The sequence below is a fragment of the Colobus angolensis genome, unplaced genomic scaffold (assembly GCF_000951035.1).
Source record: "Colobus angolensis palliatus isolate OR3802 unplaced genomic scaffold, Cang.pa_1.0 Scaffold221, whole genome shotgun sequence".
NCBI classification, from domain to species: Eukaryota; Metazoa; Chordata; class Mammalia; order Primates; family Cercopithecidae; genus Colobus; species Colobus angolensis.
In genome coordinates, this window is record NW_012115389.1 from 1781750 (window position 1) to 1853838 (window position 72089).

Sequence of the window (72089 nt, forward strand, 5' to 3'; positions counted from 1 at the left end):
AGGTATCTTTGTATACTGTTAGAATTTGCTGATGCACCCAGAAAGAGATTAATGCACTTTCTATAGTGCCTAACTTTAGATGTATCTATAAAAGAAAGAAAGTAGAGGATATAGATTATGTATATATAAATAAATTGGAGAGCCAGATTTCTTCAGAGATTGATCTTGTACATTAATCACACCAGTGATGGATGGATGGCACTTCTTTACTCGGGCTGTTATGATGTTATCCAAAGGTAGTATAGATGCTCTGACAGTGTTAGAGTGTGCACATGAACCACAAGAGCAAAACACAACTTTGATACTGAAGTTATTAAATGCAGAACTCAAGACCATAATGTGATCTTTTTTTTTTTTTTTGAAATCTTAAAATATGTACATAGAATGACCAGTTCTGATACGTGGTCATAGTGCATGGTGTGTTTATTAGTATCCTTTAATGCTGCCTAGGTTCTGACTTACAGAATGAAATATGTGTTGTTTATTTACCTGATAGTTCAGTTTTGCCAAAGGACTATAGGGATAAGTGAATAATGTTTATTTATTAGGAGCAAAAATACATTTTCATCCCATTAAGCTGATTTAAAATAATGCCTGATTTTTACTTTTGAGTTTATCCATTTTTCTATACCTTTAACTTATTTGTACTTTTAAAAATCATATTGTAATGGTGACAAATTATATCTCAAAAAAATACCAATTATTAGATGCTTTGGTGTTAAAATGAAAAGAGAAGGAATTTAAAATACAATCAAAAAGTAAAAAAATAAAACGTATTGGAAAACCACCTAAAATTTCTTGGCCAGGTACAGTGGCTCAAGCCTGTAATCCCAGCACTTTGGGAAGCCAAGGAGGGTGGATCACTTGAGCTCGGGAGTTCGAGACCAGCCTGGCCAACATGGTGAAACCCCAACTATAGTAAAAATACAAAGATTAGCCGGGCATGGTGGTGGGTGCCCTTAATCCCAGCTACTCGAGAGGCTGAGGCAGGAGAATCGCTTGAACCCAGGAGGCAGAGGTCGCAGTGAGCTGATATCATGCCACTGCACTCCAGCCTTGGCGACAAAGCGAGACTCCATCTCAAAATAATAATAATAATAATAATAATAATAATAATAATAATAATAATATTTTTAAGTCTTAAAGAGACAGAAAATGCCTATAGTTAGAAGTCTATCAAACATGTATTTTGAATACTTTGATCTTGACACATTGCCAAATTATTTTGAAAGACGGTAAAGATATTTCCAAAAAATATTTTTGCCTATTTACATTGACAGTTTACGACCATAATTTTCTAACTATATTTTTCAAACATGTAGTTTTGTGTTTTCTGTCTTCAAATTCCTGACCAATGGGTTTGTTCTCCTGTGAAAACAACATCCAATCTGCCAAAATTTTTAATTCTTCACTTGCTACAACTGCAAATATTTATCAATAAAACTGATAACCCAAAACTTGCTTCAGATTTTCTCTGCAATGCTTAAAATATCCTTGCAACACAAGACCATGCACAGTGACCAATACTATTTCTAAATACCCAGATTTTATTTCTTTACAAGTATTTTTAAAATTATTACTCTTATAGGTGTAGTCCTCTCCAGCCCCAAGTGACATTTTTTCCGATGAATTCAAGGGAGTGGTCAAGACTTTGACTTTAGTGAAAACAGTACAAAAGGCAAAATGTTACCCTAAGTGATAGAAGGTCCTAGTATGGGAACTGATTTTATTATGATAAAAGCTGTAAGATGAGTAGGGAAAAGGAACACTATTAAGCATTGATAACAATAACCAAATATAATATTCTTAAATATGTGATATGTGCAACGTGAAATTCATTCTTCCCTCATTATTTCTCATGTTACATCTCGTTTCAGAAGTTTCTGAATTTTAAAACTGTTGACTTACACCTAACTGCTCTCACTGCATTACAGCTCTTAAACAGTTAGAAGTAAAGATTTTAGAATAATAAACAGATTGTGTTTCTGTCCTAAGCTTGGATACATGTCCTTTCTAAAGATTTAGCTTTTATTGCTATATTAAAAGAATGCCACATACAGTGCTTACTAATGGAAATGTATGTCTACAGATTCACTTAGGTAGGATAGTATAAAAACATCAGGCACTTAAAATTACAAATTTGATTTCAAGTTATATTTCTGTCTCATGTGACTTTGGTCAAATCATTTATCTTCTCTGAGTTCATTTCCTCATCTACAAATGACAAATAAAATATGTAATTAGCAGGATTGCTATGAGCATTAGATAAAACAAACATGGAAAGAATAAAGTGTGGCATACATTATTATTTTATCAAAGTATATTATTTTATCAAAGTACTTCACATCAATAATTGTTATTGTATACTTGTACTAAATGTCATTTTAATGCACTTTCCCCTATTTTCTTCCAAAACATGCATTAAACATCTGATTTAGCTAGTCCTTAAAACATATAATCATATTTATGATTAAGATGGAACACTATATCAATGTTATTGCTTTTCTCAGTAATGTGATCCCAAATCACTACTTTCAGTTCACCATCACCTCAAATCTATAGAAATGTTTCTTTCAATGACATAGATAGATGATTGATAGATAGATAGATAGATAGACAGATAGACAATTATAGGTTAAAATTAAAGTTTAAATAAGATAAATCATTTGAAAATTTTATTTCCAAAGGAAATAAAACAACATTTCCAAGGACAGAAATAATATCAAGTTACTTGCTAAATATATAAATGAATTATAGGGCTAAGACTAAGTTATAAGAGATTGACAATTAGAAAACACTTTTTAATATTAAGGTGGTATGATTTTCTTTAACAATTTTACAATGAAAATAAAAACTTATTAAAAGGTGGTAATGGGCCAGACACGGTGGCTCACGCATAGAATCCCAGCACTTTGGGAGACTAAGGTGTGAGGATCACTTGAGCCCAGGAGTTCCAGACTCGTCTATGCAACAAAGTGAGACCCTGACTCTAAAGAAAAAATAAAATGTATAAAATTTAAAATAGTAATGTGCCCATTAAACCTTTTATTTTAGAGTAGTTTTAGATTTATAGAAAAACTGCAAATAGAGAAGTCCCTTATACATCTATGGGCATTAATGAACCAATATTGATCATTAAGTTCATACTTTATTCAGATTTCCTTAGTTTGTAACCTGATGTCCTTTTTCTGTCCCAGGATCCAATTCAGGATACCACATTACATTTAGTTGTCATGTTTCCTTAGGCTTCTCTTAGCTGTGACAATTTCTGAAACTTTCCTTGTTTCTGATGACAGTTTTGAGAAATAAACTGGTATTTTGGAGAATGTCCCTCGGTGGGGATTTATCTGATGTTTTTCTCATGACTAGACAACAGGTTTTTGGTTTTTGGAAGAACACAACAGTAAAGTGCCATGCTTATCACATGATATCAAAGGTACATGCCATCATTGGGACTCCTCTTAGCTGTGACACTTTCTCAACTTTAGGCTACTCTTAGCTGTTGATGTTAACCTTGATCACCTAGCTGAGGTAGCATCTATTATGTTTCTCCACTGTAAAGTAACACATTTTAAAAGAGATTATATTGATAAATTTTCTGGACATTTACACTGAGCTAAACAAATTCTAAACACTAATATTAGGTTCCACTAACTGATTGCTAATAAATGCTTTAAAGAAAATACAGTGAAGTGGAAAAAATAAAACTCCAAAAGTCTTAGCCTGAATATTCACCTAATAGAGGTGAAAGTGAATTTTTCCCTTGAACTATCTGTGCAATTAATTACAATAATCATCCACATACTTTGGATATTAAAGATCTTAGTCTTACTAATCGTCATAAGAGGTAATTTCAATTTAAACTAACCATTTTGCTTATTGCATTTCTATACTGCCCTCCACTAATCAATGAATACTGAATAGTGAAATAATGTAAAAGACCTGATATATTTCCTGCTGGCTTTAACTGATTTGTCATAAATATATTTCTTATATATGATTTTTAAATGTTTGCTAAATATTAAGAATTTCAATGTATTTGGCTTTGTAAAATTACATATCGAATGTGTATAAATTTTTACTACCATGTTCATCACACTTAATCTATATCCATATATTGTACTCCACCAATATTTATTAGTGGACAATAAAGAAGTTTTGAATGCATGAATACAACTTAAGAGGCACCACACTTGGTTATTTTGCAATGCCAGAATAACGGTGGGTATTCATAAATTGAATAGATAATCCAGATTATGTTTCCTCCAATTTAAGTTTTTCTGGGTTTTTTATTTCCCCTTCCTAGAATCAATTTTATCATTTTACCTATGTAAAATAATGTACTTCTGGAAAATGCTAGAATTTTCACCATGTAACAGAATTTGAGCATGACAATAATGTAAAAATATTCAGAAGTCTCAAACTATAGATATCTTTGAGTTTTCAAAGTAAACAAAATACAGCTGTTTTCATTTTACTATATTGTGGAAACCTATGGATGTTATTGTAAAAGGCATATGCATTACACTGACTTTCTTAAAATGTTTTGAATTAATAAAGAATTCAACAATGTATCCTTAGAAAGTTACTGTTTCCTCATTGGTATAACACTGTAGGAATAAAAGGTACACTTCTATGTGTTACTTAAATTTCTTATGCACTTGGGGTAAAATAAATTCTGGCTAGATTCTTTATATTGTTCTATAATGTTTTAATTAAAATTTTGCACCTTTTATAAATAATAAAATATATTGTTGAAGTGACTTATGTTCTGAGAATTCAACTGAGAGATATACCATGTTGAGTTCAAGTGATTCTCACCATTTCCATGGTTAAAATAAATTCAAAGTTAAGTTCAGACTTGGGAAACAATTGTTCTAATAGAGATGAAAACATCCTGATCAGTCCTGTTCTATCCTCAGATCAGGATTAAAATAAAACGGGTTTCAACAGCAGAACGATTGTATAAAGTTGTGTAGCCTGAATACACAAAGGGAAATGAACTGAGGTAATTAGTTGGAGCTTTTAAGTAGCTTTTAAGTAATAAAAAAAAATTATTTTTGCTTCCTGTTGTTTGAAGAGTCATTTCATTCTTCCACTCTGCATTTGCATTGCATATCGTGCTAAACGATGAAAAGAGAGAGGCAATGCAAAGGTATTGTCTAAGAATTTTATACTCGACCTTAAGAGTTTCGATTAGATGATCTAAGGATATTTTAACCTTGGTAAGGGTTCCCATTTTTTACTATTTTATTTTTTATGAATAAATTAGAAGTTGCGTTCTTCTAATATATCACCTCTCTCAACAGTGAAACACCACTTAGTAGACGCTGCCCCAACCAGTTAGGTGGTGGCAATTCCCAGATTGAGCGTTTAGCCCTCGCATTCTCAGGACTGTCTTGCTTGTGTTTATTCCCTCATATCTATTTCTCCGTTGAGCTGTGAACAGGTCTTTTGAAAAGTGCAAAGTATTGTGCCAATAAATGTCGGTATTGCTGGCACCTATCCGCTACCAGTTTTTTGGAAAGGGACGAGAGTTGGACTCCTGGAGGCAGATAGCTGAAGACTTTGTTGGGCTGTTGTTACTGTAACACGTAATCACTTCTTTAAAAGCTGACGATAAGTGGGACTAAGTGAAATGAATGGGCAGGTGAATAACAAAGTCCTTTGAAAGCAAGTAAATGACACGGCAATAAAGGGCACGCATGTCTATTGGGCAAATTCATTCAGTGGTTATCTCATAATACACTTATCACGTCCTTATTAACACGAACCTGACCCACCGTGGACAAGATAAACATAAGCAGCAAAAAGGAAGAGGAATACACACACGCGTGTCCATAATAAAACTCGCTCTTGGAGACTCAGGGCCAGCCGTGCACTGGAGACTTGACGACTTGCGTGGCTGTAACCTCCACCCTGCAGCGTCTAGACCCTCGATTGCCCTCCACTGCGGCTCTGGAGGTCCCGACTCAGGGCATGGGAAAGAAATCCTCACTATCAGAAAACAGAGGGGCAATTTGCTGCTCTCCCTTTCCGGCCCAACTCGACACCCATCAACAGGGTCCTTGCGAAGAGGCTTTCAGAAGAGGCTCCCAAGGTCTCCCAGGCCCGCCCCGCCCCAATCACGCTCCGCTCAGCCCCCTCAACTTTTGGCCTCCAGGAAGTTCGCAACGTTCTCACGCTTGGCAGGAAGTTCCTGCCAAGGCTGCCGGAAAATCCTTTAAAAAACAGCGCGTGCGCTGGGCGGGGCTTGGTGAGCTCTCACCCCTATCTCCAAGTTCCGGGTGTTGTCGCGAGGGCTGGCCTGTCCGGAACTTCCGGCTCCGGTCAGGCTCCGCGGTCTCGGCCTAATGATGCGGTCCTGGCATCTGTGGAGCGCTGTCCGGTGCCTCTGGCCCCGCGGGGCCATTGGCCCAGCCCGCCGGCCCCTGAGCTCCAGTAGCCCGCCGCTGGAGGAGCTGTTCGCCCGGGGCGGGCCCTTGCGGACCTTCCTCGAGCGCCAGGCGGGGTCTGAAGCCCATTTGAAGGTCAGGAGGCCGGGGTTGGCGGCAGTGATCAAACTGTTGAACGAGAAGGAGCAGGAACTGCGGGAGACCGAGCCCTTGCTGCACGGTAAGAGCCGGGCCCGGGGGAGCGGCGTCAAAGCACATTCTTGACTCTTCGTTTGTTTTTTCCACTACCCACACGACCCGAGTTAGAAACTCTTACTTGCAGCCGTTTTTATTTTGGATCAGAGGTAAGGACATCATTACGTGCTCTCTGATCCTATCCTCCCCTGTGGGCTCTCTTGTGCTCCTTTGCCACGGTGCTCTGCCCCCCTTTACATGCTTATTAGTTGTGTATTCGGGCAAGAGATCATTAGCAAGGATAAATAAGGCACTGTCCCTGTGATGGGTTCCGCAGCGGTGTTTCTCAAAGTGTGGTGTGGAGACCCATCTGCAGTAGTATCGGGGCAGTGCTTGTTAATAGCAGACTTAGGACTCAGAATCTCAGACCTAGACGTGCTTTTTTCTTTTTAGACGGAGTTTCGCTCTCTTGCGCAGACTGGAGTGCAGTGGCGCGATCTCGGCTCACTGCAAGCTCCGCCTCCCAGGTTCACACCATTCTCCTGCCTCAGCCTCCGGAGTAGCTGGGACTACAGGCGCCCTAATTTTTTGTATTTTTAGTAGAGACGGGGTTTCACCGTGTTAGCCAGTCTGGTCTCGATCTCCTGACCTCGTGATTCGGCCTCCCAAAGTGCTGGGATTACAGGTGTGAGCCACCGTGCCCGGCCTAGACGTGCATTTAACAAGTTTCCCAAGTGATTCTGGAATGAGGCTTAAGTGTCTGCATTGCTATAAGCTCCCAGGCCTGCCAAGCTGTTGGTCCAGGCACCACTTTGGGTAGCAAGCTTCCACAGAGATTCGCAGTCTAGTGAGGGACATAATTAATTACCTGTAATATAGCTGGAAGTAAGAATAGATATAAATGTATGAATAAAGACCTAGGAGAGCAAGCACTTGTTAAACACTGGGGAGGTGTAAAGGCCCACCCATACAGGATATAGTAATAGTTTAACTTGTATTGATCCCTTACTGTACTCCAGGGTTTGTTTAGTCAGACACCACTAATTACTAAAAAAATTACGGAAATAGCTTTTAGGCGCTTACAGTCTAGTAAGGGAGATGTGTAAGAAGTAAGAATATTAAGTGACTTTTATAGTTATAAAGATTAGTGTTTAACATCTGCAATAAACCCCAGAGTGTTATCAAAAACAAAGGCTGGCATTTAAGTGTATCTCGAAGGGTAAGCAGGAGGTTGTCTGTCAGATGGTGCAAGAGATTGAAGGCAGAGAGGTGACCGACCTAGGTAAAGGTACTAAATTGGGAAACTCAATATGGCCTAAGTATAGAATAGGTGGGAGATGATAATGTCATAGAAACATGAAGCCAGAAAGACAGTTAAGAACCTTGCAAGACAAAAAATTTGAATTTATTTTTTATAGACCATGGAAAGTTGCATATGTTTTTAAGCAGAGAAGTCACGTCTTTGTAAAGAAAAGTTAATGGTGGCATGCGTTGAGGATGAATTGGAGTATTCTCCAGAAACCCTGGTGACTGACAGGCCAGGGAGGAGGAAGTTGAAACAATCCAAAGAAGAAATAGTGATAGGAATAGGTCTGACTCACAAAACATTCTGAGGAACCAATTAGGATTTAGTGGCTTATGTCCTGAGAAGGATGAAGGAGAGAGAGTTAATTCTAAGAAAAGTCTTAGGTTTCTGGCTTCAGCACACGAGTGGTACTGTTAATTAAGACGAAAGTATAAAAGTTGGACCAAATTTTTTTCAAAAGATGAGTTTTGCACTGAATGCCATATTAAGTTAAAAATACCTGTGAAAAGGAATTCCAATAATGATATCTGTACTAGTTGAGGAGAAAAAATTACTGACATAGGAGAAAAATTGAGCCCAAATAATCATGAGAGCTCTTGAGATATACAGTACGTGGTAAACTAAACCTTAGAAGTAGATGAGAACACTCAGGGAAAATTCATTAAGATAGAAACAAGTCTAAAAAGGCCAGAAATACATAGTATTTGAGGAGCAGGCAGAGAAGAAAGTTATAAAAGGTTAAGAAAAAAACAGCCAGAGCTTTGTGACCTTGAAGTAGATAAATAAATGAATCTGTAGAAGCCAATTAAAGAAAATTTCAAGAAGTAAGAGATCCTTGGCCAGGCGTGGTGGCTCACGCCTCTAATCCCAGCACTTTGAGAGGCCCAGGTGGGTGGATCAATTGAGCCCAGGAGTTCGAGACCAGCCTGGGCAACATTGCAAAACCCTGACTCTACAAACAGTGCAGAATTAGCTGGGCATGCTGGTGTGTGCTTGTTGTCCCAGCTACTTGAGAGGCTGAGGTGGGAGAATTGCTTGAACTCGGGAGATGGAGGTTGCAGTGAGCCAAGATGGTGCCACTGCACTCCAGCCTGAGTGACAGCGCAAGACCCTGCCTCAAAAAAAAAAAAAAAAAAAATCCTCAGTACCTGACATAGAAAGGTAAAACTCAACCTTTTCAGGTCACACTGAAATAACTCTTTCGATTTGGCAATTTTGTCATTGGTAATTTGAATAAAAATAGTCTTGATATGATTATAGAATCCAGTGTAACAGCTTGAAAGGTAAATTAGAGTTAACAGGAGAAAAGTAATAAAAATGGCATTTTATCTCCAGAAATGTGGGTGGGAAAAGAGGGGTGACAATAAGCAGCTACTCAGAGGGTTGAAAAGAATGGGATCCATTTAGAATGGGAAACCATAAACATCTTTGTAGGGAAAGGGGAAGGCGGGCACATGGTAGGTGTCCAGTAAACATATGTTGATTTATAATATTCAAAGAAATTAAAGAAGTAGTGTATTACCATTGGCTGTGAGTAACTCCTCATTCTAAACCCTTTAGAGCGGCGCTGTCCAATATAGTAGCCAGTTGCTACATAGCTGTTGAGCATCTATTTGTGGCTAGTCTGAATTAAGGTTTTTAAGTGTAAAATACATATAGATTTCAAACACTTGGTATAGAAAGTAATATTTTTATGTTAATTACATGTTGAAATAATATTTGGAGCATATTGGGTTAAATAAAATATAGTTTTTAAATTACTTCTAGACTCTAGTTCCAATCTCCTTATCTTTGCAGAACTGAAAGGCACCTTAGAGATCATCCAGCTCAGAACTTTCATTTCATTCTTGTCATAACTGAGAGAAGTTGAGCCTATTGCCCTAACAGTACCTTAGCGATTAAACTAGGGCTAGAATTCATTTTTGCTTTTCCTAACTCAACACATTTTCCATTCTACCAGATTTCTTCCATACCATATGCGTGCCAAAATAATTTTCAGCAGTGCTTCCTGTACTTGCTTATTTCAGTTTTGCTGTTGTTATTCTCTCCTTGAGTTAATCTTTCTTTCCTTTTTCTGCCCATTCCAAAATCAACAGATTCCTTCAAGGTGCAACTGTTTTAATATTTAATCACATAGTGTATTAGTCTGTTTTCACACTGCTGATAAAGACATACCCAAGATGGGGTAATTTTTAAGAAAAAAAGGTTTAATAGACTCACAGTTCCACGTGGCTGGGGAGGTCTCACAATCATGGTGGAAGGCAAAAGACACTTCTTACATGGCAGCAGACAAGAGAGAGAACTTGTGCAGGGGAACTCTTCTTTATAAAACCATCAGATCTTGTGAGACTTACTCACTATCACAAGAACAGCACGGGAAATACCTGCCCCCATGATTCAGTTACCTCCCACAACAGGTGGGAACTGTGGGAGCTACAAATCAAAATGAGATTTGGGTGGGGACACAGCCAAACCATATCACATAGTGGTTTAGGTTATTTTTTGTTTTCCTCTTTTAGAAAAATATAAAGAAACTAAAATTATCTATAATGCTTTCTTGAGGGCAGGTCTTACATATGTATTATCCCAGTTCTCAGCACGGTTGGTTCTTAATAGAGAAGCATACAGATACTTTGTAAGGGTTTGAACTTTCCATAGAGAGAACAATTTGTTAATAGCCAGAAATTTTCCCTTTCCTCCTCCTTTATATAGGCTGCATATCATCTATAGGGTAGAGGAATGAGAAAGTATGTTTTATAAGATAAAAATGAAAATTTAAAGATGAAACAACAATAAGGGTAAAGCCAGAGAGAGAGGAGTACTTCATATAAACATTCTGTGTACATTAGGCAGAGTCTAATAAATGTTTTTGGGTGGATACTAAAATACTAATGAAACATTTGCTTATAAGAGAATAAATAACTTTCTACTTTTTAATTGAATTTTAGTTTTACTGATGTAAACTTCTGTATCCCTTCTGTCCATCTTATTAGCTAAATGCACTCATTGGTTATTGTACAGTCTAAGTTGGAAGCCTAAAAGCATATTTATTAAAGTGCATATTTCACAGAGATGAAATTATGGAAGAGTTTAGCTTCTTTATATTTTTATAGAAATTTTTATTTTACTTTCTTTTGTCAGAAAAAAAATTTTATACTTACATGCGTATGAAAACTAATATATCAAATGGTGAAATGGATTGAAAGGACATTTATTGAAAGGCATTTATTGAATGGCATTTATTGAAAGGACAAGATAGACATTTTATTTTTCTCTTCAGCTATAATAACCATAAAACTATTTCCTAGAAGTCTGCTGGCAGTTTAACACTAATTAAGGAAAACCTTAACTTCTGCCCTTTTTTTCCTAGATGAGAATGAAGATTTAAGGAAACTTGCAGAGAATGAAATAACTCTGTGTCAAAAAGAAATAACTCAGCTGAAGCATCAGGTATGGTATTTCTGCAAAGAATAAAGCATTTGTGCTATTCTTAGGCATTAAAGTTTATTAAAGGTTTATAAAAACAAAGAAGTGACTAGCTTGTTACTGTTTAGAATAAATTGGGTTTTTAAAATTTATTTTCTAGATTTATTGAGATATAAATTGACCCCCAAAATTGCATATATTTAAGGTGTATGATGTGATGTTTTGATATATGCATACATTTTGAAATGATTATGACTATCAATAAACTGGCTTTTAAAGAACAAACTTCACGTGGTCCTGTTTTCATCATACAAAAAGTACTGTACAGCTCTCACAGAAAGTTAAATGTCACAGTGATAGTATTTTCTGGAAAGGCAGCAAAATAGTGATGTATCTTCCCTCTTTTTTTTTTTTTTTTTTAAAGAAGGTTAGAGGTAGACATGGGGCAGAAGAGGTTATATGAAAGGACTTCAAAAGTTTTTGGAAAACTGGAATTAAAAGAGATATATATATATAAACTTTATTGACATAAGTGCCACCAACTATCAAGTTCAAGACACTTCTGTAAGCAAAAAGGTGATACACCAGCATTTAATGTATCCCTAAAGAACTGAGGGTCCTGGGAATTTAACCATGTCAATGTAGTCTTTTTTATATTATTAACTAAAGAACAATGGGTACCCTTTACAAATTTTTTAAGATTAGGAAACAAAAAAAGGAGAAGCCACATAAGGACTGTAACATGAATGCCTATGGATTTCCCATTGAAACTCTCAAAATTGCCTCTGTTGGATGAGAGGAATGAGCAGGAGCACTGGTGTAGGAGAGGACTCTGGTGAAGCTGTCCCTGGTATTTTGGTAAAACTCTGGCTGATTTTCTCAAAACCCTCCTAGTAAGCAGATACTGTTGTTCTTTGGCCATCCAGAATGTCAGTAAGGAAGATGCCTTGAGCATCCCCAAAACGACTATTGCCATGACCTTTGCCCCTAGCCAGTCTGCTTTCGCTTTGACTGGACCCCTTCCACATCTTGGTGGCCATTGTTTTGATTATGCTCTGTCTCCAGGATCATACTGGTAAAGCCATGTTTCATTTGCGGTTACAATTCAAAGAAATGTTTCAGGATCTTGATCCAATTTGTTTAAAATTTCTATTGAAAGCTCTGCTTTTGCCTCCAGCTGATCTGCATGCAAAGGTTCTGGCACCCATCCAGAGGAAAGTTTGCTCACCTTTAGTTTTTTTGTCAGAATTTTATAAGCTGAACCAGTTGAGATGTCTTTGGTGTGGCTGTTGTTTCTGCTGTTAACCATCAGTCCTCTTCAATTAGGGCACAAATCAGATTAATTTTTTTCCTCACAAACTGATGTGGATGGTCTGCCACTGTGGACTTCTTCTTCAACATCATCTTGTCTCTACGTAAAACGAGTTCTCCATTTGTAAACTGCTGATTTCTTCAGGTCATTGTCCCTGTAAACTTTTCATAAAGCATCAATGATTTCACCATTCTTCCACCCAAGCTTCACCAGCAATTTAATGTTTCTTCTTGCTTCAGTTTTAGCAGAACTGATATGCCCTTTTTAGTGCCTTAAACTAGAACCTGTAACTTCTTATAACAAGTTAGCATGAGTTTATTTTGTTACAAAATAACTTTGAAATACAACTTCTTGAAGTCCCCTGGTACAGTGATAGACCGTGAGCCTCAGGGCCAGGAATATTTATTTTGCATCTCTTACACTATTTAGAATGTCAGACCTAGAGTAAGCCCTCAGGATTTTAAGAATTGGATTACACTGCTTTGATTATACATCCAGGAGAATTACAGAACATATAGAGTTAATGAAGAATAATTATATGAAATTAGAGCCACTCTTTGCTAATTCTGTAAAGCAGAGACTAAAGGTTGACAGCAGTTACCTCTGGGGATAAGTGAAAGAATGTGTTAGGTAAGGAAGGACCCAGGAAAGGGGGTACTTATTTTTGAGAATCTGCCTTCCCTTTAGCCAAATGTGAAATTTACTAAAAACTAATGTTCCTATAACCTATGTTAGAAGGGGAGAATTCCACTATAAGGTGAAAAGTGTAGTGTAGCTCGTGTTTTACCCATTTTCTAAATTAAATTTTGTGTGAATAAGAAGGATATATGTATTAAAGGTTTCTGTTCAATGTGTAGTAATCAACAAACAGAAGTAAAATCCATTTGTTCAAAATTTGAATGATAATGTTGTATTGGCATCGGCTAGAGAGATGGAAAAGTAGTAACTAGCATGGCTTCTGACCAATGTCTAGGGTGAAAGCAGTGTACTCAGGTATATTCAGGTTCAATTCTAGCTCTTCCACTTACTTTCGAGTTGGGTAATGTTGAGCCACTAGATTATTCAACCCCTGTAAAGTTAGTTTCACATCTTAAGGTAGAACTGTTAATAATACTTACCCCAGATTGTTTTAAGAATTAAAGTATGTACAGTGCTTAGAATGCCTGCCATATATTAAAGAACCAATAAAATGTTGGTAGCTTTTCTTATTAATTAACTTAATCTAAGAAGTCTTTATTCTAGATCCCCTTGATTAGAAACATACTATTGTAATGGAGGGAAGACTGATCTAGGCACAAAGGTTTGTGTTTTTGTGCCTGCTTGGTCAGTAACTAACGCTTTGCCCTTAAACAAGTCATTTAATCTCTGTTAACCTCTGTTTCCTTTACATGTAAAATTAAAGAATTGGACCAGATAATCTCTAAGGGCCTTTTTAGTTTCAAAATTACAAGTTTATCTTCCATAATAAGAAATCTTAAAATAATACAAATGCAGTTTTGAGTGCTTTTGGTTTTCTGCCATACTAGGCCTTAAATTTCAACAGGAAGGAGCTAGAATCATCTTTTGCTTTCTACAACAGTGTAATTTCCTAATCACAGCAAGTACTTAGTTCTTATTAACAGAAGAGAGAACTGATATAAAGCATACAAGAACTCCAACAGAAAATAAAACAAGCCTGAAGTTTTAGCTGAATCTTACAGCATTTATAATATAGTTGTAACATTAATACTTTATGGAAGTTACACATTATACAGTTCTAATTGGCAAGATGGTTGAACAGTACTCAGCAATATTAAATTATTTGCTTGGAGAAACTTAAGTTAAAATTTAAAATTTCTGAATCTAATCATTTAGCTTTTTATTTTTTGGTAAAATTTAAATCTTAATTATAGGAGGGGTGATATTTTTGTATTTACAGATTATCTTACTTTTGGTTCCCTCAGAAGAAACAGATGAAAATGATTTGATCCTGGAAGTAACTGCAGGAGTTGGAGGTCAGGAGGCAATGTTGTTTACTTCAGAGATATTTGATATGTATCAACAATATGCCGCATTTAAAAGATGGCATTTTGAAACCCTGGAATATTTTCCAAGTGAAATAGGTCAGTAAACTATTCGTTTTGTTTTGGGTAAAGTGTTTAGGAAAAGAGTTGGAAAGACCATGACTAGGCTTTAGAACTTATCTGTAAGGATGCTTATGTAGTTTTATGCTCATCCTTTACCTAATAAATTTGAATGCAAATACAATAATTTTGAAATGACCTATAAAATCTCATGGAGAGTCTTTCAATAATACTAACCATTGAATTGCTAACAGTTTTTAAAAGTAGTCTTAGATATGTTACTGATGTCAATTGATTAGCCTCATACATGTTTTGTTTAGTACTTGTAAGCAGTAAAGATAAATATTAAAACACTAAATATTTTAATGTTTTACAGTCTCCATGTTTATCTCCTTTTATAACTTTAAAAATATACCTCAAGATTTTTACAGTCTCCATGTTTATCTCCTTTTATGAGTTTAAAAATATAGTTCAAGATAGTAGATGTGATTGGTGATCAATTATTTATAAATGGCAGGAATAATAAAAATAATTCCATTTCCCTGTATTTTCAAGGTGGCCTTAGACATGCGTCTGCCAGCATTGGGGGTTCAGAAGCCTACAGGCACATGAAATTTGAAGGAGGTGTGCACAGAGTACAAAGAGTGCCAAAGACAGAAAAGCAAGGCCGCATCCATACTAGCACCATGACTGTAGCGATATTACCCCAGCCTACTGAGGTAAGGCTTATAAGCCCTTCTCCTTGGAATCCTGGGCCTAGCACAGTGCCTTGCCCCCAGAGTAACATTTAGAGTTTACTGAATTGAGTATCTATTTGGTCTTCCAAGCTTGTGTATTTTGAGTTGTATATTATCTCAGTCTAAAAAATATGTTATAATGTTAAAAATCAAGGATTTGTAAATGATACAATGTTGCATTGTCTGTGTATTAATATTTTCTTAATAAGTAGTTACTGTGAGATCATCTCTGTGGGTGAAATAATAACCTATTTAAATATGGACTGGTTGCCTTTATAATGACTTCTGCCTTGTGTGACTGGTTTATGGGGTATTAACAGCAACAATCCTATTTAACAAAGGTAATTAACAGAATTGCTGCTTCATAACCCAGTTACATTAAAATTAAAATATATTGTTATACTGTTCATAATGAGTATACTTTTTCTCACAAAGCAAATTCTCAGTCTATATTTTTAAGATAACTTAGTGTAGGAGTTCTGTTTTGCCTCATTTCCTTTCTGCTAAAAAGTGATAGGAGATATCTGACTTGTTTTTCAGAATGAAGTGTGAATGCTTTGAGAAGGAACTCTCAGTGGTTCCTATGCTAATTTTGGGAAAAAGTGCTATTGACTCTGTAATAGGTTTCATGGAGTTCCTTTCTTTAGGTCTTCATAGTTTCTTCAGATCTAATTTTTGTGTGAAGCGTAGATGAGAAACTAAACAGTTAAGGGAGAGAGTGAAGTAGAATAAATGGCAGGAGCCACACCTAGCAACCTAGTCACTTACGTTTAAGCATCTTGGGGTGGAAGGTTTCAGGAAAAGATGAGACACTGAGGTCCATGTATCATCTTAATTCTTCTAGCAACCATAAGAGGGAGTCACACAGGGAAACATAGAGGTGGAAGGCCCAGGGAATGGTAGGATTCTTACCGCCAGCATTGCAGACATGTCACAGAATGGTTCTTAGTTGTTCATGAAACAGTGCTTTTGATGGTGGCTCCCAGGACAAAGCATTACCTTGACCTCAGATCCCAGTGTGTTGAGGAATTGAGACCCATGATTTCTTGGTCACTCCCATTTCCATTTGGTTCATCTTTGCCTCCAAATATGTTTGAAATAAAACAAAACAGACCCTTCCCACAGTTCTGAAGCTACCATTTGTGTGTGTGTGTGTGTGTGTGTGGTTTTTTTTCCTGCTGCTAGGCTCTTTAAACTCAGAAAAATTTGAAAAAAACCTTTCCTTAGCTCACGCATTCAGTTCTAAAAGTAGGCAGAATAGTATCAAGTTCTACTGTTTCTTTGGTAAGAAATGGGTAAAGAGAAGCCAGGTTTCTGAGAACTAGAAAGGATTTGTTTTTCAAAACTGTACAATCCTGTACAATTTCGATTCCTTACTCTTCCAAAAAGCAAAGCAGTTTTAAATTGGTATCCTTCTAGCTACTTTCTAGTCTTAAAGTTAAACCTCCCAAATATATGAATTCTGTTCATGTTGTGTATTTATAAATGGGTCGCTCTTGCCTTTATAAAGTTGGTACATATAACCTTTTAAAATACCAGTTTTTCTTCTGTATAGATTAATCTCGTGATTAATCCGAAAGATTTGAGAATTGACACTAAGCGAGCCAGTGGAGCTGGGGGGCAGCATGTAAATACCACAGACAGTGCTGTCCGGATAGTTCATCTTCCAACAGGTGTGTACTTATTCCTTCAACATACGACACCAAAGAAATCAATTTTGGAATAATTTGACTAATTTTCCACTGAAATAGATCGTCAGTTACCAGAGAAATGTATACTACAAAGGACTGTTATTAAATACTTGATTTACTTAGAAGCCTTACCTGATACTCTGGGGGATAATTGCAAGGCCAGGAAGAGGGAGGGATCCAAACTCAGGGAATGTCTGTATTAATGATTATTTATAGAAGGTGTGGATGGTCCTTCCAGGTGGAGTTCTGAGGTTTATACTTAAAAAGAAAATTCTCACAATGAAGTTATTATCATGGGTTCTTTATCAGAAAATGCTCTAAATCATTGGTTCTGGGCATTTTTGCAGGGGAGGGGAACATAGCCTCCTTTGAAAAAATGAGATGAAAGCATTGTACAGTTTTGTATATAACTGCAGGGGCTTCTTTCCATTAACTTCATTCACATACCTCCAGGGGATCTGATTCTAGATAGTTAGGCAAAGGGACTACATCCAAATCTTTAAGTCTCCAGTACACTGTAGGTTGAACTAAACGTCTTTCACAAGTATTACCACAGTGATTCACATGTGATAAAGCATATGGATAGCAAATCTCAGTTATCTAGAAGGGAAACAAGAATCTCTTACTATGACTGATTTCAAAGGGGCATAATCCCTATTAACTAATAGTGGTTGAGGCCAGTACTGGATTGTTATGATTTTGTTCTTTTAATTATGGGAATATCCTTATGTTAAACTGGATGTCGTCTTAGGTAATACAGAATACAAAACAGAAATTGGGGGGAGAAAATGGATAGCCTAAAAAAATTAAGTGATTTTCTCTAGTAATAGGATTTCTCATTTATCTTCATTTCTGTAAGTAGTTGTTACTTTTAAAACACGGTGGCTAGCTGAGGGGAAACAATCCGTATTAAATGATTTATGCTTATTGTTTAGTATGTATGCCTTCAGTATAGAAATACTTTGTGCTAGGTCGGGCGCAGTGGCTCACGCCTGTAATCCCAGCACTTTGGGAGGCTGAGGCGGGCGGATCACGAGGTCAGGAGATCAAGACGATCCTGGCTAACATGGTGAAACCCTATCTCTACTAAAAATACAAAAAAAATTAGCCAGGCGTGGTGGCAGGTGCCTGTAGTCCCAGCTACTGGGGAGACTGAGGCAGGAGAATCGCTTGAACCCGGGAGGCAGAGCTTGCAGTGAGCCAAGATATCACCACTGCACTCCAGCCTGGGTGACAGAGTGAGACTCCATCTCAAACAAAAAAAAAAAGAAAGAAATACTTTGTGCTATTGCTCAAACTTAAATTTTCAGTTTTCTGATAAACTCTGCAAAAGTGAAGTCTATAGTCTCTCCCTTTTTTATTAGAGTCCTGTTTTTTCCCCCTCATAAAGGAAGAAGAAAAAGGATGATGAGGAAAAGGAGTATTCCTTGATAATAAGAAGATTTTTCTATTAAAACTTTTTAATTCTTGTAACACTATTCAGGTGTTGTTTCTGAATGTCAACAAGAGAGATCTCAACTGAAAAATAGAGAGCTGGCTATGACAAAGTTACGTGCAAAACTGTACAGCATGCATCTAGAAAAAGAAGCAAATAAAAGACAGAATGCTAGAAAAATTCAGGTAAAAAATGAATTTTAAAAATGCTTTTAAAGGATAGAAATATTTTTATGTAATTCAGCTTTTTTTAAAATAACTCAGTTTTTACATATTATATTTGTTTTAACCTGTGTTGAAAACAATTCAGGTAGTCTGAGGACTCTCCTTGTTTGATAGTAATCTTACACCTCTGCCCTGTTTTCTATATTCAAAGGTATTTTTCTCAGACTTTTAATCAGTTACTAAAAATAAAGATATATACTGAGTCCTCATTCATTTTTAATCCTTTGAAATTGTAATATGGAAGGAAGTTTGAAATCTAACTCAACTTGGCTTTCTTCCTGTTTGGTGTTTAATTTTTGTTGTTGTTTGTTATTGAGATAGAGTTTCACTCTTGTCACCCAGGCTGGAGTGCAGTGGCGCGATCTCGGCTCACTGCTGCTTCCTGGGTTCAAGCGATTCTCCTGCCTCAGCCTCCTGAGTAGCTGGGATTATAGGTGCCCACCAGCACACTCGGCTAATTTTTTGTATTTTTACTAGAGACGGGGTTTCGCCATGTTGGGCAGCCTGGTCTTGAACTCCTGACCTCAGGTGATCTACCCACTTCAGCCTCCCAAAGTGCTGAGATTACAGGCATGAGCCACCGTGCCCTGCCAGTATTTAATTTTATAACTACAGAGCCTTTTAAGAACTCCTCAATATGGGAAACTCACCGCCTTGTTATCACGGAAGATGACTGCATTAATTCACAGAGATAATACGTATTCAGCAACTATAGGAATAGCAACTATGTGCCAGGCTCTATAGCCATCATCACTGTGTAGTAGACACTGTATTTTGCAGATGGGGAAACTAAGCTGCCCGAGGTCATAGAACATTGAAGTGGCTGAGGCAGGATTCAGATATTAATCTGATTTTAGAGCACATGTTCTTTTTTCTATATCATGTTCCCATGTCATTTGGGGATTCAAAGTGTTTAAAACCTGATTCTCGCATTTTGATTCATGTTATAAATCAAGAACGTAAGTCTCCAGATCAGTTAAATTTGTAGGTTTAAATTGCCCTGAATCTAACTGTATCTCATCTTTTTTTCTATATACAGATTGGAAGTAAAGGAAGATCAGAGAAAATAAGAACATATAATTTTCCACACAACCGGGTCACAGATCACAGAATAAGCAAGACACTGCATGATCTTGAAACTTTTATGCAGGGAGATTATCTACTGGATGAACTTGTACAGTCATTGAAGGAATACGCTGATTATGAATCTTTAGTAGAAATTATTTCCCAAAAAGTTTAAGTTGATTTGTTATTTATAGACTTTCGTAGCTTCGAACACTTCTACAGCACATCCACATAGGGTGAAAATACCCTTATTCTCTTAAAAAACATGAGTTAACACAGTTGGAGGTAATATGCATATTTTGAAGTCATAATTTACACAGATCTCTCTCAATGCATTAGCAAAAATCATACAATATACAGATGGTCCTTGATTTACATTGTGGTTAATTCCCAGTAAACCCATCATAAGTTAAAAAAGCATATAACGTTAGCAACACAGCAGCCTCCTACTTAATGACAGCTTGACGTAACAATTTTCCAACTTTACCGTGGTATGAAAGAGGCATGATTCGTAAGTCCTAAGGAGCTCCTCAGCTTGAAATGGGGCTGCATCCCTGTAAACCCATCATAAAGTCAAAAAATCCTAAAACCATAATAAGTTGGTGACCACCTGTAATCATGACGTAGTGGTAAATCTTGGACACTTCCTTACAATAAGTAGACAAAGGAAAATCATCTTTTGTCCTGTTCTATGTAAGTATTTAATGATCAAAAATTCAGTTTAAATATTATGAAAAACTTCAAACAAAGTAGTAGAGATATGATAGTAAATATTGTATCCTGATATCTAGTCAGGAGACAGAAACCAGACCATTAACTTGAACAGGGATAATTTTAATATAAAAAAACTGTTAACTGATAATGGTATTAGCTTTTAAGAGGGATGAAAGAGAGCTACGATGTTCTAGGACTGAGAGTACCCAAGTTAAGAATACCCTTGAAAGGGGCTCCCCTTACCCATGGTGAAGTCCGGCCTAATGGAGAGAGACTGGCTATAGCCTCCTCAGTGATGGGGAAATTGTCTTGCCTTGGGCCAGAGCTGGTGTACAGCTGGTGGATCGGGTCTTAGAAGCAAAGAATCTCTCACCCTCTACTGGTAAGCCAGAAGCCTCTTGCCAGGGTGTGAGCAAAACTTGGACAGGAACTCTCAGTAGATGTTTGTGTTTGTCAAGACTCTCCAGACAAACTCCCTTAAAAGGATTGGCTTGTGTGATTATTATTAAGTCTAACAAGTCCAAAAGCTGGAGTGTGAGGCAAGAGGCTGGAGACCCAGGAAAGCTGATAGTGCAGGTCCAGTCCAAACGTATCTGTTGGAGGATTCTCTTGTTCTTGGAAGAGGACAGTCATTTTTTCTCTTCAGACCTTCACCTGACTGGATCAAGCCCACTAACATTGAGGAGGGCAGTCTGCATTACTCAAAGTCCACTGATTTAAATGTCAATCTCATGTAAAAACACCCTCACAGAAACACCTAGCATAATGTTTGACCTTATAATTGGAAAATCAGAGCAGAAGTTAAATCTCTTAAAAAAAAAAAAGTATGACCCAGTAGCTAGGCACCCTGTGGCCCAGTCAAGTTGACACATAAAATTAACTGTCACAATATCATCTTAGAAGCAAGAGAAGCCCCTTTATTCTGCAGTGCCCCTCTACCAACACCTTCTGACAAAGAACATGGTGCTATTTGGCATGGGAGAAATGTTCAGTTTGCTATGGCTTGAATGTGTCCCCTCAAATTCAAGGGTTGCCAATGTGACAGCATCAAGAGGTGGGCCCTTTAAGAGATCACTAGGCCATGAGGGATTCTCTCAGGACTGGGGTGAAGGCCCTTAATAAAAGAGGCTTCAGGGAGCATCCTGCTAGCTTGCCTTCTGTATGTGAGAACACAGCAAGAAAGCCCTAGTCAACAAGTGCCAGCTCCTTGATCTTAGACTTCCCATCCTCCAGAACTGTGAGAAATACATTTCTGTTCTTTACAAATTACCCAGTCTCCTGTATTCTGTTAAAGCAGCACAAAATGAAGATAACATACCCGAACACCTGAACATTCTTCACAAGGTCGTAAATGTACTACTTTATTCTGGTCTCAGTATTGTGTGCTTAATAAGGAAATGAGAAAGGGTGGATCAGGGCATACGATAAACAAGTTACTGCTAGACCTCTCAATGCCATTAATGGTAAGACTGTATTTTTGTCATTCTTGTCTCTTCGGAAGCTAACACCATGCTATAATAGGCACTAAATAGATGTCTAAAAACAAAACATACCTTATGTGTTTTTCTAGAAATCTGGTGTATTGTTCAGAAAGAACCAAAATTCAACTTAATTTCAAAGGGCCTGAAGCACTAGTTAATCAAAATTCCTTAGTTTTTAATGGTACTACCACTCTCAAATTTAAAATGTCATCTTAAGTTCCCCTTCCTCGCATTGGATATATTGCTAAAACCTGCAATCCTTTTTAGTTCCATTACCACTGCTCTTGTCCAGAATTACTTCTCAGACTACTTTAATAGTCACCTGACTTCTCCCCTGCATCCTATTTGCTGTCTAATTTTAATTACAAATAAGTAACTGCCAAACTAATCTTTCTAAAAAGCAAGACTGATCTCGTCACTCCTTTGCTCAACAATGTAAAAGCTCCCATTGCCTCCCAAATAAAATCAGCTCTCCACTGTGTATACATCCATGATCTGTATCCAGCATCATTTGTATTAGCTCACTTTACACACCACCCCCCATGCCACATCAAATTACCTTAATAAATGCAACTGCATTTACCCTTTCCCTTATTTTGTTCTTTATGTTGTAGAAGGCCTCCTTTGTGCCCGTGTCTTCAGAAGACATCCCCTACAGCCATGGTTCTCATCCAGAGGGCCTTTGGCCCCCAGGAGCCATCTGGAAATGTTTAGAGACAGTTATCACAACTGGAAGACAGAATAAAAGAGATGCTGCTAAACACCCTACAACAGTTACCTGGCCCGAAGGTGCTGAGGTTAAGAAGCCCTGTCCTACAGATGATTCCCTTATCCTGGTACACAGAAGTAACTCCTTGTTTCTATGAAAATTTCCACAATTTTCTTTTTGAGATGGAGTTTCACTCTTGTTGGCCAGGCTGGAGTGTAATGGCGTGGTATCAGCTCACTGCAACCTTCGCCTCCCGGGTTCAAGTGATTCTCCTGCCTCAGCCTCCCAAGTAGCTGGGATTACAGGCGCCCACCCCCACACCTGGCTAATTTTTTGTATTTTTAGTAGAGATGGGGTTTCACAATATTGGCCAGGCTGGTCTCGAACTCCTGACCTCAGGTGATCTGCCCACCTAGGCCTCCCAGGTGCTGGGATTACAGGCGTGAGCCACCACACCTGGCCAAAATTTCTACAAATTTAAATGTATTTGACTCATCCAGTGTTCCACATAGCTTTATTTTATACACCTTACCCCACAGACATGCCTCATGATTCGTATTCAGAAATTATTTACTGAACACCTATTATAGCTATTATGTAGCAAGCTCACAGATAATAAGCACAAGGGCAGGTATCATGTCCCATTTATTTCCATATATCCCACTGTTTTGCATGTGGTAGGTCTGCGATAAGAATTTTATGAAAGAATGAGGGCAGTTCTCTCTGCACTTCATGTTCCACCTAAACACCCAACAACTGATTGATGCTAATTTGGAAAATGAGATGTATACATCTATTGGCATCTAGTAAAATTCAGAATGTCCCCCTGCCCTTTATTTTTTGGTCGCCAGGCTGGAGTGCAGTGATGCGATCTCAGCTCACTGCAACCTCTGCCTCTGGGCTCAAGCCATCCTCCCACCTCGGCCTCCCAAGTAACTGTGACTACAGGTGTGCATCACCATGCCTGGCTAATTTTTGCTTTTTTTGTTTTTGGTAGAGATGGGGTTTCACCATGTTGACTCCTGGGCTCAAGCAGTCCTCCTGCCTGTGACTCCCGAAGTGCTGGGGTTACAGGATTGAGCCACCATACCCCGCCAGAGTGGCCCTAAGTTTCTCACTTAGATGAGAATTAGCAGGTGCCAGTGAACCGAACATATTGACAGTTATGAATAATATAATTAAAGCTCAAACATCACTTAATGTCAATGATTCAGGAACCCAATAAGCTGAAAAAAAAAATTATTCTAGCATGTAACAAAACATGCTTGGTTCTTTATATTACATTATGACAGAAATTTTGATTTCTCCAATAATCTAACAGCCTTTTTCTGGAGAATAAAAAACTGCTGGAGAACAAATCTAAGCTGAGGATAAGATCCAAAGGTTGTATTCCAGGTGCTCAGCTAATTTAATGAGCCAGGCGCGGTGGCTCATGCCACCCAGCACTTTGGGAGGCCAAGGAGGACGGATCAGTTGAGGTCAGGAGTTCAAGACCAGCCTGGCCAACAAGGTGAAAGAAACCCTGTCTCTACTAAAAATATAAAAATTAGCCAGGCGTGGTGGCACATGCCTATAATCCCAGCTACTTGGGAGGCTGAGGCAGAAGAATCGCTTGAACCAGGAGGCAGGGGTTGCAATGGGCCAAGATCGCACCACTGCACTCCAGTCTGGGCTACAGAGTGAGACTCGGTCTCAAAAAAATAAAAATAAAAAATAATGTAATGAGAACCCTTGCTTGCTTCAAATTTTGTATTTCTGCCAGCATCTGAAAATAAAAGAGGTGAATACAGTTATCTCTAAGGTCAAATTGTGAAGTAATGTGAAATGTACTAAAACCAACCAGGGCTCCAGCAGACAGTGTTATAGGCTAGCACAGCATAAGCGGAAAGGACATGGACTTTTTGAATCCTGCAGACTGGCACTAGAATTTCTGCTTACTAGCTGTGTGGTTCTGGTAGCCACAGTGAGAATTAACTCACACTGAGAAGCACAACCATTATACACTGAAAATAATGCTAACCTATTGTGAGAATGAAAGGCTAACATATACATTAATTTTTACAAAAAAAAGCTATTATAGTTTTAATATTCTATCAACAAATAACTACCTTGCCAAAATTCTTCCAACAACTAACCACTGCAATCAGAGGAAAGTCTAAACTCTACATGGAACACCCACAAGGTCCCACAGGATCTGGCTTCTGCCTATCTCTCTAACCTCATCTCCTCTCTTTCTTGCTAAGTTGTAGTCAGGCATTCCCTCTGCTTATTATTCCCTGTTTACTATGCAGCTCTGCATGGCCAGTTCAACACTCACATCCGGGTTCAAAGCCTCAGAAAGCGTCCTGACCATCCAAAATCCTTAACCTATACTAATCTGCATTCTCTACCCCAATACATTATCTAATATCCTTTTTCGTGTTCTGAAATTGTTCACTGTCAACTTCTTTCCCATTGGTCTCTGTAAACTCCCTGAAGGACAGGACTTTGTCTTTTCAACCCTGAAGCTTCAGGACCTAGCCCCAGGGCCAGGCTAGGGTGAGGGAAGGAAGCACAGGCCTCAGGTGCATTTACGGGAATGAAAAAAATTTCAGTCAGCAAGAGTGACACTATTTTAATGTAACATTTTTTAAATGGAAAATACAAAAAACCCATAATGAACTAATTATCAAATTTTAGGTAGACAGGATCCACCCAACACTTGTATGATTCATCCTAATTCTGGCCGCGCCACACAGGACTCGTCACTAACGGTACTGAACACTGACTACAGCCAAGAACTCACTCCGAGGCTGCAGAAAGGCACCAGAGGGAAACAGCAAACGAGGATTCGCCTTTTTGGAGTTCACATCCCGTTGCTTCACTGGGCTGTAGCCATAAAGCTGAGTTCAGGGAATGCACTGTCCTACTTAAGTGCATATTCAAATTGTGAAAAGTTGAGCATCACTAATACTCCGGTACACTTTCATACTGATGTCCATGCCAGCCATCACTAAAAACTCCCTTGGCCAGGGGGGTCCAGGGGGGACTTCTATTTATTCTTTTTTTGGGAGCAGGACTACTGTCTCCTACGCTTGGTCCTTGAAGGAAAGGAACAAAAACCCAGGAAAGCGTAAACCAAGTGTCTGAAGGGTGGTTGAAAATACAAATAAATGGGCTCGCAAGGAAGAAGTGCCTCGGTCCCACCCTCGGCCCCGCCGGAAGGCCCTGGGAGACGCAGCCGCAGATCTCCCGCAGCTGATGTCAGCCTGCCGCAGGGAGAGCCGCACAGCCCCTCTACGCGGCCCGCCCTCACCCAGCCCCGGGAAAAAAAATCGCGGGGAACCCCGGTGCGCAAGCGCCGACCCGCCAACTCCGCAGCCACAACCCGCCAAGGCGCCTGCGCAAAGACGTGGGTCAAGGGGAGGGGCGAGTTAGGAGGGAGAGCGGAGCGCGCGCGTAAATCCTAGAGAGGCGGGCTAAGCTGGGCTTGGGGGAGGGTCCGTCTTCCGGAAAGTCTGGATTCCCGGACGAGCCGAGTTGCCGCTTACCGAACTGCCGTTCGAGAGATGATCGAAGAAAGTCGGCTACCATTTGTACCCATCGAAGATCTCCAGATGGAAGCCGGCGCTGAATTTGGGCTTAGATTAGGACTTGCAGGAGGCCAGTCCGGAAGACGGCGGAGGGAATCTTGGCGGGCGCACGCATGCGTAGTAGGCCCTCCACACGTGTGGCCGGGCCGCGGCCTCCCCGCGCTCGGAGGTCCCGCCCCCGGCCGTAGCATCTTTCCGGACGTGGGTAGCCGGTAAGCTGAAAGGGGGCTGGGCTTCGCGGCTCGGCCCCGCCTCGGCAGCGTCCAATTGGGCTCGGAAGAGGGCGCCCCCACCCACCGCCCTCCTATTGGTGCGTGCATGCGAGCGACGCGCCTCATTGGACCGCGCGGATTTAGGCACCAAATTCAAAGATTTTAAAAGTACCAGCTGGCGCCTTTTAAGAGATACAGGTCTGTGAAGCAGGCAGGTTGCTCAGCTTCTCCCGGAGCGGTTCCTCTACCTGAGGCGGACTCCACGTCGGCTGGCATGAGCCGGCGCCCCTGCAGCTGCGCCCCACGGCCACCCCGCTGCTCCTGCAGCGCCAGCCCCAGCGCCGTGACAGCCGCCGGGCGCCCTCGACCCTCGGATAGTGAGTGAGGGGAGCGGGCGCGAGGGGGGCGCGCACGCCAGAGGGGTGCATGGGGAGGGCCGCAGCCTGAGGCCCTGACCCGACATCCCCCGGAGCCTGGGCGCGCGGCCACGCCACACGCCCGGCCTCCGGCGGCGGCAGCGGTTCCTGGGTCCAGGAGGAGGGCGGCTGGGGATCTTGGGGAAGCCAGATGTGCACGGGCCGGATGGCGGGCCGCGGGGTCCCGTCACCCACGCTGACCCTGGACTCCAACCCCTGGAGGTGCGGGTCGTGGCATCCCAGGGCGCCCTTTTTCCTTCTCGGAAGACCCACCAACCCCACCCTGCATGAATAGGCGCCAAATGCCCCTCCCCTCCCCCACCCCGGGGCCCCCGGCGGTGACAGGGCTGCGAGCAGGCAGCCCCCAGGGCCTGACCAGGTGCCTCACCTTCGTCCCCCTGCGCCCCTTTTCTACATCTGCCCCGCACCTTCACAGCCAAAGGCAGTTTCCCCGATTTTTCGCGGTCCCAGCCTCACTGGCGGGCGCGGGAGATCGCGCTCGCGGTTATCTCCCGCCTCCTCCGCGTGTCCTGCGCCCTGTGGGGCAGCCTCACCGATCTCAGGAGTTCTAGGTCTCCCTCCCCACTCCCGCCAAACGGAGTGACCCCCCCCCACCTCATTGGACCAGACTCAACTGGGACATCCAAACAAAAACGTTACTTTTCCCCATTTTTTTCTCCCTTTGCCCGTTAACCCAGTCTCAGGGCCTGGAGTGGAAAGGGAAGAGTTTTTAAAAAGCAGTTTTTACTACAAACCTTGAATTTGTCCATAGTGTTAAGATGATTTTGTGAGAATCGAAGAATTGGTGCCTTTTTCCCCATAACTCATGAAGAACTAGATAGTCCTTTATTTCAAAGCTGGTAGAGAGTGGAAGGCACTCAAATGCTTATTTTTACCCTCTTTGTTGCTACCTCTAAATAAAATCCATATGCCCTTATTTTTACCTGAGAAATAACCCAAAATGAAAAAAATTAGCAATTCGGCATTGTACTATTTTGTAATGACTCTTTCATTAAAAAAGAGCTCTAGAAGTCTCAGGAGAAAAAAAATGCTTAATTTTAATTTTAATAGTATATTTCTAGAAGATCCTGGATCATCAGTCTACCATCGAAATTTTGAAGCTTGATGGCTTTATGAGGGTTTTTTTTTTTCTTTTTTGATAACTCCATTTGTCTTTACTACCTTGCTCCTCAGAAAGAATTTACTGCCTGTTGGAATTTTTTCCCCAGTTTACAGGTTTGAGGAGATGAAATTAAAAATACATATATGTTACCTCCAAATAGTTTTGAAAGTAGGCTTTTCTAAAATTTTCTCTTAAAGATTACTTTATGGTCACAAGCATTGGGCCTCTTAAACTCTTAAGGAATGGCCATGCCTAACGTTGACCACATGGTAGTTATCTGTAGGTATTAGAGACTGGAACTTAATTATTTTAGTTAACAGAAGAGTTACAAAGATTTTTAAGGACTGCAGCCTTATTTATGATATTTAATATGGAGGATCAGGTCTATATTGGAAAATTAAATGTAAAGTCAAACATTGTAAAATTTTCTTTTCTCTGTATGACTGGGCTGGGAGTTGGTAAATGAGAAGTTTAAACAATGCCATGTATGAGTCTTATTACTATCTGCACTTGGGGGAAAAGTAGGAATAGGACATTCCAAGTTCACAAAGCTAGTCAAAAGGTTAAGCCAGGATTTTCATTCAAACTTGGATCTGATTCTTAACTCTATACATTCTAATGGAAAAGTATGTGTTATTCTGAAATATATACTTCTTTGTGAAATGTGCTTTACTACTTTTAAATGTTAATGATTGGCAATGTAAGGAATATGAAGGGATTTGGCTTATGTGATTAAAAATAGATTGTATTGACTAGACCCTTGTGACAGGGACTTTACCTTGCATTTAGTCCTGTTTTATTGTCTTATTCCCATTTTATGGATGAGGAAACTGAGATTTTTAAGCATTAATTTCATCAGTTTTCCATAACTCAGTAAATAGCACTATATCACCTTAGATACTCAAGGCTTAAACCCCAGGGTGTTTTTTTACTCTCCTTTTCTTCATATCCACATCTAGTAGATTAGCAGCAAGTTGACTTTACCCTCCTAAATAACAGACCTTGAATCTATGCAGTTATTTTCATTTCCGCTACAATCCTTCTAGTCTGAGTTTCCCACACTCTGTACTTCTGTGATAAACACTTCTAACTATGTTCTCTCTGCTTCTACTTTTACCTTCCTGCAATTCATTCTCCACAACTGCCAATGATCTTCTAAAAATGTAAACCAAACTTCTCTCCTCCACATAGGACCATCTGGAACGCTTCCACTAGATTTCCATAAGGTGTTCAGATTTCAGAACGTCAGCTTTGCTAAAAGATCATCCCTAATTAGTATCTTTCTCTCCCCCTACCCTGTCACTGAGTGGATGTTAGATAAATAAGTGAAATGGTTCAACTGAACTCTTAGCCCTCAACTGTTTAATTCAAGAGGTTATGAAGCCATATAATATTTTCTGTCTTTCTGGATAATAAGTCAATTATATGAATACTTCACATATTTCCCAAATTTGGCCTGGTCATTGGAAAACACTTAGCTAGTTAAAAGGAATGGATTTAACCTTTTGCAAACAGTTGCTTCAGCTTCCTTTTTTATAAAACATCATGCTGTGCTAATCTGTTTCTTCTGCAGTATTGTTATGGAAATGAAAAATACATTAATTTCACGTTTTAAAATTAAATCAACAGCCAACATCCAGATTTCACTTTCATTTAATACCTTTCTCCAAAAAAAAAAAAGGAAACCAGAGTTCCTTGGAGAAATGACTGACTCTAGGGCTGGAACAGGGAAATTAGAAGATGCGCTTAGAGCGTCTTGTAGTCCCAGAAAGTAAGGGATGTTCAAAACACAAAATGATTTAAGTATGTGAAATGGACACCAATGTCAACTGAAAGAGCTCACAATAGCAAAAGCTGGAACAATTTGAGCAATACATTAAGTAGTATTGGATTATAACCCAAAGTCTATGAGTTTATACTGATATAAATGATTGGTAGTATGAATAAATAAGAGATTAATGGACAAATCTTCTGTACAGAAGAATTTCAAATGATTTATAAATTTACTCCTTTAAGTGTGAGGTGTGCATAGTGACTTCCAAAAAGTTTCAAATGGAAAAAGAACAAAAAGGAGTAACTTCACATTTGGAGCAAGCTCAGAAATACTACCTCAGCCAAGTCATCAAGGTTAACATCAGTTCAAATCATAGCACCTTACCTCTGTGGTCTAAAAACCCACAGCCCCAGACTAAGACTGAGATAAACTTGACAAATCCTAATTGTGGAATAGGCTACAAAATAACCAGTATTTCTCAGATTTGTCAAGGTAATTATCAACAAGGAAATTGTCATAGTCAAGAGGAGCCTGAGGAGATATGATGACTAAATGTAATGTATCCTGGATAAGACCCTGGAACAGTAAAAAGACTTTAGGTAGGAACCACAGCAGTCCACATAAAATAGGGATTTTAGTTAATAATGCAGCAATATTGGTTAATTTGTTGTGACATGCATTCACGTTAGTAATGTAAGTTGAGCAATGGGGGTACAGGAATTCTGCACTATTCTTGCAACTTTTCTGTAAATTCAGAATAAGTTTATTAAAATTCTTTTAAAATACCAAACCTTTTCTTTCTTTTTTCTTTTTTAAGACAGGGTTTCCCTCTGTCTTCCAGGCTGGAATGCAGTTGTATGATCACAACTCCCTGCAGCCTCAACCTCCCTAGTAGTTGGGACCGCAGGTGCATGCCACCATGCCCAGCTAGTTTCTTTTTTTAATTTTTATACAGATGGAGCCTCTTTATGTTGCCTAGACTGGTCTGAACACCTGAGCTCAAGCAATCTCCCAATCCCAGCCTCCCAAAGTGTTGGGATTATAGGCATGAGCCACTGCACCTGACCTAAATACTAAATCTAATTATTCATGTGAAAATATATGTTGTTGCAAGAGGAATGTGGTAGTCATTTTAACTCCTTAAGTTAATTTCGTGAGGAAGAGTACAGATTCTAATGTTGGTATTAGCTAACAAAAAAAAATGGGAAACACATTTTTATATCATATGTCTTCATTGTGTCAGGCACTGCTATTTGCTTGGATTTTGTCATAAGCAGTAACAGTCATGTCTGGCCTTTAAGGAACTTAAAAGTACTTTTAAAAATTTCAATTTGGTAGTGCTTTAAAGTAGGGTTTGATGAGGTCTGAAAAGTTCCCTCAAAAAAAAAAAAAGAAGAAGCTCTCCATGAGTAATGGATTAGAAGCTAAATAGGCAAAGGAAGCGGAAAAGATATTCTAAGCAGGGAAAGGCATAAGGTACAAAGCCCCTGGGATGGAAAGGTCATTGTTACTAAGGACTGAAAAGGGCCAGCTCACATGAGAAAAAAATGTACACATTTTTTTCTTTAGTACCTTAAGTGCGCTTGCACCATAAATTCTGGCTTTTCTGTCATTTTTATAAACAGTATAAATGTTATTCATTAGATCTGTTTTTCCAGAGCACCTCATTATAATGAGGAAGAGAAATCTGCCTCATTTAATTAACTACCTGTATTGGGCAAACTAAGCTACACTTTAGTGTGCTCAATTGTAAAAATAACAATTCCCCATCCTACCTCAAAAGGTTTGTAAGCATTGGAAATTGCAAACTTCTAAACAAATTTAAAGTATTTGCATCATTATTAGCTCTAATTTTAAAGAACTGTCCATATTCAAAGAACAGTGTTGAATGAAAGAGGTTCTATAGGACAACCTCCCAGTAACTGTTCTAAAGACAGCAGAAAGAGAATGACTTTGAATTCCTGAAGTATTTTCAGGCCTTTTTGGTTTAGGCAGCTAAACAAAGCAGAGCGTGCCTTCATAAGTGGCTTCTGCTTTTTTATCCTCTCATGAAAATTGTGGTCATGTATAAATCAAACCTAATTCTTTAGTTGATTTGAGGCAAAAATAGAAGCAATCTCTTGGCATATTTTACTTTTCCTCTGAATGAAAGTAAACCACTCAGAATCATTTGTTCTAGATTTAGGGTTAATTAGGGGGCTAGAATTTGTATATTCTTTATTTTTTATGCAGCTCAACTCTTAATTTTATGTTTAGTGGGATCCTGGAGCACATACTATGTATCTTTCACTGTATTAACATTGGGAATTTACAAGCAGTTTCTCTCTACAAGTTACTTTCTATGAAAGTATCCATTTGTACTTTGAGTTGAAAAGTTTTGCTCTATGTAAAAAATGGTTAAATTTAATGTGAACACATTACCAATATTTAGTGCAGACTAAGCATACTGATGCTATATACGTTTACTTACAGGATAAATTGTTAGCTATATATGATTGGATTGTGTGGGGATGGTAGATGGGGCACATTTTAACCTGGCATTTAATATTCAGGCTCATGTCCGCATTGTTTCCCTACTCTTATTCTCTGCCTTCAACAATGCTAAACAGTTTCTGAACTCATCTACCATATTCCTTCCCAGCATTGTGCCATTGCTCAAATTGTGAATGCCCTTACCAGGCCACTGTTGCCTGACAATCCTAATCACTTTTTAGAGTTGTGGTTCTCAACTGAAGAATTGAGGAAATTTTGCAGCTGGCCTTTTCCCCTCCCCAATATTTGGCAATAACTGGTAACTGGAGACATTGCATATTGGGAGTGGGGGCTGCCCTTGGTGTCTAATGGGTAAAGACTGCTTAACATCCTACAATGCACAGGACAACCCCTGAGAACAAAGAGGCATTCACTGCAAAATGTAGCACAGGGATGGTGAAACCTTTCTTTAAAGCTATCTTAAGACGCTGCCTGCTCCATTGTGTCTTAACTGATTTCTTAGGTCCTGAGGGTTGGAGCAGGGTGGTAATAAAACCCTGAACAAGTCTTTCCTTTTTTTCTATTTATCATTAATAGCAAGTTTATCTTAAGTTATTTAAAGCAATTGACCAGTAATTTACACCTGCTGCCCTACCACTCATATTTTTAAATCTGGTTAATTGATTGGAGTGTCATTCTTTTCTTATTTACCAACTCTTACTTTTGATTGATAGCAGAACTATTCATTCTTACGGTGGAATGTCTTTGTTCAGTGATTAAAAGACAGCAGTTTCCAGCACATATTAGAGAAGATACAGGGAGATGTCCCTGTACTTGAGTTTACTATCCAGTAAGGTAGACAAACGCTTTAAATATATTAGAAGTCACCAAGAGCACCCATCAGAATAAAACTTGGAGATAAGAGCTGTGGGAATTCAGGTAGACTTTAATTTATAGTTGTTTAAATGTGTTATTAGTTCTTTTCTCCACGCTACCTATAGATTTCTTGATTAGTTATTTTAAGGCTTGCAATCATTGCTAATGGTGAAATAATATACAAAATTTTTATTATTTTTATCAAGATTATTCCCACCCTTATACATTGTCCTCCTGTACTAATCTTAACCATTTTTGCTGTCAGTGGCTTGGGTTGTGCTTAAGTCAAAGAGAACCATAATGTCATTTAAGTCCAAGGAATAAACACTGAATCTAAAAGTATTTGTGGTTACTTTAAGGATAACTTTGACCATAGAGCCTACTCTTTTGATACATCACATTTCCTCATTTGTTCCATAAACACAGATGTTTATTATATAGCCCCTTTTTCCACTATTATTTACTCAATCAGTTATGGATAACAGTCAGATGTTACAGCCATCCAAAAGCAGTCTGTTCTGAAATGCCTTCTCAAGAATAATATAATTTGTATATACTTACAAGATTTAAGTAATATTTTCACATATTGTTGTCATATCAATAATTAAACTTGAATAACATCACAGCTGTATAAGCAAGTACATGTAGACAATACCTAACGCTGAGAGATTGCAAAGTAATCTTTGTATATCCCAATTTAAGAAGTAGGGATGTGTGGAAATTTTGCCATTAAGATGTAAATGTTATGTTCTTTTTATAGGTTGTAAAGAAGAAGAAAGTTCTACCCTTTCTGTCAAAATGAAGTGTGATTTTAATTGTAACCATGTTCATTCCGGACTTAAACTGGTAAAACCTGATGACATTGGAAGACTAGTTTCCTACACCCCTGCATATTTGGAAGGTTCCTGTAAAGACTGCATTAAAGACTATGAAAGGCTGTCATGTATTGGGTCACCGATTGTGAGCCCTAGGATTGTAGAACTTGAAACTGAAAGCAAGCCCTTGCATAACAAAGAAAATCAACATGTGCAACAAACACTTAATAGTACAAATGAAATAGAAGCACTAGAGACCAGTAGACTTTATGAAGACAGTGGCTATTCCTCATTTTCTCAACAAAGTGGCCTCAGTGAACATGAAGAAGGTAGCCTTCTGGAGGAAAATTTCAGTGACAGTCCCCAATCCTGCCTGCTACAAATACAAAGCCCAGACCAATATCCCAACAAAAACTTGCTGCCAGTTCTTCATTTTGAAAAAGTGGTTTGTTCAACATTAAAAAAGAATGCAAAACGAAATCCTAAAGTAGATCGGGAGATGTTGAAGGAAATTATAGCCAGAGGAAATTTTAGACTGCAGAATATAATTGGCAGAAAAATGGGACTAGAATGTGTAGATATTCTCAGTGAACTCTTTGGAAGGGGACTCAGACATCTCTTAGCAACTATTTTAGCACAACTCAGTGATATGGACTTAATCAAGTAAGTACTGTTTTGAATATACATATTAGCATAATCCGCTGAACATTGCTATTAGTGGCTCAGTACCACCAGCTCATGCAAAGGCTGTTGTACAGGTTGAGTGTCCCTCATCTGAAATGCTTGGGACCAGAAGGATTTCAGATGTTTTTCGAATTTTGGAATATTTGTATTATACCCTACAGGTTAAACAGTTGAATATCCCTAATCCGAAATCCAAAAGTGCTCCAATGTGCATTTCCTTTAAGCATCATGTCAGCATTCAGAAGTTTTCAGATTTTTGGATTAGAAATGCTCAACCTGTTGTAGGTAGCCTTACAATGTTGTTTAATTGCAGTAATGACTTTTGCTGGTGTATTGCTACCTGTGTGCCACTAAGATGAAAGAAAACTTTAGAATTATGCATTTAACCTAGTCATTTCAAATTTTATATTCATGCTATTTCAAAACTGTTTCTGTTGGATTAGGATCTTTGTTCCTTTTAGTTTTGACATTTCTAATATGTAAGTTACATCTTTGGGGCTTAACTATAAAACAGCCTAGTTCCAGTCTACATGTCTAATAGGCATTATGACTTGTCACACCAGAAAGTATGAAGTAATTTTTGTTCTTTCTAAGCCATTTTTTGGTGGTAGGGCTCTCCTAGGTTTGATAGTCATGAAAATATGAAGATCCACAAATAGGGATTTGTGATTTATGATTATTATTATTATTATTATTATGTATTTATTTATTTATTTTGAGACAGGGTTTCAGTCCCGTCACCCAGGCTGGAGTGCAATGGTGCAATCTTGGCTTACTGCAACCTCCGCCTCCCAGGCTCTGTTTATGACGATTTCTTAGAAACCTTGTGCTAATCACCATTTCTTTCTCAATCTACCAAGGAAAATCACTTAGTCAGATAACTTTGAAAATTAAGGTGATTATGCAGACTAGAATTAGATAGGACTCAACTGGGGTTGGGGGTTTTTTGTTTGTTTGTTTTTTTGGCTTTTTGAAAAATTATCTGGAGATAACTCTTTGTAAGTATGAGTTTACACTGGTCTTTATGAAAAAAGAGCTAAAGCAAAACAGATATAAACAACTTCTTGGGTTTTTTTTTGTTTTTTGAGACGGAGTCTCGCCCTGTCACCAGGCTGGAGTGCAGTGGCGTGATCTCGGCTCACTGCAACCTCTGCCTTCCGGGCTCAAGTGATTCTCCTGCCTCAGCCTTCTGAGTAGCTGGCACTACAGGCTCGTGCCACCATGCCCAGCTAATTTTTGTATTTTTAGTAGACACGGGGTTTCATTGTGTTGGGCAGGATGGTCTCTCAATCTCTTGACCTTGTGATCTGCCCGCTTTGGCCTTCCAAGGTGCTGGGATTACAGGCATGAGCCTAAACAGCTTGAAGGACAATCAAATCAGTATCACAGATTCTACTTTTTCTGTTAACATAGTGAGTTTCTAAAGTTGGTTTCTAATAGCAGTCTGCCTAGAGTACTTTGAAATTTGTCTATTACTTTTACCAGATAGCTAACATGGTATCATATATATATAAATATACACATACACACACACACACACACACAATGGTAGCTACTATTTGATGTTTGCAGATATTGTGAAAAAATACTGTACAAAGCAGTGGTTCTTAAGCCTCAATGCACTTAGAATTACTTGATGAGGAGGGAGTTTTTTAAAAATATAGAGCCCTGAGCTCCATTTTAGACCAGTTAAAACCGCCAGGCAATTGTAATGTGGTCAGGTTTGAGAAGCACTACTAATAATGTAAATACCTTTTGCACTGCTAATGTTTTTCTACTGTATTCATCTTAGCTCTTTGTGATGCTTTAATTATTTCATTTATGGTAATTTACTTTTCCAGTGTGTCTAAAGTGAGCATAACTTGGAAGAAGATCCTAGAAGATGATAAGGGAGCATTCCAGTTGTACAGTAAAGCAATACAAAGAGTTACCGTAAGTGTTTGCAGATGATGTTTTTAGTTAAAAATGCAGTGCTAGTACTCTTCTAGAAATAGAGGAAAAAAAAAACAGGTAATCTGGAAACCCTTCTTTACATTCATAAAGTATTTCAGCCTTATACTAGAACTTAGAAACCACATTCAAAAATAAAGAAATCTCAACTCAATCATTTATTTCTCAGATTCTTCCTAGAAGTAGAATGTCTAAAGTAACAAAGGGAAAATTACTCAATTCTCAGATAGAGTTGACCATTAGTCAATCTTAGTTGCCAGTTGTTTGTATGTGTATTTTATAACTTTTGGAAAATTTAGAAAAGCTGTTTTACTTTTTAAGTATTAAGTACCATATAGACTCTGCATTTAAAGTGATTTCTCACAGTTTTGGTTCACAGTTTCTGTCAATAAGTTAGGCTTGATATGCGTGAGTATTTAGGTATTGCTTTGTTTAAGTACGTGCAGGTAAATTGCATGTAGGGATAAGTCTCTTATATAATCTTGTCATTTTTTTTTTTTTTTTTTTTAGACGGAGTCTCTCTCTGTCGTCCAGGCTGGAGTGCAGTGGCGCGATCTTAGCTCACTGCAAGCTCTGCCTCCCGGGTTCATGCCATTCTCCTGCCTCAGCCTCCCAAGTAGCTGGGACTACAGGCGCCTGCCACCACGCCCGGCTAATTTTTGTTATGTGTTTAGTAGAGACGGGGTTTCACCGTGTTAGCCAGGATAGCCTCGATCTCCTGACCTCGTGATCCGCCCATCTCGGCCTCCCAAAGTGCTGGGATTACAGGCTTGAGCCACCGCACCCGGCCATCATTTCTTTTATATATAAACATAAAAATGTCTCATTGTTGAGGATACAGGAAATAATTTCTAAGTTCTATTAAAACTTTTTTTTTTTAATTAGGAAAACAACAATAAATTTTCACCACATGCATCAACCAGAGAATATGTTATGTTCAGAACCCCACTGGCTTCTGTTCAGAAATCAGCAGCCCAGACTTCTCTCAAAAAAGATGCTCAAACCAAGGTATCCAATCAAGGTGATCAGAAAGGTTCTACTTATAGTCGACACAATGAATTCTCTGAGGTAATTTTTTGTCTAATCATAAATCTTAAAACATAAGGGATTTAGAGTAAGAAATGTAAAAGAACTTTCAAGGTCAAAATGTAACTTGGCTCTAGATAATAACTAGATTAATCTCTGACATTAAGAAACCTGATATTGGTGATCATTTAAATTTAATTGTAGTATAATTAGAACTATTAGAGATTTCATTAGTGTCCTCTTCATTTCACTCACAATAGTGTGGAAAACAAAAGAAACATGAAATTAGGAAAGTACACAGAAATGTATTTCTATGAATATTAGGTACTGCTTGGCATTGTTTATGAAAGTTCAGTGATTTTGGGTTCTAATTTAGAAACACTGAGGAAATAATGAAAAACCTAGATTTCTTATGAAAGTACTCAATACTACATTTTGCAGTTTCCGCCTATAAGAACTGAGGAAGAGAGTTAAGTGGAAAAAGGCAAGCTTTCTGAACTTGAAGGGCCTTCTATTATACCCTCAGATCAGTGAGTGATGGCTTTCTGAACTTGAAGGGCCTTCTATTACACCCTCAGATCAGTGAGTGATGTGTGCTAAAAGTTCTACTCACATGTAGATAACTTTGCAAGCTTAATTTAGATAACTTACCAAAATTATAGAATATTTTCTGATTCACATTGATCAGTAAATGTAAATCCTACATAACAAAACTAGTCTTAAATTTTATGCCATAATGAGTAATGCAACATACAAATTTATTCAGAAAGTATTTATTGAGCATCTGCTATCAGGTACTACATAGATAAAACTTAGGGCAGTAGTTATCGTATGTGTGACAGTGATATTTCATACATGTATTGGGGAAGGTGCAAGGGTGTCCTTCTTGGTTTTACTAACTAAAGTACATGTTGCTGAAATTTGTTTATAGTTTTTTTTTTTTCTTTTTAGGTTGCCAAGACTTTGAAAAAGAACGAAAGCCTCAAAGCCTGTGTTCGCTGTAATTCACCTGCAAAATATGATTGCTATTTACAACGGGCAACCTGCAAACGAGAAGGCTGTGGATTTGATTATTGTACGAGGTGTCTCTGTAATTACCATACTACTAAAGACTGTTCAGATGGCAAGCTCCTCAAAGCCAGTTGTAAAATAGGTCCCCTGCCTGGTACAAAGAAAAGCAAAAAGAATTTACGAAGATTATGATCTCTTATCAAATCAATTGTTACTGATCATGAATGTTAGTTAGAAAATGTTAGGTTTTAACTTAAAAAAAATTGTATTGTGATTTTCAATTTTATGTTGAAATCAGTGTAGTATCCTGAGGTTTTTTCCCCCCAGAGGGTAAAGAGGATAGACAACCTCTTAAACTATTTTTACAATTTAATGAGAAAAAGTTTAAAATTCTCAATACAAATCAAACAATTTAAATATTTTAAGAAAAAAGGAAAAGTAGATAGTTATGTGATACTGAGGGTAAAAAAAAAAAAAATTGATTCAATGTTATGGTAAAAGGAAACCCATGCAGTTTTACCTAGACAGTCTTAAATGTAAGTCTGGTTTTCCATCTGTTAGCATTTCAGACATTTTATACTCATCTTATTCAATTGATACCAATAGAAATATCAACTTCTGGAGTCTATTAAATGTTTTGTCACCTTTCTAAAGCTTTTTTTGTGTGTATATTTCCCAAGAAAGTATCCTTTGTAAAAACGTGCTTGTTTTCCTTATTTCTGAAATCTGTTTTAATATTTTTGTAGACATGTAAATATTTCTGTATTTTTTATATGTCAAAGAAAATGTCTTTTGTATGTACATACAAAAATAAATTTTGCTAAATAAAATTGTTATAAGCTTAATGTATACCTTTTATAAACATTGTAATCCTGGAAACAACTGAATTAGGAAGCTGCAGTAGACTGCGTTTGTGTGAAGGCATTGAATGGATTTTTGTGATGGTTTTTCTGGGGAGCTTGTGAGATTTTTAGACAGTACCCTGATCCTGGTTTTTCCCCACTTAATAGCTTAATTCAGTAGTTGTGGGTTGGGTCTTGAGATAAACATCTCAAGATGATTCAATACAGGAAGAGCATAAAAGACACTGGTAAATACTGATACGGTAATTTATCTATCACTAAACGAGCTGAACTTGGATTAAATAGCGCCCCATACCCCCAAAAAAGCTAGAAGGATTTAAATTGTATAGAACAAGATGCCATCTTGGCTGCAGTCAAACAGATGTGCTAGTAACAAGAGCCCAGAACAAGGATGTCTTTATTCCTTAATTCCAAAGTTATGTTTCAGTTTCAATTGTGAATATGGGGAAATCCTAAGAGGTTGAATTCAGACTAGACCCTTCAAAGATTGAAGGGTGGGCCTCGGATGCTATCAATTAGGCCCCAAAGAAGTTTAAGGGCTTTGCATTTGATCTCAACAAAAACCTAAGTTAGAGGGTCCCTCCTGTCAACTCCCAGGCCATCACTGATCCTTGTCACTGTAGACTTTTCAAGGATTTTCTATAAATGGAGTCAAAGTTTGCTTTCACTGAAGGCTATTTTGACATTCATCTGTGTGCGTGCATCAGTAGTTAATGGGCTTTTCGTTATGAGGCAATATGCTGTTAGATATACCAGTTTGTTCACCAGTTGATGGATGTTTCGCTCTTTACTCCATTTTCTGCTATTACAAGTAAGGTGCTGTCAGTGCAATCAAATTAGAACTCAAGATTAAGAAACTCACTCAGAACCGCACAACTACATGCAAACTGAACAACCTGCACCAGAATGACTACTGGGTGAATAACAAAATTGAGGCAGAAATAAAGATGTTCCTCGAAACCAATGAGAACAAAGACACCATACCAGATTCTCTGGGACACATTTAAAGCAGTGTGTAGAGAGAAATTTATAGCACTAAATGCACACGAGAAGGCGGGAAAGATCTATAATTGACACCTAACATCACAACTAAAAGGACTAGAGGAGCAAGAGCAAACAAATTCAAAACTAGCAGAAAATAAGAACTAAGCAAAGCTGAAGGAGATAGAGAGATGAAAAACCCTTCAAAAAAATCAGTGAATCCAGGAGCTGATGTTTTGAGAAGATCAACAAAATAGACCACTAGCCAGACTAATGAAGAAAAGAGAAGAATCAAATAGATGCAATAAGAAATGATAAAGAGGATATAACCACCGACCCCACAGAAATGCAAACTACCATCACAGAATACTATAAACGCCTCCACGCAAATAAACTAGAAAATCTATAAGAAATGGACAAATTCCTGGACATATACTCCCTCCCAAGACTAAAGCAGGAAGAAGTCAAATCCCTGAATAGACCAATAACAAGTTCTGAAATTGAGGCAGTAATTGATAGCCTACCAACCAAAAAAAGTCCAGGAAGGGATGGATTCACAGCCGAAATTCTACCAGAGGTACAAAGAGGAGCTGGTACCATTCCTTCTTAAACCATTCCAAACAATAGAAAAAGAGAATTCTCCCTAACTCATTTTATGAGGCCAGCATCATCCTGATACCAAAACCTGGCAGGGAGATAACAAAAAAAGAGAATTTCAGGCCAATATCCCTGATGAACATCTATGTGAAAATCCTCTAAATTACTGGCAAACTGAATGCAGCAGCACATCAAAAAGCTTATCCACCATGATCAAGTCAGCTTCATCCCTGGGATGCAAGGCTGGTTCAACATACACAAATCAATAAACGTAATCCATCACAAACAGAGCCAATGACAAAAACCACATGATTATCTCAATAGATACAGAAAAGACCTTCAACTAAATTCAACAGCCCTTCATGCTAAAAACTCTCAATAAATTAGGTATTGATGGAACATATCTCAAAATAATAAGAGCCATTTATGACAATCCCACAGCCAATATCATGCTGAATGGGCAAAAATTGGAAGCATTCCCTTTTAAAACCGGCACTAGACAAGGATGCCCTCTCTCACCACTGCTGTTCAACATAATGTTGGAAGTTCTGGCCAGGGCAATAGGCAAGAAAATAAATACAGGATATTCAATTAGAAAAGAGAAAGTCAAATTGTCTCTGTTTGCAGATGACATGATGGTATATTTAGAAAACCCCATCATCTCAGCCCAAAATCTCCTTAAGCTGATAAGCAACTTCAGCAAAGTCTCAGGACACAAAATCAATGTGCAAAAATCACAAGCATTCCTATATACCAATAACAGACAGAGAGCCAAATCATGAGTGAACTCCCATTCACAATTATTACAAAGAGAATAAAATACCTAGGAATACAACTTACAAGGGATTGAAGGACCTTTTCAAGGAGAACTACAAACCACTGCTCAAGGAAATAAGAGAGGACACAAACAAATGGAAAAACATTCTATGCTCATGGATAGGAAGAATCAATATCGTGAAAATGGCCATGCTACCCAAAGTAATTTATAAATTCAATGCTATCCCCATCAGGCTACCATTGACTTTCTTACAGAATTGGAAAGAACTACTTTAAATTTCATATGGAACCAAAAAGACCCCACATAGCCAAAACAATCCTAAGCAAAAAGAACAAAGCTGAAAGCATCACGCTAACTGACTTCAAACTATACTACAAGACTGCAGTAACCAAAACAGTGTGGTACTGGTACCAAAACAGATATATAGACCAATGGAACAGAACAGAGGCCTCAGAAATAACACCACACATCTACAACCATCTGATCTTTGGCAAACCTGACAAAAACAAGCAACGAGGAAAGAATTACCTATTTAATAAATGATGTTAGGAAAACTGGGTAGCCGTATGTAGAAAGCTGAAACTGGATCTCTTCCTTACACCTTATACAAAAATTAACTCAAGATGGATTAACAACTTAAACGTAAGACCTAAAACCATAAAAACTCTAAAAGAAAACCTAAGCAATGCCATTCAGAACATAGGCATGGGCAATTACTTCATGAACAAAACACCAAAAGCAATGGCAACAAAAGCGAAAATTGATAAATGGGATCTAAGTAAACTAAAGAGCTTCTGCACAGCAAAAGAAACTATCATCAGAGTGAAGATGCAACCTACAGAATGAGGGAAAATTTTTGCAATCTATCCATCAGACAAAGGGCTAATATCCAGAATCTACAAAGAACCAACAAATTTACAAGAAAAAAACAACCCCATGAAAAAGTGGGTGAAGGATATGAACAGACACTTCTCAAAAGAAGACTTTTATGCAGCCAACAAACGTATGAAAAACAGCTCATCATCACTGGTCATTAAAGAAATGCAAATCAAAACTACAAGGAGATACCATCTCATACCAGTTAGAACTGAAATCATTAAAAAGTCAGGAAACCACAGATGCTGGAGAGGATGTGGAGAAATAGGAACGCTTTTACACTATTGGTGGGATTGTAAATTAGTGTGACCATTGTGGAAGACAGTGTGGCGATTCCTCAAGGAACTAGAACCAGAAATACCATTTGACCCAACAATCTCATTACTGGGTGTATACCCAGAGGATTATAAATCATTCTACTATAAAGACACATGCACACGTGTGTTTACTGTGGCACTATTCACAATAGCAAAGACTTGGAACCAACCCAAATGCCCATGAATGATAGACTGGATAAAGAAAATGTGACACATATACACCATGGAATATTATGCAGCCATAAAAAAGGATGAGTTCATGTTCTTCTCAGGGACATGGATGAAGCTGGAAACCATCATTCTCAGTAAACTAACACAAGAATGGAAAACAAAACACCACATGTTCACACTCATAAGTGGGAGCTGAACAATGAGAACACATGGACATGAGGGGAATAGAGTGACATCACACACCAGAGCCTGTTGGGGCTGGGGGACTGGGGGAGGGATAGCATTAGGAGAAATACTTAATGTAGATGACAGGTTGATGTGGGCAGCAAACCACCGTGGCACGTGTATAGCTATGTAACAAATCTACACGTTCTGCCCATGCACTCCAGAACTTAAAGAATATATTAAAAAAAAAAAAAAAACAAGTAAGATGCTGTAAACATTCATAACAAGTCTTTGTAAGTGGTTATATTTTCATGTCTCGGGTAAATAAGAGTAGAAAGGTTAAATGGTATGCTGCATGTATTTTCAGCTTTTTAAGAAAATAACAAAGTGTTTTCTAAAGTAGCTGTGCCATTGTATGTTCTCAAATAGTGTGTGGGAATTCCATTTATTTCAGGTTCTTGTCAAAACTCGGTATTGTCAGTCTTTTTAATTTTAGTCATTCTAATGAGTGCGTAGTAGTATCCTGTTTTAATTTCCGTTTCTCTAATAACTAACGATGTTTAGCATCTTTCATGTTATTTGCCTCTGTACATTTTGGTGATGTGTTAAAATTATTTGCTTTTGCAACCTCATGAGAGAACTTGAAAAAAAGTTATTTCCCTTTTTTTATTGTGTTATTTCATTGTCGAGATTTGAGAGTATATATTCTGGATACAGGTGCTTTATCAGCGTATGCCTTGTCGTTCATTTTCTTTTTTATTATTTATTTATTTATTTATTTATTTATTGAGACGGAATCTCGCTCTGTCCCCCAGGCTGTAGTGCAGTGGCGGGATCTTGGCTTACTGCAAGCTCCGCCTCCCGGGTCCACACCATTCTCCCGCCTCTGCCTCTAGAGTAGCTGGGACTACAGGTGCCCACCATTATGCCCGCCTAATTTTTTTTTTTTTTTTTTTTTTCAGTAGAGATGGGGTTTCGCCATGTTAGCCAGGACGGTCTCGATCTCCTGAGCTTGTGATCTGCCCGCCTCGGCCTCCCAAAGTGCTGATATTATAGGCATGAGCCACCGCGCCTGGCTGTCTTTCATTTTCTTAGCAGTATCTTTGAAAGTTTTTTTATATAAAGTTCAAATTATCGGTTTTTCCTTTATGGATCACACTTTTGGTGCTGTATCTAAGAAATACAGTGGAATATGTGGATCTAAGTGGATATCTACTTGTTCAACACAGTTTGTTGACAAGACCGTTCTTTCTTTACCAAACTACGTTTGCACCTTGGTCAAAAACCAGTTTTATATAAATATGAGGGACCATTTCAGGAATTTATTCTGTTTAATTAATATCTTTGCCTCCTGAACTCCAAAACCACACTGCCTGGATAACTGTAGCTTTATAAGTCTTGACTTCAGGTAATGAGAGTTCTTTATTTCTTTTCTGCCAAAAAAAAAAAAAAAAAAAAAATCCCTTTTTTTCTCCAAGTTGTTTTGCCTATCCTACTTTTTTTGGCATTTCTACATAGAATTTATAACCAGCTTACCAATTTCTATAGACACATATATGGATTTTGTCATTAAAGAAATGCAAATCAAAACTACAAGGAGATATAGATTTTGTGTCTATAGTCTATAGACACTATAATGGATTTTGATAGGGATTACAATGAATCTATAGATCAATTTATAGAGAACTGATATCTTAGCAACCTTGAGTTTTTCAATCCATTAACACAGAGTTCTTCCACTGATTTCCATATTTCAAAATCTCTCTTAGCAAAGTTTTATCTTTTCATTGTATGTCTTGTGCACTTTACATCCGCTTTACCCCTGTTTTTTGTGCTATTGTAAATGGCATTTTAATTTCAATTTTCAATGATTTATTGCTAATGTACTGAAATACAATTTATTCTCATATTGATCTTGTATTCTGCAACCTTACAAAACTCAGTTATAATTGAAAGTCTTGTTCTCTGTAGGTGATTTTTGTCTTCTACAAATAAATACAGTTTTATTTCTTCCATTTCAATCTATATGGTTTGTATTTATTTTCCTTGCCAATTTGTACTAGCTAAAACCGCCAGTAAAATAGAAATAAAAAAATGTTGATGCAGATACACTTGCCTTGTTCCAGATGTTAGGGGAAAACATTCAGAATGATGTTAGCTGTAGGTTTTTCAAATATCCTCTTATCAAGATGATGTTCCATTTTATTCCTAGCTTGTTGGGAATTTTTATCAGAAATGGCTGTTGGATTTTGTCAATTTTTTTCCTCCATCAATTCATACAACCATGTGGTTATTCTCTCTGGATTTGTTAACATGAATTACATTGATTGATTTTCAAGTGTTAAAGCAATCTTGCATTCCTGGGGTTAATGCCACTTCATCACAATGTATTAATTACCCTTTTAAAATATTATATATTTAAATATGTATACATATATATTTGTTAATTTGTATTTATATTTATGAGGAATATTGGTCTGTAGTTTTCATGCAATGCCTTTGGGACATATTCTTTTCTTTTCAATTTTCTGGATGTTTGTGTAGAATTGGTATTATTTCTTCCCTTACTATTGCTGGAATTCTACAAGGGAGCCATCTGAGTCTGTCATTTTCTTTGTGAAAAGGTGTTTGAAATACAGCTTTTTAATAGATAAAGGTCTATTCAGGTTATCTATTTCTTCTTGAGTGAGCTTTAGTAGTTTGTATCTTTCAATGCATTTTTAATTTAATTTATTGTATTTATTGGAATAAAGTCATCACAATATTCTAGTATCTTTAATATGTATAGAATGTGTACTAATGTCATCTCTTACATTCCAATATTGATAAATTCTGTCTTTTCTCCCCTTATACTGATCAGTCTAACTACAGGTTTATCACTTAGATGGATCTCAAATAACTCATTTTTGGTCTCAGATTTTTCCCTATTTTTCCTTATAATTGATTTTTTGTTTTATTTCTTCTGTTTCCTTGTACCTAAAGGACTTTAATTTGTCCCTTTTCTACATTATTTTTCTGGATTCTTAGTGTAAATGTTGAGTTCATTGATTTCAGACCCTTATTCTTTCCTAATATAAATATTTAGTCCTAAAAGTTTCATCCAAATTCTATTCTAGCAGCATACCACTAAATCTGATATTTTTTCCTTTCCTTTTTATTCATTTATAAGTGTTTTATAATTTTCATTTTGATTTCTTCTTTGACATGTAGGTTATGTATAAGTCTGTTATTTACTTCTGCAACATTCTGGAATTTTTCACATATATTTTTATTAATTTCTAATTTCATGGTGGTCAGAGAAAACAGTTGTATGACTCAATTCTTACAAATTTATTGAGTATTTTTTTATGGCCTATAATATGGTCTAGGAAGGGAATATGGTGTGTTTTGCTGTTCTTTGGTATAATGACCTATAAGTATCAATTGGGTCAACTTGGTTGATAGTGCTCTCCATATCTTCTATATCCTTACTGATGTCTATCTATTCCTGCTATTATTAAGTGAGCTCCCTAGCTGTAATTGTGGATTTGTCTATTTCTTCTTGTAATTCTATCAGTTTTTGCTTTTAAGTACAGATGCTCCTCAACAATGTGGTTATGTCTGGACACACCCACTGTTTGAACTCACAGTGTGTTTATCTGTGCACAACTTCATAAGTCAAAAAGCATACTGAATGTGTATCCCTTCTGTACATTGTAAAGTTGAAAATCTGTAAGTCAGAAGCTGTTTGTATTTTGAAGCTCTGTCATTAGTTGCATAAATATTAAGATTATTATGTTTTCTTGGTAAAATGAACACTTTATCATTTTTAAATGACCTTTTTATCCCTGGATATGGCTTTTCTATGGAATCTACATTGTTTTGTATTAAAATAAGCACTCCAGTATTGGTTTTTTTAAAATTAATATTGGCATAGTATATTTTTTCGTCCATTTACTTTTAACTTTTTTGTAGTTTTCCACGGTGGTGTGTTTCTTATAGACAGCATATAGTCAAGTATTCATTTATTTTTTTAAATCTACTTCAAAAATGTTTGTCTTTTAATTGAGACAATTAGACAATTTTCACTTGATGGGATTATTGATATGTTTGGATTTAAACCCATCTTCTTGATATTTGTTTTCTATTTGGTCCAATTGTTCTTTGTTCCATTTTTTCCCTCTTTTTTTTTGCCATCTTTTGATTATTTTTATGTTCCTTTATATCTAGTTTATTAGCTAATTAGGTATAATTCTATTTTGTGATTCTAGCTATTACTTTTGGTTTTACAGTATTTGTCTTTAACTTGTTTGAGTCTAGCTTCAAATATTATTGTATCCATTTATATATAGTATAAAACTGCCATACTATTTCTTCTCTCTAAGCTTTGTGCTATTATCATACATGTTAGTGCAATATACGTGTGTGTGTATATATATATACACAAATATATACATATTCACTCCTACTCTACATTTTTTTTTGTTTCTTTGTTTATTATCTAAGAGAATTATGTAATGAGAAAGTTTTCTTATACTTGTATTTGCCCACACAGTTACCATTTCTGGTATCTTCATTCCTTTGGGTAGAAGTAAACATATTTCTATCTGATAAAACTTTCCTTATGCTTGAAAGACTCCTTTAATTTTTCTTATAATATAGATCTGCTGGTCTTTGATTTTTTTCAGCTTTTGTACATGTGAAAACATCTTTATTTTTGACATTTTAAAGTTTATTTTTAATTAACAAATGATTCTATACATTTATGGGGTTCATGATGTATATATACACACACATACACACTGTAGAATGATTTAACATATCCCTCAACTCACATACTTACCAGTTTTTATGTGTGGCGAGAACATCTAAAATCTATGTTCTTAGCAGTCTTCAAATATACAATACATTATTATTGACAACTGCCTCCATGCTTCACAGTGAATTTCCAGAACTTATTCCTCTTGTCTAACTAAGCTTTTTACTTTAACCAATATCTCTCCATTTCCCACCTCACTACCACCCACCCCAGTCCCTGGTTACCTCCATTCTACTCTTGATTTCACATAAAAGTGAGATCATTCAGTTTGTCTTTAGTCTTTCTGTGCCTGGTTTATTTCACTTAGGATGATGTCTTCCACATTCATCCATGTTGTTGCAAGACTGCCATGTGGAAGGCAAGATATCTTTCTTTTCATAAGGCTGAATAGTATCATGCTATGTATATATATATCACATTTTCTTTATCCATTTATCAGTAGACAAACACTTAGGTTGATAAACACTTAGGTTGACTCCATATCTTTACCGTTGTGAATAATACTGAAATGAACATGGATGAGGGAATATTTCTTCCTTTCCTTTGGTTATATACTGAGAAAGAGAATTGTTGAGTCATACAATAGTTTTAATTTTAATTTTGGGGGGAACCTCCATACTGTTTTCCAAAATAACTATACAAATTCACATTCCCACCAACAATGTACTAGGGTTCCCTGTCCTCCACATTTTTGTTAACATTTGTTATCTTTTATTTTTTTGATAAAGACTATTATAACACATGTGAGATGATATCTCATTGTGGCTTTCATTTGCATTTCCCTGATTGATTATTAGGGATGTTGAACACCTTTTCATATACCTGTTGGCGATTCACATGTCTTCTTTTGAGAAATATCTATACAGGTTCCGACCCATTTTTTAAACTGATTGCTTTCTTGCTATTGAGTTGTTTGAGTTTCTTAGATATTTTGGATATTGGCCCCTTAATCAGATGCACGGTTTGCAAATGTTTTCTCCCCATCTCATAGATAGTCTCTTCACTCTGTTGATTGTTGCCTTTGGTGTGCAGAAGCTCTTTAGTTTGATGCAATCCAATTAGTCTAATTTTGCTTTTGTTGCATGTGTTTTTGGAGTTGTATCCAAAAGTTTTTGCCAAATCCAATGTTAAGAAGCTCTTTCCTTGTGTTTTCCCCTAGTGGTTTTATAGTTTCAGATCTTATATTTAAGACATTAACCCATTATGATTTGACTTGTGTACATAGGACAAGATAAGGGTCTAAGTTCATTCCTCTGTGTGTTTATATCTAATTTTCCCAACTTACTGAAGAGAATGTCCTTTCCTCATTGTATGTCCTTGACAGCTATGCTGAAAATCAGTTGACTGTAGATGTGTGGGCTCTGTTTTCTATTTCCTTAGTCTATATGTCTGCTTTTATGACAGTATGGGTTGTTTTGATTATTATAGCTTTTTGGTACATTTTCAAGTCAGGTAGTATGATGCCTCCTGCTTTGTTTTGCTAAAAATTGCTTTGACTATTTGAGGTCTTTTGTTTATCTATACAAACTTTAGGGTTGTTCTTTTCTATTTCTGTGAAAAATGTCATTTCAATTTTGTCAGGGATTGCATTGAATCTGTAGATCACTGGGTAATATGGGCAATTTAACAATGTTAATTCCTCCAATCCATGAACGCTGTATATATTTTCATTTGTTTTTCTCTTAAGTTTATTTCATCAATGTTTTATATTATTCAGTATATGGATCTCTCATACACTGAATGTATTTAGTTAATTGTATTCTTGGTTAAATGTATTTCTAAGTTTTTCATTAATGCTATGACAAATAGGATTGTTTTCTTGATTTATTTTGTGAATAGTTTGTTGTTAGTGTATAGCAATGATACTAATTTTAATATGTTATTTTGTATCCTGCAACTTATACTGAAATCAAAGCCAGTCAAGGACATTACAAAAAAAGACAATTACAGGCCAAAATCTCTGGTGAACACACATGTAAAAATCCTCAACAAAATACTAGTAAACTGAATTCAATAAGACATTAATAGGGTTATTCACCAAGTTTCTCACTTGATTTTGTGCTGCTGTAACAGAATATCTGAAACAGGGTAATTTATAATGAACAGAAATTTATTGGCTCACAGTTCAGAAGGCTGCGAAGTCCAAGATCAAGGGGCTGACATCTGACAGGGGTCTTTTTTGCTGCATCATTTTGTGACAAAAGGGCAAAGAAAGGGCAAAAAGGCTGGGTGTGGTGGCTCACATCTGTAATCCCAGCACTTTGGGAGGCCGAGGCAGGCAGGTCACCTGAGGTCAGGAGTTCGAGACCAGCCTGGGCAACCTGGTGAAACCTCATCTCTACTAAAATACAATAATTAGCTGGGTGTGGTGGTATGTGCCTGTAATCCCAGCTACTCCAGAGGCTGAGGCAGGAGAAATGCTTGAGCCTGGGAGGTGGAAGTTCAGTGAGCCGAGAGAGTACCACTGCACTCCAGCCTGCATGACAGAGCTAGACTCCATCTCCAAAAAAAAGGTCAAGAGATTGAACTTGCAGCTTCAAGCCCCTTTATAATCAACCTTAATCCAAGTAAGTGTGGAGCCCTTACTTATAGACTAAACATCTTCTGTTAGGTTCTACTTTTCAACACTATTAGATTGGAAATTAAGTTTCTTTTTTTTTTTGAGGCGGAGTCTCGCTCTGTCGCCCGACTGGAGTGCAGTGGCCGGATCTCAGCTCACTGCAAGCTCCGCCTCCTGGGTTTATGCCATTCTCCTGCCTCAGCCTCCGGAGTAGCTGGGACTACAGGCGCCCGCCACCTCGCCCGGCTAGATATTTTTTGTTTTTTTTAGTAGAGACGGGGTTTCACCGTGTTAGCCAGGATGGTCTTGATCTCCTGACCTCGTGATCCGCCCGTCTCGGCCTCCCAAAGTGCTGGGATTACAGGCTTGAGCCACCGCGCCAGGCCGGAAATTAAGTTTCTAACAAATGCTTTCAATTAATTTATTTATTTTTGAGAGAGAATCGCACTCTGTTATCCAGGCTGCAGTACAGTGGTATGATCATGGTTCATCATGGTTCACTGCAACCTCAATCTCCCAGACTCAACTGACCCTCTCACCTCAGCCTCCCCACTAGCTGGGCTACAGGTGTACACCATCATGCCTAGCTAATTTTTTGTTACGATTACCTTTTTTTTGGTAGAGACAGAGTCTCATCATGTTACTCAGGCTGGTCTTGAACCCCTGGGCTAAAGCAGTCCTCCCACCTTGGCCTCCCAAAATGTTGAGATTACAGGTGTAAGCAATGGTGCCCAGCCCACACTTGCTTTTTTGAGGACACATTCAAACCATAGCATTCTTTTTGGCCCCTGGGCCCCAAAATTCATGTCTTTCTTACAAAATACATGCATTTCATCTAATGCATTTGGACATCGAAAGTCCAAAGCCCAGAGTCTCATCTAAATCAGATATAGGTGAAAGTCAAGGCAGGATGGCAAGGAGGCAATTTCCTTCAGGCATGAGCCTGTGGAATCAAGCAAGTTATGTACTTCCAAAATACAGTGGTGGGACAGGCATGGCATAGACATTCCTAAGGCAAGATAGGTAGTCAAGGAAGTAACCATGTCTTTGGGACTCAGCGACTGCACCATCAACACAACAAGCCCCACAACCATGTCTTCCAGACGTGAAAACCACACCAACACAACAAACCCCAGGCGGAAGTACGGACCGCCTATTGGCGTCACAGAGCGACCGTGGGGAATCTCGGGGGAAAAATCAACCGTCGTCGAACCCAGCTGAAGAAAAAGCTGTTCAGCCCGACAATTTTTGTTTGTTTGTTTGTTTTATATAAGGATAGGAGTTTGTGCTATGTTGCCCAGGCTAGTCTCAAACTCCTGGGCTCAAGCAATCCACCCACCTCTGCCTCCCAAAGTGCTGGGATTATAGGAATGAGTGTCACTGAGCCAGGCCAACAACATTGAATTTTAAAGCTCCAAGAATAATCCCCCTTGACTTTATGTCCCACCTTCTGAGCACACTAGGGTGTGAGTTGAGCCCCTAAAGCCTCAGCTAGTCCCACTCCTATGGCTTTGCTGGATATATGGGTTAAAGTCGGGTGACTGCAGCTCTCCCAGGCCGGTGTTGCACATTTTAGTTCTGTGTCTTGGGGGTGGACTTACCTTTATAGCTCTACTAGCCATTGCCCTAGTAGGGGCTCTTGTGGTGGCTCCAGACCCACAACAGTCTACTGCCCTGACGTTCATTGAAATCTAGGTGGAGGAAACAATTCCCCCACAGCTTTTGCATTCTGCATACCTACAGACATAACATCATGTGGATATTGTCACTTACACCTTCTGAAGCTGGAGCCAAAGCCACACTTGAACCCCTTTAAACCATACCTGGGGTGGTCAAGGAGTTCTGCATCAGAATGTGGGAAGCAGAGGCTTGAGGCAGCCCTGGGAAGTAAACCCCAAGACCTTGAGGGCACCCTAGGCTCTCTTTTGCAGGATTTCCTTCCCTCAGATCATAACACTTTGGGCCTATAATGGGAGGGACTATGCTAGTAATCTCCAAAGTACCTTTGAGGTTATTCTCCCATTGTCCTAATTAATAGCTCTGGCTTCGTTCTATCCATACTGATCTCCTTATCAATCAGTTACTTGGCCACACTCTTGGTTCCCTTTCCTGAAAATATTCTTTCATTCTCTATGACAGGCCAGCCTGAGAATTCTTCAAATTCCTAAGTTTTGTTTTGTTTGAGACAAATTCCTAAGCTTTGTTTTGTTTTGAGTCTCGCTCTGTCTCCAGGCTAAAGTGGGGTGGCGCAATCTCAGCTCACTGCAGCCTCCACCTCTCTGGTTCAAGCAATTCTCCTGCCTCAGTCTCCCGAGTAGCTGGGACTACAGGTGCGTGCCACCATGCCCAGCTAATTTTTGTATTTTTTTTTTTTTTTTTTGGTAGAGACAGAGTTTCACCATGTTGGCCAGACTGGTCTTGAACTCTTGACCTCATGATCCGCCCGCCTAGGCCCTCCAAAGTGCTGGGATTACAGGTGTGAGCCACTGGGCCAGGCCTGTTTTTTTTAAATGATAAATTTTATATTTAAATAATTTCCTGTCTTCTCTTATTTTACTGAATTTAAAAGAAGTCACACATTTTCAATATTTTGCTCAGAGGTTTCTCCTACCAGATATCCTAGTTCATCACTCTTAAATTCTACCATTTATAAAACTTTAGTGCATGACACAATGCAGTCAAGTTTTGTTTTTTTTTTTTTACAGTTTGTTAACAAAAATGGCATTTACGCCAGTTTCTAAGAAAATATTCCTTTTTCTTGTCTGAGGCTTCATCAAAATGACCTTTACTCTCCATATTCCTACCAACATTCTGATTACGACCACTTAAACAACCTCTAAGAAGTTTCAGACTTCTCCTATAGCTCTCCTCTGCTAAGCCATCACTAGAATCACACTTAATGCACTAGTTCACTGCAATCTATGATTTTTAGAGCCTGCTCCTTCAAATTCTTCTAGCCTCCACCCATTACCGTGTTCCAAATATTTCAAATATTTGTTATAGCAACAACCCCACTTCTAGGTACCAATTTTACGTCTTTGTCTACTTTGTGCTGCTAAAACAGAATATCTGATACTGGGTAGTTTATAATAAGCAGAAGTTTATTGGCTGATGCTTCTGGAGGCTGGGAAATTCAAGATCAAGGCAGCAGCATCTGCCAAGGGCCTTTTTGCTGCAGCCTCCCAAGGACAAAGAGAGCAGAAGAAAGAACAAGAGATTCAATTTGCAGCCTCAAGACTTTTAATAATCAGCATTAACCCATTTAAGAGGGTGAAGCCCTCAGGAGTTAAGCACCTCCCATTAGTCCCTACCTTCCAACACTATTGCATTGGAAATTGAGTTTCCAACATGTGCTTTTGTGGGGGGCACATACATTCAAACCATAACACTGTGAATCAAGTGGGATTGATCCCTGGGATGCAAGAATGGTTCAACACAGGCAAATTTCTAAATGTGTTACACCACATTAAAGAGTAAAGACAAAACTACATGATCTTTTCAATAGATGTTGAAAAAATGTTTCACAAAATCCAACATCTTTTCATGATAAAAATTCTCCACAAATTATGTATAGAAGGAGTTTAACTCAACACAATAAAGGCCATATATGGCAAGCTCACAGCTAACATCAGAGTCAATGGTGAAAAGTTGAAAGTTTTCCTCTACGGTCACAAACAACACAAGAATACCCACTCTTACCTCTTCTATTTAATGTAGTACTGGAAGTACTAGCTAGAGAAATTAGGCAAGAAAAAAGAAATAAAAGGCTTCCAAATCAGAAAGGAAGAGGTTAAATTATTTCTGTTTGCAGACAACATGATCTTATATATAGAAAATCCTAAAGACTCCCTCAAAAACAATTAGAACTAATAAATGAGTTAATTTTTTTATACTGTAGAGCTTTATTATGTGTTAAGTAGTGTGTATTTTTTTGAGATATAATTCATTTACCACAAAATCTACTATTTTTAATTGCAAAATGCCAGGTTTTTAAAAGTACATTCACAGAATTTTGCAAGCATCACCACTACTTAATTCCACATTTTCTTCATCCACAAAAGAAATTGTAATTCTATTTCTTGCTACCTCCACCTCCTGGCATTTACTAATCTACTTTCTGTCTCCATAGATTTGCCTATTCAAGACATTTCATATGAATGGAATTATGCAATAGGTGGCCTTTTGTGTCTGGCTTCTTTTTTTTTTTTTTTTTGAGACAGAGTCTTGCTCTGTCATGCAGGCTGGTGCCATAGGGCAATCTTGGCTCACTGCAACCTCCGCCTGTCAGGTTCAAGTGATTCTCCTGCCTCAGCCTCTGTAGTAGCTGGGATTACAGGCGTGCACCACCACACCCAGCTAATTTGTTGTGTCTTTAGTAGAGACGGGTTTTATTATCTTGTTCAGGCTGGTCTCAAACTCCTGACCTCAGGTGATCTGTCTGCTTTGACCTCTCAAAGTGCTAGGATTACAGGTGTGAGCCACCATACCCGGCCTGATTTCTTTCACTTAACATAATGTCTTCAAGGTTATCCATGTTGTGGCATCTGTAAGTACATCATTTGTTTTTCTAACTAAACAATAGTCCACTGTAAAGATATGCCACATTTTGTTTATACATTCAGCAGTTGATAGATGTTTGGCTTGTTTCCACATTTTGGCTATTATGAATACTGCTTGTAAGAAAATTCATATACAAGTTTTTTATGTAAACATATGTTTTCACTTCTCTTGGGTTTATCTAGGAGTGGAATTTCTGGGGCATCTGGTAACTCTTTGTCTAAGTTTTTGAGGAACTGCTGAACTGTTTTTCACAGCAGCACATTATTTTACATTCCCACCAGCAATGTATAAGGATTCCAATTCTTCCTTTGCAGTTTGGATGAGTTTTATTTATTTTTCTTGTCTAATTGCCTTAGCTGGAACTTCAAATACAATGTTGAATCTAAGTGATAACAGTTGACATCTTTGACTTGTTCCTGACCATAGGGCACTCCTCTGGCTATGCCACCATTGTATGTTGGGTATTTGAAGGACAGAAAAATTATCCCTTTAGTTAAAAGATTTTTAAATTGAGAGAAACCATACTTGAGGAATTGTATGTGAGGAACATACCTGAAGAGCCTCATCTATGCCAGGACCTAATTTAAATATGATTCTGCCTTTTGGGCTGAAGCTCTAATGGGATATGTATTTTTCCAAGCCTTTGAGAGTATGGGAAAAGGGTAAGTGTATTTTTCCTGTGAGAAGGATGTGAGTCACTGAGGACCAGAGGAGACTGTGGCAGTCAGCTTCTGAAATGGTCTCCAAAGATCCTGACCTCTTGGTATTCACATCTTTGTGTAATCCCCTCCCGTGCTGTATCATGTTTGGTCTGTGGGATGGCATGCCACTTCTGAGACTAGATTATAACAGACCTTGTGATTTCTGCCTCTCTTTTTCTCTTTTGGATCACTCACTTTGCAGGAAGGTAGCTGTCAATTATGAGCAGCCTATGGAGAGGCCCACACTATGAGAAACTGAGGTCTTTGGAAGGTCCTGAGTAGAGAAAAACTGAGGCTTCCTGCCAGTTACTAGGTCTGTGAGTCTTCTTAAAAGCAGATTCTCTAGTGCCAGGCAAGCCTTTTGGCAACTTTAGTCCCTGCTGACATCCTGAGTGCAACCTGAACTACAAAGACAAACTGCTCCCAAATTCCTGACTTTTGAGACAGAATCTCGTTCTGTTGCCTAGGCTGGAGTGCAGTGGGACAATCTAGGCTCACTGCAACCTCAGCCTTCCAAGTAGCTGGGATTACAGGCATGCACCACCATGCCAGGTAATTTTTGTAATTTTAGGAAAGATGGATTTTCACTGTGTTGGCCAAGATGGTCTCAAACTCCTAACCTCAAGTAATTCACTCACCTCAGCCTCCCAAAGTGCTGGGATTATAGGTGTGAGCCACTGTGCCCAACCAACATTTCTTGTTTTAAGCTTCTAAGTTTTGGAATAACTTGTTATGCAGTAATAAATGATAGGAGTGGGCCCACCCTTCTAGGAGGATTGGGCAAGAGAAAGATGAGCAGCTGTCTCACATCTATTGATTTGCTAGTAACTAATATTGAAAAGACTAGGTCTTCCCCAGGACTCTGAGACATGTCATTATTTGACATGTAATTGATACTGGCTTAGGTACAGAATGACAGCCACATTGTGGCTGTATAGAATGTTCTTCAAAAAAAAGATCTCACTCTCCCCAGGCCAAAATAGGTTTAAGACTGGTCTAATCACAAAAATGGACTATTTTGAGCCTGTTACATAAGGGAGAATGGATAACGTATAGATGTATTTTCATGGTTCCTGTGATATATATGCTACTTTTAAAAATTATTCATTCTTCACAGAAAGTCCCTGTACTAGCTTTAAGTTTACTGAAACTTCTTTCTTTGTATTCCAGCAACCAAAGAAGACTTATATGTTTTCTAGATTGAATTAAATAAAGTCTATTTCGAAAGATTCATTAGATGGCTTATGTTGTGGCAAGAATACATGACAAGATTCAGAAAGATCCTTAAGCCTACTCTGGCCAAATATGGGCTGAGCTTGAAGGCCAGCTCTGGAGTGACTTCTGATCAAACCACTTCCCAGGCTATATTCTCACATGGTAATATCTGGCCATCCTAACATAGTATGGGATCGACTAGAATTTCAGATTGGTTGAGTGATTATTTAATGGCAGATGCAGCTTCATTGAAGCCTTTATTCTAATGAAGAAAGTTTAGGGTTGGCAGCCCTGTAGTAGCTCAGTTGGTATTTATAAGTGGCGGGGATTATATTTTAGTGTTAAAATCTCAATGTGTTCATATGCACTGGTGTTTTGTGGGTGTTCTCAGCTTTCGTCTCACACAGTTCAGTGAAACAAATACCATATTAACATATTAGCACTGAAGCTTGCTTGCCATTCTCCAAGGCTCATGTTGGAGTGTTATCTAGAATTCAGAAATTAGCATTTTCGTGTCCTATGTCCAGAAAGTGTGCCATACCCAGTATATACAACTTGAAGACCTGCCATAAAGACTGCGTATAAGGTCTGGTGCGGTGCCTCATACCTGTAATCCCAGCACTTTGGGAGGCTGAGGCGGGTGGATCACCTGAGTTCAGGAGTTGGAGACCAGCCTGACCAACATGGAGAAACCCCATCTCCACTAGAAGTAGAAAATTAGTCTTGCATGGTGGCACATGCTTAAAATTCCAGCTACTTAGGAGGCTGAGGCAGGAGACTCGCTTGAACCTGGGAGGTGGAGGTTGTGGTGAGCCGAGATCGCACCACTGCCCTCCAGCCTGGGCAACAAGAGCAAAACTCCGCCTCAAAAAAAAAAAAAAGACTGCATATAAGAGAAAGAAAAATGGTAGTACCTCTACTGATTTCTTAAACTCCTAATTCTACCTTGATTATTTGGCATTATTCCCTTTTTCCCCAATTCTGCTTCAGCAATGTAAATGCAACACCACAAGATGGTGCTGTTATAACATCATACTTTTGAATTTGTCTATTCATGTGAAGTTGACTGTAAAAAGGGATGAAACAATATTACCTCTATTCTATTCAATGTGTACTGTCAGAATATAAACCGAAGTCTGTATGAAGTGTTAAGCTATGATAGGAAGATATAAACAATTTGCTTTTTGTTCTTGAGTACGAAAGACACAAATCTTATTTCTCTTCAACATTTTTATCCACTGCTTATATTTAAAGTCTAAATCTGCACTATGCAATGCAGTAGCAACATGTGGCTACCACACACTTGAACTGTGACTCTTTCAAAGCCAAACTGAGATGTGCTGTAAGTGTAAAATAAACACTACATACTGCACACACGGAATGAAGAAAAGCAAAATCTCAGTAATTTTACATCGACTACATGTTGAAATAACGATATGTTGGATATAGTGGAGTAAAAAAAAATACTATGAGGTTTAATTATACCTGTTTATTTTTACTTTTTTGTGTGTGGCAATTAGAATTTTTTTTTGAGACGGAGTTTCACTCTGTCGCCCAGGCTCCAGTGCAATGGCATGATCTCAGCTCACTGCGGCCTCCACCTCCTAGGTTCAAGTAATTCTCCTGGGTTTTCACCATGTTGATCCAGCTGGTCTCAAACTCCTGACCTCAAGTGATCCGCCCAATTTGGCCTCCCAAAGTGCTGGGACTACAGGAAAATTTTGAATTATATATGACTCACTTTATGTTTCTATTGGACAGTGTTGGTCTAAGATCACACAATAAATAATTACCAGAGGAGTCTTTTCTGGCACCAAAACCTAAATATGTCATGGTATGGTAACCTAATAGTAACCTAATACCCAGATCTCTCCTAATTTTAAAAGACAAGTCAAGTTCCAGATATGGAGATTTGAGGGCATTTCTTAAAATGAAGGAGGAATAGATTTCATTTAAATTGACTATAATACTATCCTTCCAAACTCCTGTCCCTCGTGGTTTTGCAGTGACTGACTCCTCTTTTGGCTTCTGCCCTTAAACTGACGGGAAACCACTGTTAGCAACACAGGTCACCTAGGAAGTGGTCAGTAAGTATGTCTGGAATGAATCAGCGAATGAAAGGATGACTAGATGGATGCAGGTAGGCATCATCTCTGAGCGTCAATGGAGTGCCATTAAATGTGGCTTTGCCTCTGCATTAGAACCTGCTGTGACCTTTTCAAATGCCTCTCTACTCACTTTACTCAAAAGTCAACTTTTCCCTTCCTCCTGAGCTTTGAAGTCTCTCAAGAATCTGTAAGTCTAGGTTTGCAAAATTTACTTGCTAATGCCTCATTTGTTTTGGTTTCTAAGGCTTATATTTTGGTGCCAAATCCATTTACATATCGGAGACAGATAGGAATGAAGATAATAGTCCAAGAGCCCAGCTGCACTTTGTCATTTGGTTTCCAAAGGCTTGGACTTTATATTCATGTGAGGATTAGAGAAATAGACAAAGTAATAAAAAGAAGTGGCTGGTCATTAGAACGAAAGTGAAAATGGAAGAAACTATTCACTCCTTTCTTTTAAGCACTGATAGTTAAATATCCACTACATTTAGTGTATGTGTGTGTGTGTATATGTCATATACAAAATGTATATGTCAAAAGTAAATGTCATAATTTATTTTCTCCTCATACTGTGAAAACCAGTATCTATATGTGTGTATATATATATATATTTTTTTGAGACAGAGTCTTGCTCTGTCACCTAAGCTGGAGTGCAGTGGTGTGATCTCGTCTCACTGCAACCTCCACCTCCTGAGTTCAAGCTATTCTCCTGCCTCAGCCTCCTGAGTAACTGAGACTACAGGCGCATGCCACCACGCCCAGCTAATTTTTGTGTTTTTAGTATAAATGGGGTTTCACCATGTTGGCCATGATGGTCTCTATCTCTTGACCTCGTGATCTGCCCGCCTCGCCTCCCAAAGTGCTGGGATTACAGGCGTGAGCCACTGCGCATGGCCAATATAATTCTTTTTATGTTGACAATATGCAAAAGGTAGCTCTATCCATGAGTAGAAGAGGCTGCATAGTCATACATTAGATATACCCGAACTTTTATTTACACAAAGTACCTGTGGGATAATAGTGCCCCAAAATGTAAAGAATGATATTTTACCATTAGATATGTCTGGCTTGCAATTCTAACCTTTCCACATACTATTTAACCTTGGGCAAGTTTTTAACATCTCTGAGCTTCAGTTTTCATACTTACAAAGAGAAGGCAATATTGCCTACCTGATATTATTAACAAAATGATTAAATTTGAAAATACAGATAAAATACTAATGCAATTTATGACACAAAATAAATAAGTGTAGCTATTGTAGATCTTTAATTAAGGCCAAAGTGTTAATGCTTACAAGTATCTGTACGTGTATGACAGTCAAAATAATGAAGTCCCTTAATAAATAATTTTACAATTTTGATAAGACTGGAATAATCGGATGCTAAATTTTCTCTCTCTTATTGTATTTACTTCTGAGAACTGAAAAGCTGTTTTGTCCTCAGTAGATAAGCAGAGAAAGTAAACTTACTACTAGAAAATAATTCTGTTAAAGCGTGGACTTAAAATGTTTAGAGCCATTCATTTATCTGTTTGTTTACAGAAACACTTATTGAGTGCCTTCTATGTATAATGAACTCTGCTGGGTGATGTCTAATGCAGAGTGTTTCTTAACCAGGTGTCCAGGAGAGAACTGAGCTGTCATAACCTAGTATATCTATTATACGTAATGAGTTAACATTTTTCCTAGGCATCTAGAATGATACAAGTTATGCACCTTCCTTGAGGAAATTAGGAAAATTATCACGTAAATAAGTTTCTGAGTTTTATGGCCAGGTAAGAAGTCCAGTTGAGAAAGTGTAGGTGGCAGGGGGGAAATCCAAACATATATACTAATTATAATAGAAGATAAAATGAAATAAATACAAAATAAGCAAAATATAAAATAGAATGGAAAGAAAATTACTTCTAACAAGAGGATTAGAACAAATAAATTACTGAAGGGAATCTTGAATGATGAAAATCATTGTCCTCTTTTTTTGTTCTTTCTCCTCTTTAGAATGTGCAACCTACTGTATTATGCCCCGGGATTGTTTCAGGGATGAAATGGTCGAGAAGCTTATGCGGTTTCTGGAGAAGTGATAAGGGCTATTGAGGGGTACACTAGCAAATTGTGTGAATTCAGAGTGGGAGGCTGATGTCTTCAGAAATTCCTTTGCTACTGTGAAGAAAAGTAAATGTCATAATTTATTTTCTCCTCATACTGTGAAAACCAGTATCTATTTCACTCTAAGAGTTAGGAAAATCCCATAGAAAGCTTTTTTAAAGACCTAACAATAAGATAGCAGAAGGGAAAACTCAGGGGTGACATTAGAGATTGTGACACCAGAGAAAGACATGCATTAGTGACCCAAATTCTAAACACACCTAAGTAGTTATTTATTTTTAAGGACTAGTGCAATTTCTTTTTCTTTCTTTCTTTCTTTCTTTCTTTCTTTCTTTCTTTCTCCCTTGTTTTCTTCTTCTTCTTCTTCCTTTTTTTTTTTGACAAGCTCTTGTTCTGTTGCCTAGCCTGGAGTGTAGTGGCATGACCATAGCTCACTGCAGCCTCAAACTCCTGGGCTCAAACAATTCTCCTACCACAGCCTCACTGGGACTACATAAACTTATTTTTTTAAGTAAAATATTTCAGTATTTCAAAAGATGAATTTTCTCACTGCAGAGGATAAATTAGAAGCACTCTAAAAAAGTGGATGGTGAATTGGAGAAGGGTAAGCAAGCAGATATAGTGTAATGCCAATGGATTTCTCTACTGAAAAATTAATTTTCTAGGACCGAGTATATGAGATCATATTCTTTCTTTCTAGATAAACTAACATTTACATAAAGTCAAACATTCTCAGAAGACAGATGCACAAGCAATCTCCAGTGTCAACACCATCTTCCTGAGATATCTCAATAAAGAAAGGAGAATCCCTAGCCAAAGAGGGTAGTTGAGCGTGACAGTTTCTTACTACTCCAGGGAATACAGGGGATAGTGACAGAGTCATTCTGAGAATCTCCTGGCCTCCAGGGAACAAGGAGCTTGTCACTGCTGAGACTGAAGGGAGGAGGCAAGAGGTGTCTAAGAGAGTAACACTTCCCACCCTTCCTCAGATCCCCGTGTACAGGAACAGTATTAGTAACTTCATATAAAATGCCGTGCAGACCAGCCATGGTGGCTCACACCTGTAATCCCAGCACTTTGGGAGGCCGAGGCGGTGGATCACGAGGTTAGGAGATGGAGACTCTCCTGGACAACATGGTGAAACCCCATCTCTACTAAAAATACAAAAAAATACAAAAATTAGCCGGGTGTGGTGGTGCATGCCTGTAATCCCAGCCATTCGGGAGGCTGAAGCAGGAGAATTGCTTGAACCAAGGAGCAGGGAGTTGGAGGTTGCAGTGAACCGAGATCATGCCACTCCACTCCAGTCTGGCGACAGAGCGAGACTCGTCTCAAAAAAAAAAAAAAATATATACACACACACACACACACACACACACACACATATTGTGCAATCGTTGAGTTGGAGCAGTCAATTTGCATTTACTACCTATTGACTTTAATTGCTTGAATGCAAAGTCTGATGAACAAAGAAATAATGTATTATTCCACACAGGGTTTTGCTTGGAACTAAGGAGTGGGTAAAGAATGCAGAAGTGTTTCCTAAGACCTTAGGAGGGCATCATCTTAGAAACTCATGAGTCTTGAAAATTCTAGAAGTACAATGAAAGGAATGCCACATTTCCCATTAGCAATTCATTCCTGAGAAGGTAATATACAGTAGATTTGTGATAATGCTTTTTGGCATGTTGATAAATATATTTTTACTTAAAATTATTTCTGCTAAGATTGCTAACTCTTACATTATCCCTTGAGATTTTATCTTCTGTTTCGTTTGCACGGTTGTCACTCTGAAGGCTCTGCTGTGTAGAGTCAGCACGAGAGGCATCTACAGCCTGTGGCTTCCTTAGACTCTTGCTGGGTATTCTTATATCTTGTTCCTGGAAGATTTTCCTGCCATTTTCATGAGCCTGAAAACTTTTCAAAAGCTCAGGATGTCAGTAAACTCGCCGTTGTCTGTTTCTGTTGCACTTAATATTCCTTTTCATTTACTTCCTTGAATTTCCACCAGAGGGCACAATAAGCCTAGCTAATACACAGTTTAGAGCTACTCAGTACATGAAGTGCAACTTTCTGGACTTGTTTACGATGGTTCTAATTTCATTACTCCAAGGTGTTGTGGTTAAGAGTGGGGTCTCTGAGGCCAAACTGAGTTTGAATCCCAGTTCTGCTATTTGCTAGCTCTGTGATCTTGGAGAATTCCTTAATTTCCTTTCTGAGCAAGTGTTCTTGTAAAATGAACGCACCAGTCTTCCTTTTGGGCGGCTGCGAGGATTAAATGAATTTGGACACATATCCAAAGTACTTGGAATATGTCTGGCATGTAATAAAGCACCAAGTGAGAAATGATCTCAAATTTTAAGAAAATGACAGTTTTGCTTACCTGGGGGTTACTCGAAAAGCATCAAAGAGTTGAAAGCTACTAAATAGGCCGGGCGCGGTGGCTCACGCCTGTAACCCCAGCACTTTGGGAGGCCAAGGCGGGCGGATCACAAGGTCAGGAGATCGAGACCACAGTGAAACCCCGTCTCTACTAAAAATACAAAAAATAAGCCGGGCGCGGTGGCGGGCGCCTGTAGTCCCAGCTACTCAGGAGGCTGAGGCAGGAGAATGGCCTGAACCCGGGAGGCGGAGCTTGCAGTGAGCCGAGATCGCGCCACTGCACTCCAGCCTGGGCGACAGAGCGAGCCTCCGTCTCAAAAAAAAAAAAAAGAAAGCTACTAAATAGAGTGAATTACTACCATTTTGAGTGTTAGGCGTGTGGCAAGGGCTACGTACATGCATTATTTCTATCCAAGAGATATATGAGGAAGAATTCTATGTTCATTTGCTCATTGACTTATCCCAAGTGCTAGCACAGTGTCTAACACATCGTAGGTGCTCAATAAATATGTTTTAAATGAATGGAACATAACTCTACTAATCCATGTATACAGGTAAGAAAAATGGAGACTTAGGAAGTTGATAAAAGTTGCCCAGGATCATACAAGTAAGTGAAATATGTTGTATCTTCACCCAAATCTATCTAATTCCAAACCAACTTTCTTTCGACAGGGTTGAAGAAAAATTGAGAGGGTTGAAGAAAATGAACTTTTGCTTGACTTTCATGAATGAACTGCCTGGCTGAGTTTTTCTACTATTAGGAAGGAGACTGTAAGGCATTCTTTTTAGTAAGGCTTAATGAAGATTGTTTCACCAAGATTTCAGTGGTACTTTGAAAAAAAATAACCGATTAGTTACTTTCAATTAAGCCTAACAAATATTCGTAAATCATATTTTCCTTTAGACATTTTGAAATCTATTTTCCATAACTGAATGGAATAAGCAAAATATAAAGGAAAAAAACACTTCATAGAGCTGCTTACATTTAAATTCACATTTTTCGAGAGCTCGATGACTGATTCACAGTTCATGCTCAGCATGTGTTTGTTGAATACCTGTGTATGAGACAGAAAGGAAACAAACAACTATAGCTGAAGTTTTCTAGTCCTTCGGTATAGAAAGAGCAGGCTGCTGGCCAGCAGCTTCAGTGTCACCTAGAAACTTACTAGAAATGGAGTCTCATCCCCTGACTATTGCATAAGAATTACCATTTTAATAAGGTCCCCAGGTAATTTATATGCATATTAAGGTTGGGGAAATTCTGCTTTAGCCAATATGGTTAACTGTGGAAAACAGATGATTGATTCCCATCAACTAATTAATCACATCACATTGAGAATGTTTCAAAAGCAAGAAACTGGAAGGAAATTTATGCTGGGCACCACAAAACCCCAAAATATTTTTGGGGGCAGGGGGTGAAACTCTCACAGAGTGAAACTCTGCGAGAATGTGTTAAAAAATGAAACTACAAATGAATGTGTTTATTCTTTCTAGAGACTTACACCCATCATGCCCATTTAGTAGAGGTTTCTCCAATTTTACAAAATGATTTCTTGCGTGGATTTACTTGTATGAAAGGTTTGATTTCCCTTTATTTATGGGCTTACATAGCCTGAAGTCATTTTATTGTCATATTATCCTTACACTGTGTGTGAATCATCAAAATGTGTTTCTTAAATCCAAGGCGGAGGTGGGGAGCCAGGCTAAAATGTATGAGACCGTCATTCTCTGTGACAGATGTCTCATGTCAAATTATAAAACATTTCTGTCTATGAAAAGACAAAGAAATCTGCAGTGATATATACAAGGTTCAGTTACATAGAAATATTGAAAAACATTTCTGCTTAATGTACTATACTATATATAATACATGTATACATATATTATACATGCATGCATATATGTGTATTTTGTATGTGTAGACATCTATAGCTATCATTTTAGTGGTTTATATGTAATATCATGAAATATAATAATTTTTATAAAATTTGTTATGCCTTTTCATGTCTTTTCACAAGTTTATAGCCACCAAAATATAATTTTTTATTAAAAAAATAGATACTTGTCTTTGTAAATACTTAAATTTTTTTCTCAAATTTTATTTTATGTTTATAGAGACAGAGTCTCCATATGTTGCTGAGGCTGGTCTTGAACTCCTGGGCTCAAGTGATTCTCCTGCCTCACCCTCCCAAAGTGCTAGGATTACAGGCATAAGCCACAGCTCGGCCTACTTTTAAAAATTATAACGGACTATTAATATTGGGATATCTTGGTAGAGTTTTTTTTAGTGTTCCCTCATATCTGTATCGTCCAGTACAACTATAAATTGTTAATAAACTAGCAATAATAATAGTAATAAAGTGATTTCCTCCAATGATTTACAAATTTTCTTTCATCTGCACATGATTTTTCATCTGTAAAACTGAACTTTTTCTTTTTAAAATATGAGCTGGTTACTGCATTTTAGTGGTTACTTGTGCCTCTGTGACTTGAAAGTGACTTCATCTATAATATATAGAATATTTTGGTTAGATCGTCTTGAAATAACTTTTGGTTTCGTTCAAAACCAAAATGATAGTGTTGGTTTTCCCATTAAATTGCTATGAATTGGCACAAAACCATAGATTTTATATGTCTAATGTTTTGTCCTTACCTCAAATGTTATTGAATAAACTGGAAACACTGGTGGGCTCATTGAACGTCTAAGGATTCTTTCCCTCCCACCAAAGGAAAGGGGAAGGAAACAAACTGGCGTCATCGGTGGCTGCAGTGAATTCACCTGGAAAATACTGTGCTTTACCTTGCTATTTTGTACTTACTTCAATAAAGCAGGTGTTCTATTCTGCTGAAAATAGTTTTATACTTGTTTTCGAAGACAGATGTTCTAACTGCTTTTTTCTCTCCGTCTTGTTTTTCAATGATGAGTTCACAGAAACTGCACTTCTACACACTGGCAGTGTTGTAGTGATCTCTGGAAATGTAGTCAAATTGGAGAATTCCCTCCATAGCAGTAGTTTAGATCATTATCAATGGGAAAAAGATTTTTTATACCCTTTTTTTGGTATACTAAAAAATTTTAGTATACTCCTGTTTTGTTTCATTCAAAAATAGTTTTTGTGTGCGATGGAGTTCACAGGCAAGGTCGCAGTCTTATGATTTAATGTCTGCAAGAAAAGAGAACAACAGATATCAGGAAATAAATGCTTTGATTTTGTTGTAAGTTAAATAAATTCCATGGAAATTTGATCTCTGAAGGCTAATAAGCAAGGCATGATGCTCAAATCGATGGAATAATGTGGACATTTTTACCAACAGCAAGACCATGTCAAGAACTCGTTAACTGAAAATGCTGCTCCACTCCCATCAAATCACCGAGTAGAAGAGGGATGTTTCTTAAAAGCAAATCAGATTATGTGCTAGACACTCTGGAGGAAGAAAATCTTAGGACAAAATAGTCCCATCCTTAAGGAGGTTTCAGTTCAGTGATGACCCTGGGAGTAATGCTGTACAAAGGGTCAGCTTCTTAAGTGAATAGATGTGAGCTCAAATTTCATTTCAATTATGCATAGATATATATAAACACACACAAATGTATATATACACATATACATATGAAGATATATGTATCCCAAAAAAGAAGAAAAAAAAAGAAAAGAAAAAAGTAATAAAAGCAAAAGCAACCACAAAACATATATGTATCTTTATTTTGTTTGAACTAGGTTTATGAATTTTTATTTTCATTTATTTTATAATGTATTGTCATAGAGTCATAGCATGCTGTTTTAATTCTTTTAATTTTTCTCTACAGTTATTTTACCTTTTTCAGTCCTAATATAATTTATTTGAGAATTCCTTTTGTGTCTATCAAGCCTCTTAAAAATATTTTTATTAGTCTTTTAAAAATATCAGCTTTTGGCTTTTTTGTGCATCTCCTTATTTTATTGATTTCTACATTATGAGTTTCTGTTCTTGTTCTTGCAATTTCTTTCTTTTTATGTCTTTGTACTCCTCCCACTGTTCTAGTTCTTTTTCTTGACTTAAATAACTAAATGACCAACTTTCAATCTTTCTTTTTAAGCATATGCAATTAGGGCTATGGATTTCTTTTCCAATATTACATCAATTGTAGGCCAAAAGTTATAATATGTATTTTTTTTCCACTGGCATATCATTGTAAATGTTTTATTAGTCCCATTACTAAGTTTTTAGACTCAAACATTGCTTATAAATAAATACATTTAAATTTCTAAATAAATAGAATTTCAGGTCTGTCTTTTGGATTTTGATTTTGAACTTTATTTTACCATAGAAAATACAGTGAGAAGGTATACATGATACTGATTTTCTGGGATTTGTTTTGGGGACTAGTGTGTAGTCCAGTTTCAAAAGTGTTCCATGTTTACTTTCAACAAATGCGTATTCTCTACTTGTTGAGTATAGACTGCTATTTGTGTTTGTTAATTGTATTATATAAGCTTTCTAAATTCTTACTATTTTTTGACTTTTATCTATCAATTTTCATAGAGGTATATTAAAAGTTAGGAATATATCTATTTCCTCTTGCATTGTTGCTACTATAACAGCAGGGATAGTTTCTGAGTAATGTGTCTTTAGGCAATTTCATCATTGCACAAACATCATAGAGTATACTTACACAAACCTACAGCCTACTGCACACCCAGCTGTATGGTAGAGCCTCTTGCTCATAGGCTACAAACTTTTACATCATGTTACTTCACTGAATACTGTAGGCAGTTGTAACACAATGGTAATTATTTGTGTGTCTAAACATATAAAAGGTACAGTAAGAATATCATATAAAAGATAAAAAATGGTATACCTGTTTAAGACACTTACTATACATAGGGCTTGCTGGACTGGAAGTTGCTCTGCGTGAGTCAGTGAGTGAGTGGTGAGTAAGGGTGCAGGCCTAGGACATTACTTTAAACTGCTGTAGACTTTATAAGGTCTGTACACCAAGGCTACACTACATTTATTTCAAAAGATTTTTTATTTTTTAATAGTAAATTAACCTTAACTTACTGTAAGCTTTTTACTTTATAAACTTTGTTTTTTTAAACTTTTTGACTTTTCTTTTCTTTTTTAGATAGGATCTTACTCTGTTGTCCAGCCTGGAGTGCAGTGGCATGATTATGGCTCACCGCAGCCTCAACCTCCTAGGCTCAAGCAATCCTTCCACCTCAACCTCCCAAGTAGCTGGGACTACAGGCACATGCCAGCATGCCTCTCTAATTTTACTTTTATTTTTTGTAGAGTATCGTTAGTTACACATGGGCATTTCTAAGAGTAGATGATTATTGCATATTCTATATTCATATGTTGTTTGAGGGTTTATTCCCCCATATCCTAACCACAATTTATGACTTGTTTAGTTAAAAAAACTTCATTCCTGTGGAACTACTGATGGAAGCATCACTGTATCCAAATTTGGAATATTCTGTACCAACTGTCAAACACATAATTTTTAGTGACTTAAATTTCCCCTGCAAATAAAATCTTGTGCAGGTTTACATGAGGAGTCAAAGCAAAACGACGTTCTCTTTCTCTCCAGCATAGTTGAAGAATGGCTTTCTGAACTAGCGGTTATCATTAAGTGCATAACTAGTTGAACAAACCATTGTAGGACCAGAGCATCTCATGGCAGGATACAATTTTAAATAGCTTCTAGTCTAATAAAGTTTTCTTTATGAGTTTTCCATATATGCAGCCAGGTACACCTGATTTGTCTGCCATGAGAATTTTTCTGTTCTACTTTCAGAAACAAGGATAATTATGGCAACTAACATGATTGAGTGCCTTCTCTGTGTTAGGCATTAAGCTAAGCACTTTCCATGGTATAAACTCATTTTGCTCATTTAACTCCCTCCTCCACTCCCGACAAAAAACTCCCAAACTCTTTCAGCCAGGTGCTTTTTTTTTTGCCTCTCAAGTTACTAATGTTTACCCTGGGACTCTCAAAGGTGAAGTAACTTAAGCCCAGGTTTATCTGACTGGCAAGACTGTGTGCCCTTAGGCTTGAACGTGCCACAACCTCTTGTCAACTCCTCCCACCATGGGTACCCAAGATCTTTGCACTTTGCTCCCTCTCTCTGCCTTTCCACCTACTCTTTCTTTTTAGAATAGCTTTGATACTAAACATTGCTATAAATTTAAGTAAAAATGCCATGCCTTTGGAGAACTCATAATTTCAGTCTTATCCCTAACTGAGATGAAATAATACATCTTGTAGAATAAACTTTGGGATCCTTGAGAAGATGTTTTGGGAACAGGAACCTTCCTTGAGGCCTCTGAATCATCACCCACAGATCTCTACTCCTTTACGACTAACACTGACCTTTATGGGCACTATTGGCTTTTCAGCTCTCCACTCCTGGAGCTATAACAATCATCTCAGATGAAGGAAAAAAAATGGAAGCTACAGATGATGTATAAGGGATTCATAGGAAGAAAATGATAATGTATCTATTCCCAGATGGCAGTTATATTTTAGGATAATCTACCTTTCATCAAATACAGGGTGTGCACAGAATTATTATTTTTATTGCTTTTTAAAAAATATGTTTAAAAAACATATTTCAAAACTTCATTTTTTATGATAGCTTTTAAACACGATTATAAGAGAAATGACATATCAGAGGGATAAAATGATATTTTAAATTTGAGTTGCCATCATATGATTGACTTTCATATTGATAATTCTTTTTGCTTATTTATACATGAGCACTGTGTGTCAATTTAGGGGAAATAACACCTATTTCTCATTTTTTTTTTCTGTAGTTTTCATTTTATATCAAGTTTATCCTAAGTGCTTTCCCAATTGTTCTTTAAATTTATTTGAATTGTGTGTATAGTCTAGTATAATATCTTGCTGTGTGACACTATTGGTTTTATAGCTTTTATACAGCAAAACATTACTCCCTGGAAATAATTGTTAATGTTAAAATACTGAGCACATTATTAAAAGTGACAGGTTTATTCAGGCAGATTGAATAGCATGAGCATGGGTGAGATCTGTGTATATTATTTTGAGATGTAGCTTTGAGTAATTTAGTCCTTAGTTACCAGAACTGAAAGGGAAAAAAATAATATTTAAAGGTCTAGAACACTCTTAATAGCCGTATTTTTCTCTTATGATTAAAATGCAATGCCAAAATACATTAAGTCATTTCATTTATTATTCTAATATGCTCATTAAGATTATATAGCAATAAAAAACAGAATTGGAAAATAATAAAGGGATAGATTGACCAAATGTTATCCAGAGGCATTATGGAAAACAGACAGGAACATCTACTAATCTACCAAAATATGTTCTTTAGCTCTTTCTGAATTTTGAGTATATGTTTATCTTAAAGTATGCATTTCTGATTATTAGATGCTACCATATATTGCTGTTCAAAAAATTTCTTATTAAAATGAGTTTAAAAGATTTAGGCCATCAGAGATGTTCTTTTATTGATAAGCATTAGAGAATACTGGTGTTCTTGCCACTAACACACAAACAAAAAAGGGAACATGCGGAAACTTTGGGAGGTGTTGGATTTGTCTATTGTCTTGATGGTGGTACTCTGGTTTCTCTTTAAATCATATTGTCTTGATTGTGGTGATTGTGATGATGAATCACAGGTATTCAGATATGTCTAAACTCATCAAGTAGTACATGTTAAATATATGTGGTTCTTTGTGTATCAATTACACCTCTATAGAGCTGTTGAGAGAGAGTGAGGAAAAGCATTTCAGGCAGGCAGAATGTGTTTCAAGGTCCAGAGGCAGGAGGCTGGTGAGAGGAAGTCGGAATGGAGGGAGGTCAGGCTGGATGCCTGTTCTCCAGTTCCTGGCAGCTATGGTAAGCTATGGTATGAAGTCCCTCAAGTGCCAATGGCAGCCTTTCACAGAAGGCTGTACACAGGGAAAGGACATGGTGTGATTCGCTCTTTTGGCAGATTGCACTGACTGCTTTATGTAGAGTGGATTATATATATATATATTTTCTTGTGAAAATGAGAGTTAAAAGAAGGTAGAAAAATATATAAAAGCAATTTCCTCTTTCCAGAGAAGAAGATGCTGATGGCTTCTATCTCTAGGGTTATGAAAAATTAGATTCAGCTTTTTTTTTCTTTTGGCTTGGAAAGTTAGCATAGACTTCAGAAAAACAACAAGGTGTGAGCAATCAGGAACTGTATGTTAAACCTGAAGCTTTTCTGGCACCCATTGTAAGGTGAGAACAA

General features: G+C 37.7%; 2 protein-coding genes across 7 annotated transcripts; both read left to right on the forward strand.

The window, feature by feature from the left end:
- The first annotated feature begins 6226 nt into the window (after positions 1–6226).
- On the forward strand, positions 6227–22510 carry MTRF1L (mitochondrial translational release factor 1-like). Of its 5 annotated transcripts, none has more exons than XM_011943749.1 (7): positions 6227–6615; positions 11246–11325; positions 14557–14715; positions 15232–15395; positions 16969–17086; positions 18588–18724; positions 19803–22510. In XM_011943749.1, exons 3-7 carry the CDS (start codon positions 14619–14621, stop codon positions 20001–20003), a joined length of 717 nt encoding a protein of 238 aa, XP_011799139.1. In that variant the 5' UTR covers positions 6227–6615; positions 11246–11325; positions 14557–14618; the 3' UTR covers positions 20004–22510. The 5 variants fall into 5 exon arrangements, with proteins under 5 accessions (XP_011799139.1, XP_011799136.1, XP_011799138.1 ...); XM_011943746.1 differs by having other exon boundaries at positions 14532–14715; positions 19803–20540; XM_011943747.1 differs by having other exon boundaries at positions 6252–6615; positions 14532–14607; positions 19803–20540.
- A 3384-nt stretch (positions 22511–25894) lies between these two features.
- FBXO5 (F-box protein 5) lies at positions 25895–39508 on the forward strand. Of its 2 annotated transcripts, none has more exons than XM_011943752.1 (5): positions 25895–26516; positions 33938–34655; positions 36518–36608; positions 37512–37694; positions 38604–39508. In XM_011943752.1, exons 2-5 carry the CDS (start codon positions 33976–33978, stop codon positions 38853–38855), a joined length of 1206 nt encoding a protein of 401 aa, XP_011799142.1. In that variant the 5' UTR covers positions 25895–26516; positions 33938–33975; the 3' UTR covers positions 38856–39508. The 2 variants fall into 2 exon arrangements, with proteins under 2 accessions (XP_011799142.1, XP_011799141.1); XM_011943751.1 differs by lacking the exon at positions 25895–26516 and adding an exon at positions 26668–26893.
- The last annotated feature ends 32581 nt before the right edge of the window (positions 39509–72089 follow it).

Excerpts from the sequence above, each read along its gene's own strand:
- MTRF1L (XM_011943746.1), top strand. The coding sequence starts at position 6,354 with ATGATGCGGTCCTGGCATCTGTGGAGCGCTGTCCGGTGCCTCTGGCCC. Across the intron at positions 6,616-11,245 it reads GACCGAGCCCTTGCTGCACG|ATGAGAATGAAGATTTAAGG; the intron begins GTAAGAGCCGGG and ends TTTTTTTCCTAG. Across the intron at positions 17,087-18,587 it reads GATAGTTCATCTTCCAACAG|GTGTTGTTTCTGAATGTCAA; the intron begins GTGTGTACTTAT and ends AACACTATTCAG.
- FBXO5 (XM_011943751.1), top strand. The coding sequence starts at position 26,791 with ATGAGCCGGCGCCCCTGCAGCTGCGCCCCACGGCCACCCCGCTGCTCC. Across the intron at positions 36,609-37,511 it reads AAGCAATACAAAGAGTTACC|GAAAACAACAATAAATTTTC; the intron begins GTAAGTGTTTGC and ends TTTTTTAATTAG. Across the intron at positions 37,695-38,603 it reads GACACAATGAATTCTCTGAG|GTTGCCAAGACTTTGAAAAA; the intron begins GTAATTTTTTGT and ends TTTTCTTTTTAG.